The sequence below is a fragment of the Choloepus didactylus genome, chromosome 5 (genome assembly GCF_015220235.1).
Source record: "Choloepus didactylus isolate mChoDid1 chromosome 5, mChoDid1.pri, whole genome shotgun sequence".
Taxonomy (NCBI): Eukaryota; Metazoa; Chordata; class Mammalia; order Pilosa; family Megalonychidae; genus Choloepus; species Choloepus didactylus.
Genome location: NC_051311.1, coordinates 129,461,666 through 129,533,754, shown reverse-complemented (window position 1 = coordinate 129,533,754; position 72,089 = coordinate 129,461,666). Strand labels below are relative to the sequence as shown.

At 37.1% G+C, this 72,089-nt stretch overlaps 1 protein-coding gene and 1 pseudogene across 3 annotated transcripts; one reads left to right on the top strand and one right to left on the bottom strand.

The window, feature by feature from the left end:
- The first annotated feature begins 17,429 nt into the window (after positions 1-17,429).
- Positions 17,430-40,343, top strand: MACC1 (MET transcriptional regulator MACC1). 3 transcript variants are annotated; one of them, XM_037837512.1, is made up of 4 exons: positions 17,430-17,517; positions 18,948-20,986; positions 26,651-26,839; positions 40,131-40,343. In XM_037837512.1, exons 1-4 carry the CDS (start codon positions 17,478-17,480, stop codon positions 40,341-40,343), a joined length of 2,481 nt encoding a protein of 826 aa, XP_037693440.1. In that variant the 5' UTR covers positions 17,430-17,477. The 3 variants fall into 3 exon arrangements, with proteins under 3 accessions (XP_037693440.1, XP_037693442.1, XP_037693441.1); XM_037837514.1 differs by lacking the exon at positions 40,131-40,343 and adding an exon at positions 27,731-27,808; XM_037837513.1 differs by lacking the exon at positions 40,131-40,343 and adding an exon at positions 27,728-27,761.
- A 19,980-nt stretch (positions 40,344-60,323) lies between these two features.
- On the bottom strand, positions 60,324-62,552 carry LOC119535438 (annotated as a pseudogene).
- Positions 62,553-72,089: the final 9,537 nt, after the last annotated feature.

Below are 72,089 nucleotides of genomic sequence, written 5' to 3'. Positions count from 1 at the left end.
GCGAGCCAACACCTCCATGGAAATTATCCAATCAGAGTCATCACCCACAGCTGGGTGGGGTGCATCTCCACAGAAACACTCAAAGAATTACAATCTAATTAACACTGATACTTCTGCCCACACAAGATTACATCAAAGATAATGGCATTTGGGGGACATAATACATTCAAACTGGCACACTACTTTTTGATAGAATTTAAAAGAACAATTTGTCGCTTGTTTGTTCTTATAATAGCACATTGAAAGCCTCTAAGTAAATAGCTTAATGTCTTGGCAATTCAAATTCAGTTTTTCAACATCTTAGGGAAGGATAATACTGTGTATCTTCCACAGTCTCATGGGGAGATTGAAGAGTTGGTGTTGGGACTCCATTCAAGGTTATAGAGGGAAAGGACTCTCATTAGCCCTAACTGGACAGCTTTTCAGGTGGTAGGTTTCTAAGTTCAAGTTGAGGATGTTTTGGTCTCTAAGGTTTCGTGTAGCAAATCTTAAAAAAAAAATTTTATCGTAAAATTGATTATAATGTACTTTCAAAGCACAAGAAAATAGAAACCCAGAAGATCTGAAAGCAGTGACATGAACAGATAATGAACAAGAGGAACTTCCCAAATAAGGGTCCGTTGCTCAGCACGGCTAGTAGAAGTTACACTGAACCCAGCTGAAGAGGAAAAGATGGTTTAATTTATGCCAGCAGAAAGCAGGGGAAGTTTTCTCAAATCTGCTTCCCCAAAATGTTTCTCCAGAAGTGTTTCTCCAGTTTGGTTTTATCTCCAGATTCAGAGACAAACAGAGGTAATCATTTGAATAATATGCAACAAGAGTGGTAGACAAAAAGCCCATCTTTCTGGGAGGTTTGGGACAGTCTCTCCGTGATTCTTTAATTGGCTAAACCAATTAGAGACCGAGTGAATCAATTTAGTTATTTCCCATTTTCCTGTTTTCTTCAGGAGCCAGGTAGCATTTGCGAAAGGTGCAAACTTTAATTTACATATCATGTAACAGGTTTGGAGAACTTCAGTAATTTATTTATATCCTGTTTTCCTGTTTTCTTCAGGAGCTAGGAGACAAGGTGCAAACTTTACATTTACATATATTTGCAGACTTACATTTACAAATTGCTCCTTTGTGAGAACAAGAGCCTCCACTATAGCCTACCTCCATCTTTGAAGTTTACATTTTACAATTTCCTGCCTGTTACAGTTTTCGGTTATATTTTAAAAGTTACTGTTACTATATTTGCACACCATTGTTCATAGCAGCATTATTCACAATTGCCAAGAGATGGAAACAATCCAAATGTCCTTCAACAAATGAGTGGATAAACAAAATGTGGTATACACACATGATGGAATACTGTGCAGCAGTAAGAAGGAACGAGGTCGTGAAACATATGACAACATGGATGAACCTTGAAGACATAATGCTGAGCGAAATAAGCCAGGCACAAAAGGAGAGATATTGTGTGTTACCACTAATGTGAGCTCAGTGAAAAATGTAAATTAAGTATTTATATTGTAGAATGTAGGGGACCTAGAGATAGACAACAACTAGTAAAGGGGGAACAGTAATCTAATAAGGACAGATAAGCTATTGAGGATAATCTTAACGTTATGGGAATGCTCAGGAGTGATTATGGCTTGTAAATTTTCTTGGTTATGGTAGGAACATGTTCCCCTGAACTGTTGTCTTTCATAAACATAATCATTAAAAAAAAAAAAGTCATTGATTTCCTTTAGGGGAAAAATTATCTCATTTCATTCCATCTATTTTAACCAAAATAGATGGAAAAATACACATCTTGTGGAGAACACAACCTTTCTTATTTAAGAGTAGACTGTTATTTAACCAATGAAAATGTTTTACCATAAATCACAGACAAAGGGTTAACATTTCTCACATATAAGGAGCTAAGTGATATTTTTTCCTCTCTATTGGCCATTTCTATGATCAGATACTGAAGAAAAGCATTAGCATAATTATATAGCTATAGATGCAAAATGATTGGTAGATTGGGTAGAGAACGTGTGAATGTCCTTATTCTGTTTGCTTGTATTTTTCAGTGAAATATGTAACAGGGAATTTATCCAAGAGAAAGAAAGAGGGAATGTTGTAAAATTGAAATGAGTGGAGATCTGAGAACAATTTTTAAGACAGTGGGAGGATGAGTTAATTGGAGGGATGAAGGATTTGGCACATACTTCGGGCATAGTTGACATCTGTGGTCATGTTTTCTTGACAATTTTAGCAATAGTCAGAGAATTGGGTGTGATCAAGCTTGGGGCTTTTTCAGATGAGTATGACAGAGCAAACGTAGGCTTGGGAATTGAGGGTTAATGATTACAATGCTGGATCATAAAATCTAAACAGATAAGGAGGAAAATGAGGACATGAAGGGATGAGAAATTATTCCAAAGGGTAGAGTCAATGTATCACAGGTTCTTGAATGGAATAATTGTTGGAACTGACATTATTACAGACAGAGAGTTAACAGGTAAGGTGTGGATAATTTCTCTTCCAGGTGAATTTTAGAATCAAGTAGTTGTATTAGTTTTCTATTGCTATGTAACAAATTGAACAACTTTAGTAATTTAAAACAACAGTCATTTATTATTTCATAGTTCTGCCAGTCAGGTGTCTAGCACAATGTGCCTGGATCATCTGCTCAGGGTATCACCAGGTTGAAATTAAGGTGTCAGCCAGCTGATTTCTCATCTAAAGGCTCAGGGGAAAAAGCTGCTTCTGCGCTTGTTCTTATTTTCTCACAGTTGTTGGACTGAGGTCCCTGTTTCTTTGCTGGCTGTCAGCCAGGTGCCACACTAAGTTCCTAGAGGTTGCCTACATTCTTTACTAGATGCCCCACTCAATCTTGAAGACAGCAATGGTGCATTAAATCTTTCTCAAGCTCTTGTCTTCCTGTTCTGTGACTAGCTAGAGAAAATGCTCTACTTTTAAAGAGATCACTTGATTAGGTCAGACCCACCCAAGATAATTCTCCCTTTGCCATATAGTATTATATAATCATAAGTGTGGCATCTTATCATATTAACAATTTCAACACACATTCAGGAGAGAATTATACATGGTTGAGGGAGATTGGGGATCATCTTAAGTCGGCCTACCATATGAATCAAGTTCAATTAAGTATTTTTCTTTTACATTTATTTTGGAAGAGTTTATACCTTTCCCAATTAAAAACACTTATATTTATCAGTTTAGATTGTTTTTATTTGCGCATTAGTTTTTATAGATATTGCATTTTATATGTATTGTTGCTATGGTTAGTGACTTTTTTTTGTATTATATTATCTAATTGATTTATCACTCTTCTTTATGCATTTATTTTATATGTGGCCATTCTCATTAATTCTAATAGTCAGTTACTCCTTTGCATTTATTAGGAGAACCATCATATGATCTAAAAAAAATAATTTTCTTTCTTTTTAATTTTTAAATGTCTTTTTATTTCTTTTCTCTTTATTTACTTTTTATTTCTTTTTCTTGGTTTATTGCTTTCATGGGAACTCTGAGTACTGTGTGTAGAGTTACAGTAACATGGGTTCTCCTATCATCTTGCCTTTTAAACTATGAATATTTTAAATATTTTACCACTAATTATGGTGAAGGAGGAAGGTTTCTAGCAGTTAATTTTTATTAACTAAACCATTTTCATTTATTTCCAGTTTGAAGGCATATTTCTCTTCATATTTTGATACGGAATTTTAGCAAAAGAGCTTTTAGCATGCACTGAGATGATCATTTTCCCATTTATTAAATTAATAAAGTGATTGGATTAATATATTACCTAGTGTTTGAGCAGTCATTCATTCCTGAGAAGCCCAGCTTAGTCAATGTGTATTATTCCTTTCCTACATTTATGGATTTTTTTGGCTGATATTTTATGTAGGCTTTTGTGATGGTTATGTTCATGTGTCAACTTGGTGGGTTATGGTATCCAGTCATTTGTCAAGTAAGCCCTGGCCTGATTGTTACTGTGAGGGTATTTCATGGATTTAAATTATTAGCCAATTGATTGCATCTATGGTGATTACATCTACAATCAGTAAAGGAGACTGACTACCTTCAGCAATGAGAGAAGGCTCACCCAGTCAGCTGGAGGCCTTAAAGAAAGAACTGAATCCATCCTGTAAGTTCTGTTTCTCTGGAGAACACTGACCAATACAGCTTTGTGATCTTATATTTATTGGTATTATACTACAATAATTTGTTTAAACTGTCATTGTTCTTTCTTTCAACATTATGCTTGTTAAGAAGATTTCATTGTTCTTTATGATCTGGAATAATTATACATTATGAGGTTTTATAACAAGAAGTTTTGATAGAAACTGGAATAAAACTAGATTGGCCAGGAAATTTTTAGGGCGTATCTTTGACTACCATTTTTATTTCTTTCATGTTTACTTAAGTCCATTAAGCTTTTTTTTTTTAACTTCTATTATCAGTGTTGATTGTGTGCATATATATATATATTCTTATAAAAATATTTTGTAGTCTAGGCTTTAGCTTAAATAAATATTTTTAGTATTATTTTTAATAACTTCTTATTCTTTTTTTGGATCTGCAATTATAATCTTTCTCTTTATTTTTTTATTTAAGGGTGTTGGTATAATGGGTAAGTCATCTGGAAAATATTATTCCCAATCTTATGTCATATAACAAAATAAATGCTCACTGGGTTAAAGAGTTAAATATAAAAGAAAGAAATAAAGCCATAAAGAAATACACATTATTAAAAGTGAATGCTTGTTTGATCTAAGGGTGAATGAGGCCTTTCTAAACAAGCACTTAATTCGAGGCTAGATCAGAAAAGATTTATAAATTTGGCAACATAACAATAAAATATCCTAAACAAAATACTGGGCAAATTTGTATTTGTAAAATGTAAATACATAATACATCAATGGTTGACATATTTAGTATTAGAATTTTTCTCAAGTGTATCAATGGAAAATGGGGCAAATGGTAGTAAAGGAATTCACAAACGAATAAATTAGAAATAATAAATATAGTTTTAAAATTTGTTCTGGATACACAATGAGCAAAAAGCATTTAAATTAGTTTCACATTCATAGATAAATGTACACAATACTTTTATATACACTTTACATTTCCTTTTTGTTACAGTTTTTCATGCGAATGGGGAAATGCCATTTGGAATGATATATACAAAATGTCAAAAGTGGATTTTTGGGGTGATAATTTTGTTCTTATACTTTCTATACTTTTAAGAGGTTTCTTCAGGCTGTATTTATTTGTAGACACATGCATACCCACAAGGAATCACACTATTTAAAGGATTTTACATTTTGCTTTTTAACTTAACATTATTATATTTTCAGTTATTTCCCACATCATTATGTGCTGTTATAATATTGATTTTATTGGTCCTATGGCATTTCTTTAACCATTCTGAAATTTCTTTCTCACATCTGAATTTAAGCAATAATTTTATTGTATTTTAACCTCACAGTTTTTAAATGATTTTCCTCACATTCCTTCCACTGAAATACATTAAATCCTGCCAGGTGCTGACAGGGGAAATCTTCTCAGCATGATTATTATGTTGAACTGCCATCTTGCTCACTGGCAAGTTCTGTCTGGCTCTCTTGTCTTTAGACATGTTTACCATATGTGAATTCATTTCATTTTAGTAATTCCACCAACATTTATTCAACACCTATTCTATGAGCTATACCAGCCCCTGTACCTCAGGAAATAGCCCGTTAATGTTGAACATTGTCTTGTCCTTCCATCCACCTGACCATCTGTCATCTTACCTATGTCTTTGAAACTGCACATCTGAGTCAATTCTTTTAAATCAACACATCAGAATCTATATACAAAGGCTGGTAATCATCCATGATGTACACATACACATGTGATGCAGCCACTCCTCAAAAGAGAGTGGGGTTTCTTTAGCCCACTTTTAGAGCCAGTTTCCCTATCACATACAAGAGCATTCATCTCAGTTTGCCCCATATGACTGCTGGCTCACTTGATCATTTTCAGCAATTTATTCACTAGTCTTGGCTCTACATAATTTTGACTCATTTCTAAAATAATTTATATCCCCAAAGGACAAATATTTATTTTGAGGAAATTCATATGAATGTGCCACAGGTCTGAAGGCAGTTTTAAAATAGTTTAATAGAAGGATAGTTGGAGTAAGTATACATTATACTTTGAATTTTATCTCCCACAAAGACATGTTTGAGTCCTGACATTGGGTCCTGTGAATGTAAACTTGTCAATAGGATCTTTGAAGATGTTATTAGTTAAAATAAGGCCAGACTGCTTTAAGATGGGACTTTTATCCAATATGACCAGTGTTCTTATAAGCAGACAAAATTTGGACATAGTAAGAGAGACAGAGACCGAGATAGAGATGCCCATGTGATGGAAGCAGAGATTGAGTTATGCTGCCACAGGCCAAGCAATGTCTCGGTTTGCCGGCCACCTACCAGGAGCCAGGGGAGAGGCACGGAATGGATTTTCCCCTTTAAGAGGAAGCATGGCCTTGTTGACACACCAGTTTTGCACTATTAGCCTCTAGAACCATAAGACAATAAATTTCTGTCACTTAAGCCAACTGGTGGGTGGTATTTTGTTACAGCAGCTGTGGCAAACTAAGTGTTCTACCTTTTAGACACTGCTCGTTGGTTGGGCCAAGATCATATGTGGCTAGAGCCCAAGGTTTGTTAATCATCAGTGTGATATCTATTTGCATCACACGTTTGTGAAGAAGTTTTGAAGTGGATAATGAGAAGCAAACACACATTTTTCTGACTAGTTGGGCTCAGACCCTATCCCCATTGTATTTCCATTATGAGCTAGAAAATGCCACCTGAGTGCAAGAAGACTAGTCTTGCTTAAGCTACAGGCAGAGCCAAGTCTTATTCTAAAAGCAGGTTTTATGTTAGCTTAATGTCCAGAAGTGTCTATCTAGATTTTAAAATGCTTAAAGAAAGACACAAACCCCAATAAAGCGTACTGCAGAAAATAGAACAGAATTTGGTTTTGCCCTGATCTCCAGGCTATACTGGAAGTGCTGTGCCAACCACAAGAAAGAGAGATTCCTAAATTTTCCCTTCATCATACTGAAATTCCATCTCTAGCTCAATGTCCCAATAGATGATTTTGCTAGTGGAAAGTTGCCTGGTGGGATGAGCTGCCATATATTTTTTTATGCCTGTTAAACTGTTTGTCTGAAACAAAGCAAAACAAAAATAGTTTGAGTCCTTTGTAATCATGGTTTGGTGGCTCTCCACCTTCATTGTGCATCAGAATCACCTGGGGAGTTTTCTGAGAAAATAATGATGCCTGGGCTCTGTGCCAGTCTCTTGGGATAGATTCTGGGCATCTGCATTTTTTTTAAACAATCCCAAGCCAGTTCCATTGCAGAGGCGAAATTGAGAACCACCATTTTATACTAAACTGGTTAAAGCGTGCTGTCAGGGAAACAAGAACAGGCAGCCGTCCACAAAGCCCCTGACCTGGCACCAGGTGGTGCTGCGGGCATAACTGAGTCTCCTTCCAGTTTCCCAGCTGAGAAGAAGGAACCCGTCTCTCCCACAGAAAAGCAGAGGATCTCAGGAGAGGGGAACAGAGCCTCAGACTTGTTTTAAATGAAGAGGGAATGGAGAGGAAAAAAGAATTCCTTCTTGAAAAGGTTTCCATTCGGTTTGGGCTGCAATGTGTGGGATTCAGTTTTTGAAGCTGATTTTTTGAAATAGACAATGATGGACAAGTCCGTTTATTCCCTTCTGGATCGTTTCCTTTGTATTTAATATGCTCTTTCTATTAAAATGTAACAGATGAAAGTAGAATATTAAAACATAACTTAAACATCAAAATTAAAGTCACTCTTGTACAGCTCATTGATATACGTTTTTTTTCTTCTCTTCTGTGTGATGCTTTAAAATATATTTTTAATTTGAACAGATAGAAGGAATTTACATTTAATATTTCACATTCTCCATGTGGGTCTAGGTGCTTATAGCCTAATTTGTGCTTGTGGCTAGAGTGACAACCAGCCTAGCTGGCCCAAGAATGAAAGATTTCCCCCAACACTGAACTTTCAGTTTCAAAATGAGATATTCCAGGGCAAATCTAGATAGACGGTTGGTCATCTTACCTGTAACTCGTAAGTCCACTTAGGCTGCTGTATTTTCCTGATGTTACTACCTTTAAGTAACATCTTAAAGGTATTAACACCTTTAACAATAACAATTACAATTATTGTTGTTAACAATAACAATTAACACCTCATCATTCACTGTAAAATTTTTCTGTCATTGGTAAGACTTAATTGTCTCTTGGAATAAAACGATCTTCCAACTTCCAGTACTCCAACTTAGAGGGCAATGGAGTCTTACTAATAATACACAAGAAAATTTTGTTCAGATAAATAATATATATATACATATATATAAAACATTTCTGAATGTGTATGTGTACACGCATAAACATGTCAGTAGTTTTCACGTTAGCGCTTTTGACAAACAGTTCATAATTAGCACATGGTTTTCTGTTTACAAAAAGAACACATAAAAACATTGCACTACTTGATAAATTAAAAATATGATGTGATGAAATGCTGAGAATTTAAGGGAAACTCCTGCTTCACAAATTGTTTGATGTGTCATAATGAGTCTTCCTCTCTTTAATCTTACTATTTCTACCAAATTTCATCCATGTGTTCCTTCTCACAGCAAATGTTAGTGAAGGATACTATGTACTCATTTAAAAATGACTGAACATACATATTTATTCTGTCTAGCAAGCAGATATGTTAGATGATATATAAATGATTGACACCAGGGTTCAAAGTTCAAACCAAAGAAGACTGTGGGTGTAGATGAAATGTTTGTTAGGGGGTATTTTTCTCTTGCCAAAGAATATTGGGAATCTTGCAATTAATTACATGCAATAACAGTGGGGCAAGAGCCGGCTAAAAAAATGTTAGATGTTAGACTTTGTTCAGTTGGTTGCAAAAGGAATGATAAAAACTGATACAGATATTTTTCATCTGTCCTCTTTAGAAAGGTGAAAGGAGCTTTATCAGGTTGAATAATCAATTAAGCTAAAATGGCAATTAAACCTCCATAGTGTTTTGTCAACTTCCTCATTTCCAATATTCTTTAAGTATCTTTGTTAGAAGTTACATATTACCTTGCTAAACTCAACAGACTAGGCAAAGATGAGAAAAACAAAACAGACAAGAACTGTCATTTTTAGCAGCTATTGGTATTAACTGGGGATTTATGGTATTTAGGTTTATCTTGACTTGAGTTATAAGTCAAACACCAATACAACAAGTTTTTGAAGAAGATATTTTTATCCTCCTTTTACAGATGACGAAAATGATGCTCAGAGCAGTGAAGTCATTTCTGGGCCTTGCTTTGAACCCAAAATGTCTAGTTTCAAAGTCTACATTCTGTCTCCTGCTCCCCAAAGCCTTTGTTGTCATGTGCCCAGACACTCTTTTTGCCAGGAGAAATAGCAATAGGTGGTAAAATTTTCTAAGAGTGATGTCTGAGAAATGGGGTTTCAGGACACAGCTGGTAGGCAGTGATTTTTTCTCTCTCCTTAGGGAGCGAGATCAGTCTCAAGGCAGCTCAGCGAGAGGAGAAGCTTCTGGAGCGGGTCCAGATGAAGTTATTTCTGTTTGCACAGGAGCAATCTGGATGGAGGGACCAGAGGAAGAGAGAGGGAATCAACTTGCTTTGCCACTTTACAGACAGTATTTCATTTGATCCTTACAGCAACACTATGAATAATGTGGTTTTATTATATAAACAATATTGCTGTTGTTAATACAGATGAGAAATAGAGCCCCAGAAATGTTTGGTAGCTTTCCCAAGTTTATACTCAGGGGTCTGGAACAAAAGAATTCTAACTCCAAGCCCTGTATTCTTTGTATTTTGCCAAGATTCATTTACATAAGAAGAAAAAAACTGCAGCTGATGCAGGACAACCAGTGAGAGCTCATGATTTGCTGTCACACACTCTGCAAGGTGGTGGAGTTCTGCAAGGTCCTTGGAGAAGACCACGCCGGTGAGGGTACCACAGGTCCAGCTTCACTAGCCATGCTATAAATCTGCCTCTGGTTCCACCCTTTCTGAATCTTTTGAGAGATAGAACTGGAAAAATTTCACTTGCATTGAAGTGTCCAGAAAAAATGGCTTTAAGGCCAACTATTAAACAAATTCATTTCCAGCAACTCATGGAACAGCCAAACTTGTTCGGTTACCAGGGACAGGTTTTGCACCTAGTATGTCTTCAACAGTTTGCTCGGAACATATATTGCTTAAAGTTAAATTTGAGGGACACATTTATTAAATATTTTCTGTGGTCTAGAAGGATGGTACCCACTTGCTTTTGTGTGGGAGTGATCACAAAATCGTGCTCTGAGGTCTATTGCAGCCTATATCACAATCAAAATACATAGAGGTAAAATGATCTTCTGTTGGGACCTACAGTTTAGTAACTTTTAGCAATGTTCTTGAGAGGATGTTACTCCCATCCTCAGCTTTGCTGATTGTGAGAGTTTGGGTCTTTAAGAGAAAGAGCTACAGAAACCACACGCCGTCATTTCCACTTTATTCTATTCATTTGAAGTGAGTCACTATGTTCAGCTTACATTCCTAGGGAGTTGGATTAGGCACAATGTCTTGAAGGGAGAAGTAGCAAAGAATTTGCACATATTTTTAAACCACCTAAGAATGGGTGGGGTTTCCGTACATGGCTTGGCAATAAATTTTAGAATTTTTACATTCTAAAAGAGAGAGGTGTGTGTGGAGAGAGAGAGGGAGAGAGGGAGAGAGAGAGAGAGAGAATATGAATGTAGCACACTCTCTGTACTCTGGATCCTCACCAAGAGCTAGAAGATGAATGTCTGAAAAGTGGTTCAGGCCAGCAGAAGGATGCTGACCTGGACCCACTGCTCACCCTCTGGTTTGTTCTGATTTGGGTGAGGTGTCATGAACACCTTAAGAAAGAGTTCCATGAAAGACACTCCTGCAGAACATACTGCAAAGGGTGGGGCTGATGTTCCTTTATTCCTGGTAATGCTGGTGCTTTGTCTAAGTTGTTGATTTGGATCATCCGGATACTGTGAAGCTTGTAACTAGTTATGTTTTCCTTATCATGGTCACTTTTGGAAAGTGGATGAGCCTAATTTGTGGTTCATCACTAGTAAGTGGCTCATGCTGGAGCTCACAGCATGATGTTTGTGAAATTACTTTTATTTTGATTTTTTGTATTAAATCCTTGAAAATATAACCCTAATTTATTCAGTTACTTTCTTTGTTTTTGAATGTTTTTTACTGAAGAATGTTATATACTTAATTGTTGTTTAAACTTGTGTCACTTGAACATTTGAAAGGATTTTCAAATTCTTTTTAAACCAAGGAAGGGTGTGTGTGGGTGTGTGTGTGTCCATAAAGACTCCATCTTTCAAAGGAGTGCACTGAAGGGAATTCAAGACACCAACTCAGTAGTCATAAATAAAGGTACTAGAGTAAATTTAAAATAAATAAAAATAAATATTGATCACCAATCATGCTTAGTTTGATATTAAAATTTTGGTAATTTGAAATAGGCATTTATCAGAAGTCTCTAACACTCTCTTTAACAGTTCTAAATCAAGAGGTATCCTCTGAGCTTTCAAAAAATCCCTTATGTTCATTTTAAATGTTGATATAATTCTGCTCTGTGGGGTGAACAGCAAGGTGCTGTTATGAGGGAAAGTCAGAACAGGCAGGACTGACCTTGCAAAGCACTTGATTCTTTCTTGCCATAGCCATGTTGCCGTATCCAAAGAATCCTTGTTTGATAGATGTGATGACAGGAGAAGGTATAGCTGGAGACAACGTTATTTCACTCTTATTGAATGCTGGGGTTAAACTGTTATCATTTGTGCTTTGGGGTCTTAAAATCAGAGCTTTTATTACTTTTGACATCATACAACATCAGAGTTTAAAAAGATATTTTATAACCCTTATAGATGCATGGAAATGGGTAGAACTCTTCTCGTACCCTCTTTCTTTCTTGTGGCATTTACAATCAGGAGGCGACAGTTTGACTCCTGGCCCTGCTGGTGAAGAATGTGCAACCTCGGGCAACACATTTAACCCTGTCTGTAAAACGAGCATTCTTCATCTAAAATAAGACTTTTCTTCTTTCTTCATGGCCACTTGTGATTTGAGTCATTTGGCTGGGTTTGAAGGCTAAGGGTTCCAATTATGTGAACCAGGACAAGCTACATAATTTGCGGTGCCTGGTACGAAAGGAAAATGTGGAGACCCTTGTTCAAAACTTAAGTATTTCAAGATGAAGACAGCACAGCGTTAAACCAAGCATGGTGCTGTCTTGAGAGGTGGCCCTGTGAGGCTGCACAGGTCATACATCTATGATGAGAGCTTGGCTATGAACTTGGCGAACATCTCCAGGAATCCCAATTTTCCTCAGCTTGAGGCTTGGTGCTACTCTCCATCAACAAGCCCAGAATATAGTCTCAAATCTCACCTCCTAGAAAGGAAGGCCTGACCCATGGGTAAGAAGCACTGTATAGAAGAATTTTAAAAGCTGCTTCTCTAGAGTTCCATATCCCTGTGTTCAATCATTGGTACAGCTACTCAGTAGCTTATAATCTTGGGTGAATAAACTCCCTAAGCCTCTATTTTACTATTTTCCCTTTAAAATAGGAATAATGATATAACCAACTTTATAGAATTATTGCCAGTTATAAATGAAAAATTCATGGTACTTGGAATGCAGCAAGGTCTCCCATGAATGATATTATTACTTATTGTATTTCAGCCTGTGATTTTCCTTCTACCTATCTGTTCAGAATCATTTACACTTTTCCTTCTAGATTGAGGTCCTTGGGAAGTAATGAGTCCTTGGCTACAACACTAAATAGGACATAAAACAGTTTTCAATGTACTGTTTTCTCTGCTCATGATTTGCACAGTAATGCGACACTATCCTGTGCAATTACTATAATTTCCTGTCTTCAGTTCTGTCAGTGCTAGAAGGGTAATAAGATATAATAAAAGTGATGAACATCTTGGCATAGTGATATCAACAAGATGATGTTCTGAGTTACCAGTATTGGAGGGACTGTAGAAATTATTATACACTATTAATTCTGTTTAAGCCACCAGAGTCCCTACTGCCCTCCCTGGAGAAGGTCATAAGGCCACTTGCCTCTAGGAAGAGTGACTGCTGGCATTTCCCTGCTGGTTCTCTAAAATGTTGGACATAATGATTAGGGGTAACACGAAGTATTTAATGACTGGTGGCAGGGCATGTACACTACCAGAGAGTGCCAGTGGGCCATCAGAAAGGGTCCTGGGAGTAACGTCCAGTCAGGCCACACCAGTGACGACCATGTCGTGTGAACATCAGCGGCTGATTGTGTTCCTTTGTGAACACTAAGTTCTCGGTCACCAGTTCCATTTACGATGTAATGCAATGTCCTTTGGGTAGGTTTCACCTTTGGTAGGGAAAGTCTGCCATTCCAACAATTGCTCTCTGGCATTTTAGCATTTGCTGTCACCTGTAAGACTTCTGGCATACATGGAAGTATTTTTAATATTAGCTTGTAAGTTAAATACAGGACAGATCATGGTAACTTGTAAAGATCAGAGGTGTTCAAGGACAAATTGGAAAAGAACTTTGAACTGCTGAGTTTTTACTCTGTGGTGACTACCACTAACACTTCAAAGAAACCCATTTTAAAGGGATATTTCTTTTGAATGGTAACTGTTTCCTTGGTTACACTTTTCCAACCCCATGTACCCCAAATCTAATGAGATCTCCTGCTAAACTGTGCAGTTGGTAAATATTCCCAGTTGCTTGGGGCCTAGTTTAAACAGTAGGATAAATGGAGAGCAAATCTCTGTTCATCAGTTCTTTGAGGAACAAACAATGGATCATGTGGAATCAGAATAAGCATTTTGTAAAAAGCATAATGAGAAGGCCATTCCCAAATTAAGTGGGTGGTGGATTGCTCTTTTCCCATTTATTCCTTCCAATAAACACTGACTCATGATTCTTCTCTAGACAAAGTTTAAAAAATTCCAGTTATTAGCAGCAATTGCCACTGACTATGTAGTTTACTTGGAACAAAGCACAGGGAGGTGATAAATGTGGCCAGGGCCATTTGCACCTGTGTAAACAAGCACTGCCTTCCACAAGGACTCACCCTTGTCCTTCCAGTAAAAGTTTTTTTCCCCTATACTGACTCTCCCTGTGTTCACAGAAAAAGATTCTGCTGTATACAATAAACTTGTGATGTGTGTGTGTGTGTGTGTGTGTGTGTGCAGAAAGATTAGGTACAGGGAATAGGGGAACCAGGCAAAAGGGAGAAAACTATTTGACCAGAAAAAGAAGAACTTAATGTGCTGGATTTCAGAAAGTGGTTCTCAGGATGTGCTTAGAGAACCTCAGCTTTAGCATCACCTGTAAACTCGTTAGAAATGCAAATTCTTAGGCCTAACCCCGGACTTCCTGGAGCAGAAGCTTTAGGGGTGGATCCAACAACTGTTTTCTCAAGGCTTGCAGGTGATTCCCTAAAGGTTAGAATCACTCATTGCCTTAAGAGACAGTGTAGATTTGCTTGATGCCTGGAGGAAAGGGCTAATCCACAAACCGTTCTAGCCAAACAACAAAGTTGTGCCTCTGTTTCTGAGACGCTGTGATTTTTCAGGATCATACCTACCTAAAGTGCCTTGTTTTCAGTTTCCTACTTCCTGATTTTATGTGGTTTTTAAGACTTTTAACTGTATTTCACTTGGTCATTATTATTTTTACATCAAAGGTTATTTGTCTCGAAGGAAGGGTATACGTTGTTCCTTTCTGCTCTTTTCCCCATAAGAAATTAAAGAGTTTAGGCAGGGTGTGATGCTGGTTATTTTGGCATTTAAATATATTTTATCTTTTTGAAAAATACTTTTCCATTTAAAAGTTTATCTTATTTTAATTTAATTTGCTTCATTTTGCTGAAGGACTTGAGCTCAATTTTCCTACTTCAAAATTTTGGCTACTTACATGGTGTGCATGCTAAGAACTTTTAATATCGGACATTGTATTTGGTACATCAACCACAGAATTTTGAAAATCTGCCAGGGAACTTGAGGTCAGTTCAATTTGCATATTGCATAACTCAGATTTTCCCTGAATCCTTCCATTTACTTTCACCTGTCAGAGGAAAAAATTGAACTTGCAGCTTTTGATCTTTTACATATGCTTTTATCCCAATCCACCTTATGAAATAAATTTTGCATTTGTTTATCATACATGGAAAGCACGCTTTTTTTTAAATCTCATCTTTTCTTTTGTGTTGTTTTCTTTTCTGTCCTCTTCTTTTCTCTTCTTTTCTTTTTTTCCTTATTTGTACCAAAAAAGGCTTTAAATTTCTTTAGAAAATGTAAACTCTGAAAAAAATATTAAGAACTCGAAAGAAGAGGATGACAAAAGGAAAGAGTCAAAGGTGAAGGAAAACTAAGACTAAAGTTTAGCATAACTGAAAATGTGACCTGGAAGGTGGGACATTCCCAGAATAGGGGTCTGAGGAGAGCTATGAAGTATCCTGAGTAAAGAACTGTATGGAGTAGTTGGCATGTGTATGTGTAATTATTTCTAGGCCAGTCACTCCTCAGCCATTTGACCTGGTTTAGTAAGTTCTGTCCCATTGTGGAGACTCAGTTTTGTACTCTGTAAAATATGATTTAAAATACCTACTTTTCAGTTTTGTCTTGGGACTAAGGGAAATCATGTATGTATAGAAGACTGAGTCTTGGCAATGGAACACCTACTACAAGCACATGTTGATGCTTTTGGTTATGATTCACGTGCTTTTGTAGTTGCGTGGTACTCTATTATTTGAAAATAACACTATTTATTTATCCACTCATGGCAAGGGATATTTCGAGTTTATTGCTAATATAATGTAATGAACATTCATGTTTATGTCTTCTGATGCACATTTGCAAGGTTTTACTACAGCAATTAATTATTGCGATTGGAATTGGTGGGTAGTAGGTTGTAAGCATTTTTCTTAGATAATGGCAAATTGATTTCCAAGTAGTTGTACTAATTGACACTTCCATTAGCAGTATATAGGATTTCCCTTTGCTCTGTATCTTTGCCAACAACTAGTATTGCCAGCCTTTAAATTTGTTGCAAATTTAGTAGGTGGTAATTGTGCCGCATGTGGTTTCATTTTGCTTCTCCCTGATTATCAAGGATATTGAGCATATTTTCAAATATATTGAGCAGTAATTTGTGTTTATTTTGCTGAGAAATACTTGCTCAGATCTTTTTGAAAAAGTTTTTTTAGAGTTGTTTGTATTTTGCTCACTAATTTTTAGGAGGCTTTGATGTATTTTTGGAATGTAATTTTTTTTTCAGTCATATGTTATACAAATATCTCCTAATTTTTGGCTTGTGTTTTTAGGCTTTGTAAATGATGTCTTTTAAGGTATAGGATTTTTTAATTTAATTTTTTATGGTTTGCATTTTTAGTGTTTGTCTTGTTTAAGAAATTCTTCACTTCCCAGAAGGCAAAAAGATAATCTCTTAGGTTCTATTTTTCAAGTTTTGCTTTTTGGCCTTAAGACAACTTTAAAACTCTTGGAATTGATTTTGGAGTATGAATAAGGTAGTGATCAGTGTAATTTTTTTTCAGCATGGACAAACAATTGTACCATCATCCTATGTTGAATAATCCATCCTTCTACATTGCTCTGCATGGCCACCTCTGACATATATCCATATGAGGCTGGGTCTGTTTCTGGAGTGTATTCTGTTCTGTTGGTTTACTTCTGCTCCAACTCTCCATTGTCTTCCTAAATATTTACAATAAATGTTAATGTGTGGTAGCCATGTCACTTCCATCATATTCTTCCTCTTCTGGAATTTTCGTTAACATTGGCGTTTTTTCTACTGCATTGAATGCATAAGAATGATTTCGGGAAGAATTTACAGTTTTGTGATAGTGAGTCTTCCAAAAACCGAACATGCAATATCTATTTATTGAGGTATTGAGGTTTCAGGTATTGAGATTTCAACTTACCTTTTTTTTTTTTTTTTTTTTTTTGTATTTGGTATTTTAATGAATTCTGTATGGGCTCTGCAAAGCATTTAAAAGTTCGATTGTTGGTATTAATCCAGGATCTTAATGTTTTTCAGTGGAAAGCTAATATGTTTTTCAGGATTTCTAGTCCAGCATCCTACCAGAAGTAGAGGGCTTAAGTAGAATATTTCCACATGCAGTTTTCTATTTAGACATGTATGGACACTCTGAGTTTGTTTTCTCTGTTAACCTGTATAAATATGCTGTATATTTATATCTAATCTATTTGTAGGTAGAAAAATGTTAACCAGTGAATGAGCTCATTTTTTTTTCAAGAGGAATTTCACCGAGTAGGTCTGAAGGAAATTTGATTGACATGGAAGACCGAAAACCGTCAAAAAATTACAACATTACAGGTATAAGGATTTATAACTTTTGTAATTTTTTCATGTAAGAAACAAATCCCAACCATATCAAAGAGATACTTACAACATCATTACAAAGATGTGCAAAATTGAATAGCACAGCCAACAGAATACAGTAATTGTTATGAGGAGGCAAATATTCATAAATAAACAAGTGGTATATGCAGCAAATATAATGAATTCTGTGGTGAGAGAGATCGCCTGGATTTGGAGATCTCTGGGATTTGCTAAGAAATTTTCATGAAGCATAAAAGGATCAAACTAATCCGCAAAGTAAGAGTAAGTTTTAAGAGAGTTGGTGGTACCAGATTGAAGAAAAGAATGGAAATAAGAGAAATAACCCCTTTTTTTTTCAAAATTCAACTTCTAATTTTAATATATGAAATTTTAAACTCAATTCATTCAAAATTATTGCTCTGCATATATTAAACAAAAAGAGTCTGACAACTTAGTGGAATTCTTTTTTCTATAGGACATCTGATAATCTGGTTGAACATTTAGACTTTCATTTCCTCTGAAACAGCACCAGCTTCAGAAAGTCTGAAGAATCATTAGCAATATTTACTAAGCTAAGGACACCAAGTGTGAGTTGCTCTAAGCATTAAAAAAAAAGGCTTTGATGAATTGTTGGACGTATAGAAATGCTTATAATAGAAACATGAGTATTAAATGTGTTGCTAATTCTTAAAACACTCACATTCCCAAGTAGTAATATGTTTCTGTTTCATAATGATAACATCATTCTCTGCTTTTCCCAACTCTCCAAAACTCAATGAATACCCCAAACAGTAAACCCATTGGTGTTCTATTTTTCAAGTACATACTATTAAAATTTAACCAATTCAAAGTTATCAGAACATAACCTAAGAAACTCATGACTAGCTCATTTAGATTATTGTTTTTTAAAAATTGTTTTAGTTGTTAACAGATGTATTTGACATTTTTCACATGTTGAATATTATCTAAAAATATTAATCAATAATCTAAATGTAATGAGACAAGCTATTCAATTTTTAGAAAAATCTGAATAATTGACTGAATCATCTGCTCAGAAGTTTGATTTTATGAAAATAAAACATAAAACAATAAACCCTAAGTGCATGGTAGTTTGGGTCATTCTCAAGGAAACATGTTAAACTTATTATTTAAAATATTAAATACATATCTGTTTAGTTTATAAGTCATGTCTTAAAAGAAAATAACATTGCACATATTCAAAATAACCTGGTGGAGCAATTTTCTCACAATATACAAATTTGACCAAATTTAATATTAATTTTGTAGTAATTATTAGAATGGAAATCAAAAAGCAAATCAAAAGTAAGCCCTGAGTTTTTAAGCTAAGATAAAAAATTAGTCTTGGATGTATGTCAGAATGTTACCTTATCTTTGTTTTGCTTTGTTTTTGTTTAAATTACAAGGACATCAAGACCCAGATTTGCTTCTCAATTGTCCAGCTGCTTACACCCTTCATGGCAATAATGAAATCAAAACTACAAATCCATTCTGGAATGACCTGTCTGCTTCTAACCCATTTTTGGATGATATAGCTCAACTAAGAAATAACAAGAAAAGAGACAATATTTCCATCTTGAAAGAAGACCCTTCTCTTTTTTTTAGAGAAATGGAAACTGGAAATTCTTTTGATTCCTCTGGTGATGAACTTGATGTCCATCAATTGCTTAGGCAGTCTTCCTTAAGGAAATCTGGGAGATCTAAAAGTGTTTCAGAACTTTTGGACACTTTAGAAGACACAGCACATACCCGTCAGATTACACAAAGCTCTGACCAGATCCTAGTGCAAGATTTAGAATGGCTTCAAAATGATCGAGAGGCTTATAAAATGGCTTGGTTAAGTCAACGCCAGCTGGCCCGCTCCTGTGTGGATTTGAACACAATCAATCAGAGTCCTGGATGGGCCCAAACACAAATTGCAGAGACCACCATAGTTTGTAAGGTAAACCACGAAGGAGGGTCAATACAATTACCCGAATCAGATATCACTGTTCATGTGCCCCAAGGCCACATAGCTATTGGGGAATTCCAAGAGATATCTCTGAGGGCTTTTCTCGAACCTCCACAAACTCTTAACCATGATCGTTCATGCACTGTAAGCCCACTGTTGGAAATCAAGTTAGGCAACCTCAACACAATGAAAGCTATTTTGCTGGAGATGAAAACCGGGGCTGAAGTGAGAAAGGATCCTTTCAGCCAAGTCATGACAGAAATGGTGTGTTTACACAGCCTGGATAAAGGTGGCCCTTTCAAAGTGTTAAACAACTGCTACATTTATAAAGACACCATTCAAGTCAAGCTAGTTAACTTGAGTCAGGTGATGTATCTGGTGGTTGCCACACAAGCTAAAGCTATGCTGTCACCAGCTGCAACCATTTGGGATTATATCCACAAACCCACCTCACTTGGAATTTATGGACCCAAATATATCCATCCCAGTTTCACTGCGATTTTCATAGTCTGTGGACACAGTTATTTGCCAGGAAAGCTCACAATTACTGACATCAAGAAGGGTGGAAAACACATGTCTCCGGTTGTGTTTCAGCTCTGGGGGAAGCATTCATTTCTACTTGACAAACCACAAGATTTAACTATTTCTGTTTTCTCATGTGATCCTGATTTTGAAGTAAAGGCAGAAGAAAGGAAAGGAATCAAACGAAAACAGTTGTGCATAGGTGAAGTAGTTCATCAGCAATTTTTCTTTTCTTTAGTTGATCACAGGGATATGCACTTATTTGTTTTCCATGTCCAGGTGGTGCTTCCCAATGGTACATCCATTACACAGTTCTCTATCACTACACCTGATCCAGCTCCAAACCTAAAACGTTTCTCCAGTCTGCCATGTCATTTGCAAAATGAGAAAGAAATCAAGTCTTCTCCTTTACTACCAACAGTGCCTGTTAAATACCCCACATTTCAAGATAAAAAATTGAACTTTACCAATTATGGGGTAACCCTGAAGACAGTGTTAAGACAAAGCAAGATTGACTACTTACTTGAATATTTCAAAGGGGACATAATAGCTCTTCTTGGGGTAGGCAAAGTAAAAGCCATTGGACAGTCCAAAGTGAAAGAATGGTATGTGGGAGTCCTCCGAGGTAAGATTGGACTTGTGCATTGCAAAAATGTGAAAGTGATTTCAAAGGAACAAATAATGCCTATTTCAGATGGTGTCTTCACAACTGGGAATCTTCTTGAACAAATTGCCCTGCCTTTTAAAAAACTGACTTATATCTACTCAGTTGTACTGACGTTGGTGTCAGAAAATGTTTATGACTGGAGGGTTTTAGCTAATGTCCTAGGTTACTCACATGTGACACTGGAAGATTTTGACGGACTACAAGTAGACAAAGAATCAGAAAAAGTTTCTTACGTTGTAAAGAAGTTAAAGGAAGATTGTCATACAGATAGAAATAGGAGGAAGTTTCTTTATGAACTTATTGTGGTGAGTATTGCTTGATCACAGTAACTTATCTATCATAGAGAACAAAAACCGTTATTAACTTGGCAATATTTATAACCAAAGAAAAGAGAAAACAAGTTAGATTCTCAGCAGTCCTAAATAAATTGAAGCCACTTTACAGTAAATATAGAGGATTTTCCCTAAAAGCTCATATAGTTGGTTTCTTGGATTTGAAATTCAGTTGTGTTTTTCACAGAAAATATGTCTGTGAGTATACTCTTTTAAAGGAAGGTTAAAGATTCAGTTGTGCTAGGGCATAAGAGTTAAGAGATTTCCTTTCTTCTTCTCTTGAACATTAAAACAGTCCTTAAAATTATCAGAGAAGCTCTAATAATATGAAAATAAATAACAACAAACTGAAACATAACCAATTAACTTATCATTGCTATAGATCCACTTTTCAGTGTTTTTTAATCATCAATATCCTTTACTTTGCAATTTAATATTCTTCTTCTGTACACACTGCATCACAATCCCAAATAATGACATCCCTAATTTTCTTCTTAATCCTTGTGTTTTAATGGGTCTCTCAGGATCAACTTTTTAAAGCATAGTGTTCAGTACAGTGTAAGGCTCATTGAAAAGTTATAAATAAGGTGAAAAACTGTTTTCCCTTTAAAGTGGAGACTCAATGTCTTATAAAAGTAAAAATAAATCAAGAGCAAGTCTCTAAAACTGGTTAAAATGGGATTGTATAAATAATAATGATAGTTAACATTGCTCTAGTTCTCCCTACATTTGGTGCTGCACTGAACACTCTATAGACATTAGATTATTTAGCCATTATAACAATTCTGTGAGGTAAGTATAACTGTATCTTCATCTTACAAATGGAGGAAACTGAGTCTTAGGAGGGTTGGGTAACTTGCCCAAGGTCCAAAGTTAGTTAGTATCAGAGATGGGATTTTAAATCTTTTTTTGCTTCAAAACCATGCTTGAAGCCACAGTGCCTCCTTGGAACAAATTTATGTACGCAAGCATGTGTGTGTATGCTGTGTTGAGTAAAGCATCTGTGTATATATGTTGGGATGTGTATGTAGTAAAAATACCATTGTAACAATACAAGGTTGATATGCTATATGACACAGGTGAGATTATACAGGAAGAGTCATATAGGGAAGAAAAGTTTTAATCAAGGTGAAAAAGAGGGGAGAAAATTTTGGAGAGGAATTTAATTTGTGACATGTACAATAATTTATATAATAAAGAAATAAGTATAACTAAAACATTTCTTCTCCTTTAATTATTTTGATAATTCTAAAACCATACTGAGCAGGATTAAGTGTCAAAAGTTCCAGCATCCTATGTGGATAGTTTTATTATGGTGTTTCAGGGAAATAAACATTCATGAAAAAATGTGTGTGGCTTCAGAGTTGATGCTTGAGACTACAAAATATGCTGTGTTCTCATTTCATCCTGGCCATTCAGAGTCATTGGAGACTGAATGTTAGAGGCTGCTCTACTTGGTAGAAGCTGCACATATATTTTACAACAGCTCATTACCTCCCATACTTCATGTTCAGCAAATATTTGAATTTTGAAAATGTCTTGTTTCTCTTAGTGGCCTAAAAAAAAGATTATATTGGCCAAACGGTCCTAAAGCTTATGCCTGATTACACCTACTGCATTAATAGAGCACCTCATGTGGCTAACTAGAGAGTGCTGTTGAGGGGATCCATTCAAGAGAGTAGTTCCCAACGGGTCACAAAACTCAAACTGTGGCTTGGTGGAGGCTTGAGGTTTCTGTATGGGAGAGGCATAGGCCAGGCAATCTAATCAGGAGCTGATGGAACATTGAAATATATTTGCATGGTAAGTATATGTTTTTGTTCGATTGTATATTTATTTGGCATGGTTGGAAGGGAGCTAATAAAGACTGAGGGGTTTAATTCCCCTAGTCTTCTCTTATACACTTGACACTCTCTAAAGCACTTAAGCCTGATTCCACTTTCATAATGATCATAGAAAAATTATACAGGGTGGTGTTACCAGTATATCCATTTTATAAATCAACAAATAGAGATATTTCATGATTCATCCAAGGCCGATACTTTGTAGAACTAGATTTTAAACTCAGGTTTTGTGACTCCAAATGAAGATTCTTTTCCCCCTAGAAACAAGAAACTGGAATAAGAATAGGTAAACCCATTCCACAGTTTATGAAAAGCACTCTGATGGTTTGAAGCCATAGGTACCCCAGAAAAGCATATATTAAAGCTAATCCATTCCTGTTTAAGTAGGCTGTTTTAATGAGTAGGATCTTAACTTAACTTGAGACATGACCCACCTCGTTCAGGTGGGTCTTAATCCTTGTTCTGGAGTCCTTTATAAGAGGATGAAATTCAGAGAAAGAAAGAAAACCACAGAAGACAGAGAAAAAGACACGGAAGCTGAGAAAGAAAGCCACAGACTGAGCAGCCAGAAGCTGAAAGCAAAGAAACCCGGGAGCGAAGGGACAGACTGGTGGATGCTGCCATTGGCCTTACGATGTGACAGAGGTGTTCAAGATTTGCCTGTTGATGCCTTGATTTGGACATTTTCATGACCTCAGAACTGTAAGCTTGTAAGTTAATGAACACTGCTATTTGCAAATACCAAAAGTGCTGGAATGGCTTTATAAATGGGAAAGGGGAAGATTCTGGAAGAATTGTGAGGTGCTTGATAGAAAAGGCCTATATTGCTTTGAAGAGACTGTTGATAGATGGATGATAAAGTTCCTTTGGCGGAGGCCTTAGACAGAAATGATGAAATGTGTCATTGCCAACTGGAAGAAAGGCAATCCTTATTTTAAAGTGACAGAGTTTGGCAAAATTGAGTACTGATGTTAGATGGGAGCTTGGATATTTAGCTGAGATTTCCAAACTAAATGTGGAAAGTGCAGCCTTGCTTCTCCTTGCAGCTTATAGTAAAATGCAAGAGGAAAGATATAAGCTGAGAACTGAACTACTGGGTACAAAAAAAAAAAAAAAAAAAAAAAAAAAAAAATAAAAAACAGAGATAGATAGTTTGGAAAATTCTGTTTCCAGAAAACGAGTCCCCAGAATATAGTGCTCCAAGTGAGGATTTAACTGAATATAGAGCCAGTCAGCCATTTCAGTGCAAGTCAGAATTAGAAGTGCAAATATCCAGGAAGGATCTTCAGAAGAGCCTACTGTCTGATGGTTGGGACCCCCGTATATCGCATGCGAAACTGACAGAATTTTTGTGAGATCTGTCTGAATGGAGCCAGAGACAGAAAAGGGACAGAGTAAAGAAAAAGTGACTTCAAAGGCAGAACCATGGAAGATGAGGTCTGGAGTGGAGACATCTGGGGCCAGGAGAGTAGACCCACCCACGTATGTGGAAAGGGTTGAGTGTGTACTGGAACTTGCAGAGGGTAAGTCTTTCTGCCCCATTGTTCAGGAAGTGTGCTGCCAACCCAGCCTTTAGAGAGGGCGGAGCACATTCCCCAGGGATTGGGGAGAGCCTGGCTACCACATCAGTGTTCTGAGGGGGTTGAGCCTATGCCCCAGAGATTGCAGAGAGTCCAGCTGCCACCCTGATGCTTGAGGAGGGTGGGGTCTAGAGTCTGGCTGCTGCCTGGATGCTTCATGAGGGTGAAACCTAGAGTTCAACTACCACCCAGGTGCTGCTTGATGACAGTGGAGCCGAGAGCATGGCTGTCACCCCAGGATTTGGAGAGAGCAGGGCTGCTGTGTAAGCCCTAGGAAAAGGTGGGGCTGCTGCTCCATTAAGCCTGGAGGACAAAACTATAAATGACTCTCAGACCTTGAAATCTACTGGAGTATTCTCTACAGGGTTTTGGAACTGTTTGGGAACCATGACCTTTGTTTTCCTTCTAATTTCTCCCTATGGCAATGGGAATATTTACTCTATAGCTGTCCCTCCTTTGTATATTGGAAACAGACAACTTGTTCTAAGTTTCACAGGTCCATGGCTAGAGGGGAATTGTGCTCAGGACAGACCACACCTGTAACAGATTTTGATGAGACATTATACTTAATATTGTTACTGAAATGATTTAAGGCTTTTGGGATATTGGCATGGAATGAATGTATTTTGCATATGGAAAGAATATATCTTTCCTCAGTCTAGAGGGTGGAGTGTGATGGTTTGAAGCTGTATGTACCCCAGAAAAGCATGTTCTTAAAGCTAATCCATTCCCATGGGTGTGGACCCATTATGAGTAGTATCTTTTGGTGACTAGGATCTTAACTTGAGATGTGACCCACCTCTTTCTGGAGTCCTTTATAAGAGGATGAAATACAGAGAGAAAGACACAGAAGACAGAGAGGAAAAAAGCCACAGAAACTCAGAGAGAAAGCAACAGAAGCTGAGCAAGAAAGCCACAGATGGAGCAGCCTGAAGCTGAAAGCAAAGAAACCCGGGAGAGAAGGGAAAGGCCAGCAGACACTGCCATGTGACCTGCGATGTGACAGAGGAGTCCAAGATTTGCCTGTTGATGCCTTGATTTGGAAATTTCCACGGCCTCAGAAAGTTAATAAACCCCCACTGTAAAAGCCAACGCCTTTTATGATTTCTGCTTTTCAGCATCTTTAGCAAACTAAAAGAAGCACATTTGGGGATAGCTATCTTAGTACTGTTTCTCCCTGCTGAGGCCATAAATCCTCAGAGTAAGTTCGTGGGTGAAAATAATCTGTGTATGAAAACCATAGGTCAAGTATAGTCCTTCAAATTGTACTCTTTCATGGGAATGACCACTCTTTTAGACTGATTTACTTAGAAATGGTTTTCTTACTTGCTCATTCATTTCTAGTTTCTGTTTCATATTGGCAGACAAAGATTTTAAGTGCCATTAAGGAAGGGGGGACTACCAAACTTATTCATTTGCTTATTTAAGCAGAGAAGAAATATAGATAGGTATAATCTCAGGCTTTAAAAACTGAGTCAATGCAAAACAGAAATTTGTAAACTTGTTTGAAACATGCATGGTAAGTGACAAAGCTCAGATGCCAGTTTTATGTTTCGCATTATCTTCTACAATAACAATGAATGTTTTATACTCAATACCTTGTAGCTTATATTTAGTGAAATTGTACTAGTAGTAAAGGGAGATAGTTAAGTATTTTAAATCATAAATATCAATAGCCTTGTTTAAAGCCACAGAAGTGTCTCAATTTTATATAATAGGCATGATCCTAGGAAGTTTTAAATTACATTTTGGTAAAAAGTAGAGCAAACATCACCAGTGTGCTCACTATTTGAAGAAATCCTCTGTTAAAGAAAGGATTTATTTTTTGTAGAGTGAATAATCATGCCTGGATTCATAAATCATAGACTGCTTAGACCCTCAGTGTACTTTTGAAAGTGCCTAGTTCAACTTCCTCCTTTTATAAGAAATTAAGAAATGTTGGTTCAGTGGGTTGCCCAAGGGCCCATTAGTAGTTAGTAACAGAGTTAGTTCTAGGTCTCCCCTAATTCTAGTCTAGCAGGGTCCACTGTGCTTTGCTTGTTAGGCTTGTTTAAAAATGAATCCAATTTTTTGAGTTTTAGAAAACTCAACTCTATGTGTGGTGAAAAAAATGACTGCAGTTTCTAGAATATGTATATGAAATTGCAATTTATTGGAATAAGCCCCAATTAATTGCATTAAATGATAACAATTGTTGTCACTTGTTCTTGCAGGCTCTGCTGAAGATGGATTGCCAAGGGTTAGTAGCACAACTCATCCAAGAGGCTGCTATTCTGACTTCAGCTGTCAAACTCGGGAAAGGCTGGAGGGAACTAGCTGAAAAGTTAGCAAGACTCACAAAGCAACAAATAGAGGCATATGAAATTCCTCACCGAGGAAAAGCTGGAGAGGTTGCTGTTGAAGTAAGAGTTTTGTTTGTCTAAATGGATAGTGAATACTTGCAGAGCAAGTAAAGTCAATGTAACTAAGCCTGCACAGCTTGCATGGAATAACCAGGTGTGTGTCCTAGAGGATCCACAAACTGAAGTCCCTGTCCTTTTTAACCTGTTTATATTTTCTGAAATGCACAAAGTGCTCTTTTGAACTAAGGCATTGAAAGCCTTTAGTATATACTGATGTGTCTCATATTGGACTGCATGTTAACATGATCTTCAATCAAATGAATTGATCAAAATGGCTAGCTAACCAGCTAGCCTATTCCAAACCTGGAGTCAACAGGGCTATAAGGACTTGGGGGAATAGAAGAGGTCAATTTTGAAGGGAGGGGATGGCACAAAGTCAAGACAAGGGGGTAGTATATAATAAATAAACTCAGAAACAGGAAGCATTAAGAGGATGCTATGGGAGTCACTGGTAATGGGAGAGAGTGATATACCTAAGAACTTAATTATCTCCTTCATAATAAGAACACAGTAAGAACGATTAGACATCAACTCCAGAATGATAGCACTTAAGACAAAGTAAGTATTTGTCATGTAATATAAATATAATTTTTATCAATATTAAAACAAATGTTTACTTTTAGGTAAAAGTTTGATATTTTCTTTCAGATCACCATAAAGAATTGTGAGTCATTTTTTAACCTTAAAAATATTCACTTAATGAGTGCAATATACAATGTTGTATAACCTCTCAACACGAGTAAAAGCATTTAAAGATAGTTCAGTTAAGGAAAACCTAATCTCTTGAGTATATGATGATTTCATAAGAGGCAGAAGTCATGCATTCCATTTCCTTTCTGGCCCCAGAGTTAGGTATTGATTTCTCAAGAATTTTTTTTTCTTACCAAGAAGTAACTGCACCAGCTGGGTGAGAGGACATGGCGAGCTCTCCTTGCAGAGAAGAATCAAGCCAAGTTGGCTGGATCCTAGCAGCTTCAGTGGCCGTCTCAGCAGGCAAGCATCTAGGTTCCTGTACAGCTCTTCTACAAACAGACAGACAAACAGACAAACAGACAGATGCTTTAGTCAAGAGGAGCCAGAGATTGAAAACATATTTTCCCCTCATAGATTACATTTATCTACATAAATATAGAAAGCGTTAGAACCTACCCATAAGCATAATATAAAATAGAGCCCAGGGCACACAATGGATTCAACTCTTTACTAAATGATCTAAAAATGAGAAACCTTTAAGAAGGAAAGAAGAAAAGAATAATGTGATTTGGATAGGCTGTTCTGATTCTGATTAGACCAATTCAAAATTGAATCAGGAGTTTTTTATTTTTTTATTTTTTTGATTTTTCCCCTTAAACAGCTCTGTTTTTATAAGGGTTTTACTGAGAGAGTGATCAGAGAGTTATTTATTCTGTCAGCCTCTTTAAGCATCTGGTTTCTCTCTAATTGTTTTGTTTGTAGTTTGGTTTCCCCAAATCTTGATGAAGGCCAACAAACAGCCTACTTTTCCATTATTTACTTTGCACAGTCCAAATCACAAATGACTACCTCTATGCCTGAGGCTGATTAATACTCAGAAGCAGAAAGGAAAGTCCCTACGTGTCTTTCTAGGGGCTATGGTTCAATTCATTGCGATAAATTCTGATCTATGATATTAAATACTGAGGAAAGCTCTATGGTATATTGGGCAGAAGGCCATTCCCAATAATCTACAGGGAAAAGACCTAATCTAGAGGGCAAACGCATGCTTATTTCCATTCCCCCAAAAATCAAAACATTTTCCTTACACCAGAAAGAATCAGAATAAAAAATAAAAATAAAAAAAAGAACACCCAAACCATCCTCCCCCAACCCACCCTATTTTTCATTTAGTTTTTGTCACCATTTGTCTACTCATCCATCCATACACTGGATAAAGGGAGTGTGATCCACAAGGTTTTCACAAACACATTGTCACCCCTTGTTAGCTACATTGTTACACAATCGTCTTCAAGAGTCAAGGCTACTGGGTTGCAGTTTGATAGTTTCAGGTATTTACTTCTAGCTGTTCCAATGGATTAAAACCTAAAAAGAGTTATTTGTGTAGCACGTAAGAATGTCCACCAGAGTGACCTCTCCACTCCATTTGAAATCTCTCAGCCACTGACGCTTTATTTCATTTCATTTAGCATCCCCCTTTTGGTCAAGATGTTCTCAGTCCCACGACACCAGGTCCATATTCATCCCCAGGAGTCATATCCTGCATTGCCAGGGAGATTTACACCCCTGGGAGCCAGGTCCCACGTAGTGGGGAGGGCAGTGAGTTCACCTGCTGAGGTGGCTTAGTTAGAGATTGAGAGGGCCACATCTGAGCAACAAAGAGGCACTCAGGGGGAGACTCTTAAGGCACAATTACAAGCAGGTTTAGCCTTTCCTTCACAGTAATGAGCTTCATAAGGGCAAGCCCCGAGATAGAGGGCTCAGCATACCAAACTGCCAGTCCTCAATGTTTGTGAAAATGTCAGCATCAGTCCAGGTGAGGAAGTCCAACACTTCTGCATTTTCCCCCAGCTCCTCAAGGGGGCCCCACATATGTATGAAAAATAGCCCCTTTTTAAAAACTCAAACTTTACAAGGGGAAATACTGAAAATTTTAGGACCAAGATATTCATGGACCTAAACTGGATGCCTTCACCTAGCCTTCTGGGGATTATTATCATACATAGCAATTAATTTCCCTAACAAATTCCTTCCATTGAAAGTTATGCTCTTTCCTCTTATTTACCAGGGACACTAATGATTCACTTCCCTTTCCAAATCACCTTCTACTTATGCCCACTGGGCTCTGCCTCAACCACAGGAACCCATACACCTGATAAGGTTGATTTCTTACCTGACCCGCAAGAATGGGCCATCCTCCATACGGGGTCCCAGTAAAGTCAACATTCCTAATCATACTGTTTTCCCATGTCTGAAACCACTCACTTATAGAGGGTTTTAACTGGCAAGGTATGTTTATAAGTCTTTTTGTAGTCAACACTTAATCAGTGAAGATCTAATTTACTGTTTTATGCTCTAGCCACAATCTTTGTTCCTCCTCATTTTCTGACTGGCAGCTGTAGTGTTCTCGGAACTTTATTCTAAATATAGATTAAAGAGCCGTAAGTAGGTAAGCCTTAAACAGCTAATTTTATTTTTGTAAGTGAGTTAAAGATTATATATGGAATTCTTCCCACTTGTTTAATATCTTTTCTCTGTATCTTTGTTCTCAGTATTTAACATTCAACCATATACATAACAAGCTTTCTGGATCTATCAGTTCCCAGCATTCATTTTGGGGCTACAAAAACAAATAAACAAACAAACAAATCACAACAACACAAAGAGGATGAAAGATATGATTTTTTTCTCTCTAATGTTAAGTTTCATTTTGGCCTGGCGATTGGGATGAACTTTTAATGTTTGGAATTGTTATACTATTTTAAAGAAGAAATGGTTAGATGCAAAATAATTGAAAATAATGGGTAACAAAAATGATAATTGTTGTGATTTATTGAACATTTAGTGAGTATCAGCTAATTGTCATAAATATCTTCTTTACAATATCTCATTTATTTTTACAAACTTTGAAAGGAAGACATTATGACTATCTGCTTTTTACAGATACACAAACTGAGGGTGAATGCACTTGTGTGAGTTATCCAGCATTACATGGTTCTTGAGTGAGAGAACTAGCATTCAAATCTAGGTTTGTTTTATACAAAACAACAACAAACCCACTGTGCATATTTGTTTGTCCTTACACACCATCATAATGACTGTAGTATACTGATGAGTCTCTTAGAAATTAAATAATTAAAAAAAATCATAGTGAGCGGGAGCAGTCAGGGAACACTCCCTATTCCTGAAGAGTGGGTAGTATTTGAATAATTGGAGAAGACCAGAAGGGGATTTCAGTGCTTCTGGATAACCATGAGTTCAAGAGACCATTGAGAAAAGGTGTGGGCTGGAGGGGGGGTTCATCTTAGCAGTTACTGGGGGAGGTGGTTGGTTGTGTACATTGGGGCTGTGGAAGAGGATCCTCAGTGACTGCCATAACACAGAGAACTGGATTCTGGTTCCACTTCTAGTGTCCCTTAGCTATATGACCTTGGGACATTTATTCAACTTTCCCAGAAATCAATTTTCTTTTAATTTTGAACTGAGCTAAAAATACTGTCTTCTTCATTGGATATTTAGAGCATTAAATGAGATAATCTATGTGAAATATTCAGGACAAGGCTTTCAACATTGTAATCAGTAAATACATGTTAGCTATTATTTTGATGATAAGGACGAGAAAGAGGCATATTTGGAAAAGGGAATAAAATATAGCAAATTTTTTAGTAATATGTTTGAGAGAAACTATAGAAAGAATGTAGGTAGATCAGCAATGATTTCAAGGCTTCTTTTCTGAGAAACTGGCATAATGGAAATGCCTGGGGAAAAAAGAGAAAAAACCTTTCCTGATCAGGTTTTTCTTACCAGCTGAACAGCATTTAATTTTTGTTGGAAAAGGTCTCTTGTGAAAAGGTAAAAGGAAAGTCCACAGACTAGTTCAGCTTTCTGCCTCACGTGGCAACTCCTAGATTCTGCTTAAAGGGGCTTTTCATTGTTGGTTCTGTGTCTGTGCCTGGTTCAAGTTAAGCATTGGTACTTGAAGCTGTAGCTTACTGTTATTTTGCAGTAAGAAATATATTCCCAAAGAAGAGAAAACTGTTATATGGAAATTCATCTACCAGTGGTAAAGTGCATAGAAATCTGCATTGTTTGTACTAGAGATTTGACACAGTGACATAACATTTAGATTACCTTAGCCTACTTTGTACAATATTATAATACTAGTTTCTAAAAAATTTAGTTCCATAAAGATACTTTACTTTTTTAAGTGATGGAAGAAAACAAAGGCATAGCATTGCAATTCCTGGAGTAACACATTGTATCTTTGCTTAAAGTCTTTATTATATGCCTGAAACATAAATAAAATTAGTAATGTGAAATTCAAATAGAATTAGTAATCAGAGTAGTTTGAATATTATAAAGATATTTGAAAATGGATTTAGAGATGTTTCAGTTTGCTAAAGCTGCCAGAATACAATATACCAGAAATGGGTTGGCTTCTATAATGGGTATTTATTTGCTTACAAGCTTACAGTTCTAAGGCTGTGAAAATGTCTGTGCCAGTTTGAATGTATTATGTCCCCCAGAAAAAGCCATATTCTTTGATGCAATCTTGTGGGGCAGACATAATAGTGGGGATTAAGTTGGAATGTTTGGATTAGGTTGTTTGCATGGAGATGCGCCCCACCCAACTGTAGATGATAACTGATGGGATATTTCCATGGAGGTGTGGCCCCACCCATTCAGGGTGGGCCTTGATCAGTGGAGCCATATAAACGTGCTGACTCAAAGAGAAGGAATTCAGTGCAGCTGTGAGTGACATTTTGAAGAGGAGCAAGCTTGCTAGAGAGGAACATCCTGGGAGAAAGCCATTTTGAAACCAGAACTTTGGAGCAGATGGCAGCCACGTGCCTTCCCAGCTAACAGAGGTTTTCTGGACACCATTGGCCATCCTCCAGTGAAGGTACCCGATTGCTGATGTGTTACCTTGGACACTTTATGGCCTTAAGACTGTAACTGTGTAGCCAAATAAACCCCCTTTTTATAAAAGCCAGTCCATCTCTGGTGTTTTGCATTCTGCAGCATTAGCAAACTAGAACAATGTCCAACTCAAGGCATCAACAGGACGATATTGGGACTCTGAAGACAGGCTGCTGGCATCCAGGATGCCTCTGTCACATGGGAAGACACATGGCCAGCAGCTGCTGGTCCTTCTCTCTGCGTTTCTTGCTTTCAGCTTCCGGCTTTAGCGGCTTCCTCTCTGAGCTTCTGTGGGTGCTCCCCTAGCTTTTCTGGGGCTTTTCTCTATGAGCTTCTCTTAATTTTATCTCTCTCCCTCTGTATGTGTTTTATTCTCTCATAAAGGACTCCAGTAAAAGGATTAAGACCCCTCTTGAATGGAGTGGTCACATCCCAATTGAAAGAACTAACCAAAAGATTCCACCTACATCAAGTCTGTACTTAACAGGAATGGATTACAAGAACATGGCCTTTTCTGGGGTACATAACAACTTCAAACCGCTACAGGAGACAATAATATTTGATTTAAATTTTAGGTTTTCTTGATAAAGATTTATTTCAGGGAACATGAACAAGCAGAAATTTCAGGAAAACTTAAGGTCAGCCAAGTATAAAAACTAAATTAGCATTATTAAAATTTCTTAATAATAAAATAAATGTGTGGCAATACTATAGCAAATAGCCATGGATTTAGAGCTAGGTGACCTGGAATCTTTCCCTAGGTGTTTGAGCATGGTTATATTAGCTTCAAACTTATCTATCAAGCCCATTTAGCATTAACTGAGTGCCTATTGTGTACCAGGATCCTTACATGCATTACTGTTGACACTTGGCAATGACTTTTGTCACTGGGAACACTTTTCCTATTTACAGAAGGGAAAATAACGGTCTGAAAAAGTTTTATAGCCACCCATGATCCTGGAGCTAGTAAGTCAAGAATCTGGGTTCAAACCCCGAATATGTGCCTCTAAATCCAGAGTAATTGCCACTATATTGTTTCCCCTCAGTTTCTTCAATAGTTATATTGAAAGGTTGAATTGGAGTTCAAAATTCTTTAAACTTTGGCATTTAGATGTATCTACTAGTATTTGTTTGTGGGTAGGGGTGAGTGGGGGTGGGGGAGATGGAGAGGAGGCAGCAAGTAATCCAGCTAACTGGAATTTGGTAGGAATGACTTGACCAGCATGTTTTCCTATGATGTTACACTGTTTTGAGTAGATGCACTAGCAAAGAATGGGTCTTCTATATTCCTCTGGCTCATTAGTAACTCTTGAAGTTTCAGAGCAAACAGAGCTGGCTGTCTCCAAACAAACTTTTCCCAGAGAACCTTACATCCAGTCTTAACCACACACCATTTCCCTTCCAAGGAAATGGGGACCCCTTTATATGTTAGCATCCCTTCTACCCTGAAGATAATAGCAACATCATCTTCAACATATTTATGTGCTTATCCAGTATAGGAGATGTAGGGGCACCTGAATATTGTAAATGATGTATTGAAGATAGACTGTATATAATAATTGTTACAGCAAACTTGCCTTAGTACTTCTTCAGCTAATGGTGCTTATAATGAAATGTTGCTCCTATAATTTTATGAGGAAAGTAGTTGGATGATTAATCCTTTAATGTGGCAAAATGTAATTATCCAAAGGTAGTTAAAACCAATTTCATTCTTTATGCTATTCATATTTTATGAGTTAAAAAAAGACAGAGTGCTATGCTGAAATCTGAATTGCTTTTATTCGTGTTGTATTTCATTATCTAGTGCATTATCTAATGAGTCTTTTTCGCTTTTGGGAATAAGTGCTCTAAATTTGGAAAATGTTATTCTATTTTTTAAATCTCTATTCCTTTTTCATTTGGCACTACATTTATTACTTTTTCATGGCTCTCTTACCTTTTTCTTTGTCCAAGAAGATAAACCAAAGAAAAGACTCATTTCTTCCACATAAATGCTGAGTCTTTGGAAAACTGCTCTTCGTGATCAATTAAACACTTAGGGATGCTACTGTCCTTTATAGTTAACATATCAAAGCTCATAGACAAGAAATTAAACACCCTGTCCTATCTGCCTCATGCTTCCTATTCAAGGAATGGACCCATAATCCTGTAGGTTAATATTAAGACATCAAAAAGCAGAGACATGAGAAAGAAGCTTATGTATCCAGTAATTGTGATAGAGATAAGTAGGCTGAGAGTACTTGTTTAGTGGTTAAGAATAATTCAGCAAAACAAACCCTCAGGAACAACATGCTTTCCATTTGCTTTGTCAAAGCATAAGTGCAGAGCTTCTGCATATCTTCCCTTAATCATAACATTGAGCAAGAGCGGAAGAACTATTTTTAAAACACTGAACAGATATAAGATAACATAAACCTAGAAGAGATCTTGGCAGTTCTCAGCTCATTTCCAGCTTTTGGAGGACTTTACGTAGGCCATCCCAGAAAAAAATTGTTTATTCTAGCATTTTATTCTTTCAAATCTTCCACAGGAAAGATGATCCATTTTCTCTTTAATTTATTACAATGTTTAGGATTCTTTGTGGCCTTATTGCTTACCCTATTTTTTTTCCATCTTCAATGTTTTTTGTGTTAGAAAAGATGTAGTTTTACAGAAAAACCATGCATAAGATAAAGAGTTCTGATATACCACCTAATGATATACCACCCTATTATTAACACCTTGCATTAGTGTGGTATATTTGTCACAATTCATGAAAGAACATTTTTATAATTGTACTATTAACTATAGTCCCTTGTTTATAGTAGGGTTCACTGTTTGTCTTGTACAGTCCTATGCTTTTTGTTTTTCTTAAACTTTTATTCTAGTAGCATATGTAAACCTAAAATTTTCCCTTTCAACCACATGCAAATATAAATTTTATATATAAATATACGTATTCAAATTCATATTTTTGTGTTTTGTGGTTTTCTGTGTACAGGTCTTTTGTGAAAATCTGTGTACAAGTCACTTGCTGAATTTATTCATTCGTTCAGTACCTTTGTGTAGATTTTAAGGATTTTCTCTATATAGAATCATGTCATCTGCTAATGGGGAAAGTTTCACTTCTTCCTTTCTAATTTGGATGACTTTTATTTCTTTTTCTTGCTTATTTGCTCTAGCTAGAACTTCCAGTACAATGTTGAGCAACAGTGGTGACAATGGAAATACTTGTCTTAGAGGGAAGGCTTTCAACATTGAGTGTGATGTTAGTGGTGTTTTTTTCATATATGTTCTGTATCACGTTTAGGAAGTTTCCTTCTATCCCTAGTTTTCTAAGTGTTTCTTTTCAAGAAGGGTGCTGGATTTTGTCAAATGCATTTTCTGTATCCTCTGTGATGTTCACATGTTTTGTTTTGCCCTTCATTTTGCTAATGTGGTGTATTACGTTAATTGATTTTCTTATGTCAAATCACCCTTGCATACCTGAGATAAATCCCCCTTGACCATGGTGTATATTACTTTTAATGTGCTGTTGTACTGTTGGATTTGTTTGCTAGTATTTTGTTAAGGATTTTTTCATCTATATTCATAAAGGATACTAGTCTGTCAGTTTATTTTCTTTTTGTATCTTTATCTGGCTTTGGTGTGAAGATGATGTTGGCGGCATAGAGTGAGTTCGGAAGTGTGCCCTCCTCTTCAAGTTTTTGAACAGGATAGGTGTTAATTCTTGGAATGTTTAGGAAATTTACTTGTGAAGCCTGGTCCTGTGCTTTTCTTCACTGGGAGGTTTTTGCTTACTTATTGTATCTCTTTATTAGTTATTGGTTTGTTGAGATCCTCTGTTTCTTCTTGAGTCAGTTTTGGTAGTCTGTGTGTTTCTAGGAATTTGATATCACTGACTGTGGAGTTGGGAGACCATGTGGACTGTCAGCTCCGGGTTGCTGGAGTGAAGAGTCTCCAGCACATCCCTGGATGTGCTTTTGAGATGCAGTTAGACCTTGGTTTTCCAAATCTTGCTTCATTTTCTATCCCTGATTCCAGCTTTTTCTCCATCCTTTTTGCTTCTACTTCTTACTTGTGGCCTCTGATTGTAGACTTGAGGATTAAGTTATCACTCTTTTATTCTCTTCCTTGGAGTTTTCCCCTATTCTCATGATTTTTCCCACTGTTGCATTAGTGATGCCAAACACTTTATTCCTACCTGGAAGTCATTGCTTCATTTCAATTTCTTCTCAGATTCCCTTCCTTTACCCCACATTCAGTAGAGCTAATACTAGACCCCTTATCTTGCCCAAAACAAAAAATAATGACCATTTTCCTCCATATCTTATTAAAAATGTTAAATGCAGACTGTATGTCAGATACTTTGTGACATGCTTTGAACACAATCTTCGAAATTATTATTCATAGTTTATAGATTAAATATGAAGCCTGGAGAACTTGATCAATTTATTCAAATTGACCCACCCAGTTGGCAATGGTACTCAGATTTAAACCTAGACTCTGATGTCCAAATTCATTTTGTTTCTATTATACCATTCAGCCTCTCAGCCAATGGAAACATTTTTTTTCTTGCACTTATTTAAAGTATTCAAGTGATGATTTTTTCTTTCTTTTTAAATTTTCATAGAAAATTACAAATACCATTAAGAATAAAATATTTATTAATTAACATAATAGCTTAGCCAAATATAAACTCTGCACTAAAGTTTTGTGGTGGCACAGTACCAACAAAGAATATGGGAGCATTTTGAAACTATACAAAATCTTCAAATGGAAAATAATGTAGTTTAAGTTTTATACAATAACCTATAAGAAGTCTCATTTTATGAGGCATCCAAACCAAAAGCATCAAAACCACCTCTACAACTATTTCTTAATGACTTTTTTTTAACAGTTATTATTAAGTCCTAACTATGCATACACTGGGCCAGTGTTTGTACAATATTTATCTCCCTTTTGTACTCTTAAGCTTCATAATGCAAGAAACATGCTACATTCGTCACCTTATTCCTTAGTACAATGAGATTCTTGCAATGGTAGGTACTCAATAAATCTTGATTTAATAAAAGAAATTATTAATGAACAATGATGTGGCTCAGAACATTTTCATTGTCTTTATGCTACAATAATGTTTATTATCTGTGCTGAGAGCAAACAGTGATGTTATACTTAGCAGATAAAATTTTGCGCTGAAGGAGTATTCAGGTTTAGTTTGCTGCAGAGAGGAACAAAAATGGGATACAATCATGAAATATTCATATTTTAGCACAAGCCATGAGGTTTACCATTGTTCTGGTATTTTCAGCCTGAAGCTATTACATCAATTTATAGCCAGTTTATGATTTGGATTCCAGGGAATCCCAAAGGAGTTTAGGACAACAACCCTGATTGCATTCTGTGATGTGTCTTTACAAACTCAGAAGTCTTAACCAGGATTCAGCAGCACATCCACGTATCTCTGGCCACACTGCTCTGCTATCAGTAGACACCACCAAATGTGAGGGCTTGTGTGACCCCCTGCCTAACAGGGTGGGTACATGTATCATCAGACCTCTCCTGAGTCTGTAGTTTGCAATTTCTGCATCACCTCACCTGGGTGTATTTCCCCTCTCCAGTGGCACCAAGAAGCAGCTGCATGTGGTGCTCCATGGCTTTTGTACACATAGCAATTCACAGTGCTGCAGCTAGATATGGGAGGCCAGAGCTTTTCTACCCAGGAAAGACAGTGGAACCATTTTGGCTGCCACTGATTATGAAGGCATTTTGAATCTGCACAGTTTTGAACAACCTTGAAATTACCCTTATGTGATTGGTAAGAGAGGTCTTTTTTCTCTGATACTTTATGCTGATCTACCATGCCATCACTTTGGTACTGCAATGCTCTCAGTTGTTGTTTGTCATAAAATATCTTCAAACGCACTTCCCACCAGACTCAGTCATTAAGGGACTTGGAACGAAGGCTTAGAAACCTTTATCTTGTAAATTCCATTATTTTAAACAGTACCTGAAAAATTGAAAAATTATGTGCCTTCTACTTAAACATCAGTGACTTTTAAGTGAATGCAACATAGAGCACAGGTTCCAATGCTTTTATGGACAATTATGCTTTATTCACCACAATTATGATTTATTATGATTTATGATTTATTCATTCTGAGAAGCTACATGTAAGATTGAGTCTGGCAAAATGTCTTCATTAATGTGCCTCAACACTCTTCCATTGTTGAGCTATTAGTGGTGACCTGCACTTTGTGAGGTTTGATTTCATTGTGAATCTTCCGAAAAATAGATGAGAGGACACCTCCTTACATTTTGTCAGTAATAGAAGATGCAGTTTTTATGGATCTGGTTGGTACAAAGTTCTGTAGTTACTTGTTGCTGCGTGATGACCACCCTAGTTTGGTATAACTTTGATTGTTATCTTCCATTCTCTACCTTGCAGAATCAAGCTTTGTCAAGAGAGGGGAAGAGGTGGGTGTTCATGGCTACCCGGTTATGCCAATTTGGACAAATAGCATCAAATCATCTTTTGAGCCTGATGCCTAGACTTTTATGTAAATTAAATCTGGAACATAATGAAACCTCTAATTTTGGTTTTTCATTCTTTTGTGTTTAACTTCAACTTTAGTTTATACAGCACTATTGAGGGAGGATGAAAAATTATATCCCAGGGCCCCTACTTCATGCAGTATTATTGTTAATGGAGTCTCTGTTTTCTGAGAGCAGCTCTGCATAATATTTAGCTCAGAGTCTTTGTTCTTGCATTTTCCAAGTGATGGAATCACAATTGAATAGTTTATTGAGCCCAAATAAGTAGCAAGTAATAAAATTTATATTCCAATTATGAGCACATGGTTCATTTTGTTGTTTTCCTAGAGAAAATTCATTTTTAGCCTTGTCTGTGTATGTGTATTTGTATTCTACAATTTGTCTTATTGGGTCTGTCTTTCTCTCTATTCTCTCTGAGCCTGGTTGCCTTGGTTACCATTACATACGTGCTTGTATGTGAAGTTCTCCTATGACGTACATTCATTTCTATGGAAACAATGACGTCATTGGTATGGATAGGTCCTTAGGGAAATCATAATGAAGAAGTGTTGAATATTGAGCTTTCTTCTGTCGTAAAATATATCATTAAAGTATTTTTAATGAGAGAATTGTATTTTTGCTTTCATTTAGACTCGATCATGAAGCTACATTTTTCCTTGTTTACAGAACTGTTTGAATAAAATGGTGTAAAGTGTTAAATATATTGTAGAGCTCCTTATGATATGTGGTGGTCATAAAAATAATCAGATACATATGACATTAAAAGAGTTATTACTTTAATATTAAAATCTTGAGAGAGAGTAAAGTTTATCTCCACAATATTTGTTATCATCAAATTATTGTGCAAGGAATTTTATATTCACATCATGTCAATGAGCAACGCATAGAGGATGGATCAAGAAAAAAAAGGCCCCCACCTGTAATCCTTATTTTTATAAATTCTAGTTTCAGAAACACAGGAATATATCAGGGAGCTAATAATAATTTTTAAAATATCTTTTCTAAGACGTTAAGAAGTCCAGGTATAAGTGCTATTCCATTTTACTTTAAGTCTTAGGCTTTTAAATTAAAAAAAAATTTTTAATCATCTATTTTCTTTGTGTTCTGCTTGCACACTACTCCAATTTTTTTTTCTTCTTTACAGATGATGTGGAAACCTGCCTATGATTTTCTCTACACCTGGGGTGCTCAGTATGGAAATAGCTACAGAGATGTGTTACAAGATTTGCAAGCAGCTTTGGTCAAGATGAAAAACCCTGTGACCAAACAGTGGCGAGATTTAACTGGAGCTTTAATACTAGTAAATTCTTTAGAGGTTTTGAGAGCAACTGCATTCTCCACTTCTGAGGAAGTATAGAAATGAGGAGGGTGTGATTTTTTGGGTGCGGGGGATGATGTGTGTGCATGTGTATGTGTGTGTGTGTTTGTGTGTCCATGTATGTGTGTGAAACAGAGAGAGCACAAATCCCAGAAAAGCATTATACTTATTTTTTTTTCATGTTTTAAAAAAATGTTTTTTCCTGGTACAGCCTAACACGATATCCACGAATGGATTTTATAATCAAAAATGTTTTTTTTTTTGCATGTGTATGTTTCAAATACAAACATTTTGTTGTTGAGGCAGAAAAGAAAAGCCCTCTATCCCTTTTAAAGTTGCTTTTGAATTTCCTTGAATTAAACCAAATGACTGCTAGGATAATTACATCACAGGGTACCCAGATATACTAGAGGCTCTCGGGTTGAACAGCTGGAGTTTTACCAGGAGACAGGTGCAGACGAGAGCTGGCTTTCTATATCTGATCTTTTATCCCTCAGTGGGGTTTGCCAGCATTATTCCCATTTTTCAGGTGAAGAAACCGAGTTCTGGGGAGGAGGCCTAAGGCTATATATAGCAACTATGAAGTAGGTTTTCTGTCTGCAAAGCCTAGTTCAATTTAAAAAAAAAAAATGATACCATATAGCAAAATAGTAAAAAATAAAAAGGCATATTAAAACTTATATGGAAACTGTAGCCATTTGAATTTAACTGAAAAGAACTTTTTTTTTTTTTTTTACCATCTCTGGAAAGACTGCCAGAAAAAATATGACTTATTGTCAGAAATCTGTTGTCTGTGTACATGGTCCTGCTGCTTTCACCAGCTTCCTTCTGCATCTTGGGATATATCTAATCCTGCCTAACTTTTTGTGCGGGATCACAATGCAGAGTACTTTTTTTAGCTCTCAGGGATTTTTAATAACAAGGGTTGTTTAAAAAAAACCAAACTGATCTATCCCTGTTGAATGCAGCAATTTTCAACTACCAAAATCACTGATTTCTCTCTCTGTGTGTCCCCGAGTGTTTTAAATTTTTGGAAGACAAAAATTATATAGTAATTTGGGCCAGTATAAATGTTAATTGCTGGCTGGGTTCACGAAGAGACGGTCTGTGGTTACTCATATGTCAAATCCCCTGACCGCCAGCCAGTGTTTATGTGTTTTGGACAATCGTACATATATTACATCGTTCGTTCGATGGACATAGTGTTCATCTACTCTGTGGCAGGCACGTAGGTGCTTGAGGTTAATAATGTGAAAAAAACAATATGAATCCTGACTTCAGTACTGCTAACTGCTAGAGACACACAATAATAAAAAAAAATTCACAGTGCAATGTAAAATGACAACTGTAATAACTACTGCAAAGGAGAGCTTGTGATGCTAAGATGTATATACACTGGGGCCACCAGCTGAACCAGGGAGGTCAGGTAAGGTTTTCTTGTTAAAGAAATGATGTGCCTGCAGGAGAATCAGTCAGTTGTTCTCTGTTTGGGGAGGGTGGAAAAGGTAGTTCCTCGGTATAATGAAGCCCTGGGGCAAGAGGGGAGTGTAGGAGGCTGGGGAGCCAGGGAGGAGGGCTCTGAGGTGAGGATGGGGAGGAAAAGGGGCAAGTTAGGACCCTAAAGGCCCTTTGAATTTAGGAAGGAAAGACACACCCTCTGAGGTGCTGTGGATGAGCTAAATAAGGAATTTATTTCAGGATCCTGAATAAAACATGTCCATTTGGCTAAAAAAGTAAAAGCAGAATCTTTTTAGAGCTTTTAATACACCTACCCTCGGGTATTTGATATGCTGGCAAAGGTAAATTGAATTAGGTTTTGAGAACAATCTTTAAGGCTCTCAATATTTATATTTGATGATAAAGGAGCACAGTCTGCCCAAGGAGTTATGTACACACATTCAAGGACAGAATTTATTTTAGTTGAAATAAATTCAGAAAGAAAAAATAATTCCTAAGTTCAGAAGACAATCATTATTAATGGCGATTTTGTTTTCTTTATAACACTGCTTGTAATTTTATTAACATGTAAGCAAACCAGGAAATTTCAGGAAGGGTTAGTATGGAACTAATAACTGGGTTTTTCCAGGCTCCTTGATCTGAGGAGATAGAGATCTTGTTGCTGATTAGTGAAATAACATTAAATTAATCACTTCAGGTTTCTACTGTATCATGTGTTGTGGTTGTGGTTGGGAAGTTTAAAAACTAGTTTAAAAAAATGAAAAACACAATCTTAAAGAATGAAGCAACAGTTTGAGTGTTAATACATTACAAAGATATTTTATAATCTTTAACAAATCCTTCCAGAGGAATTTTAATCTCATGTACAAACATTCCGTTCTTATACATCACTTCTACTTTTCTGCATTTTACATTTTTCCTCCGATAATGGATTTTTATGATCAGAAAAGATTAACTTAGTAATCATGAATTGCCTTTAATATTCGGCAGCAGCTTATTTATTCCACAAGCAAGTCAAGGGAATTAATAAGGCACTTAATCTTATCCTTAGCATCATTAAAAGCATTAAAAGCCATTAATCTGAAACTTCTTTACGCATTTCAAAAGTGGAAAAAGGATAGACAGTTCTTTCAGTTCCTCAGGCTTTTCATCTAATGATGCAAGAATTAGGATGGATTTCAGCTCAGTGTTCAGCTTGCAGTGCAGCAATTTTTCTAGGTAAGCTGTGAATCCTCTACTTCTTTGTGTTAAAGCCTTTATATGAAAGCCAATTGGGGGGTGTATTCACTAGTATGTCATTACCTCTTCTAGCGCATTGGATATGATATACTTTTATGTCCTGTAATGCAGAAGACACTATATGAAGTTTTGATTTGGGGGGATGACTAGGTTTCTGGAAAGAACAGAATGGACTACTTCCATGGATGGCTTTGGGCTGAGAAATGTTGCTGCTGGTATATGATATGAACACACAATAGAGAAGATACATGCAAAGTCATCCAGTGCTATAAATGGAAGTTTCAATACTTGAAGTTTCATATTGTTAAACTATAAAAATATTTTCTGTAATTTTCTAATGCCTATGGAATAATTTGAGATAATATAAAGGAAGAGGAGAAGAATGAAAAACTATGTCTCTGGAAGCTTTTCTAACTAAAATAGATCTGTTTTCTTCTTGCACATACATAATTTCCTCCCTAACTGCACGTAGTTTCCCTCCATGTGCTGTGTGTATGTGAGATTGCTGCAGAATGGCTCAGTGAGAAGGAAGTCCCTAAGGTTGTATGCCATTGTCATGCCAGGTGTGGTTATTCCAAAAACGTTTTTCAGAATAAAATAATAACATTGAAGGCTGGTTCCTTCATTCGTTTCCTGCATATTTACTGGTCCACAACACAAAATAAAAAGTGACTATGTATCCACAAGAAACTTGAATTTTCAAAAATTTAGCATCTGATATGAATTTATTGAGCATGAAGATTTTACTGAATGTTGTAGGAATTTGTGATTTTGCATGTATACTTTATATTAATTTTCTATTTATGTATATCCAGAAACTTTTAAACCTAATAAATAGTTTTGCGATTTTGAATAATAGTGTAAATTTATATTTGAGGGAGTGGAAATGGAAACATTAGCACTGGACAAAAAGTACTAATGCTAAACGAGAAAAATACCAGAGCAAGCACAGCTGTTGTAGTAGTAAGTACAACATGAAAGGCTTTGTTTGAAATACTAGTCCAGGTGTTGAGAGCTGTGACTTCTAATGTTCGCCTATTACAATCTAAGAAACTTTGGACCTGTTCACTCAGCTTCTCTGGGCATCTGTTTTCTCATCAGTAAAAGGAGGGGGGTTGAACTAGGTAACCTCTAAAGTTCCCCTTAGGTTGAAAAGTCTATGAATGTGTAACGGATATACATATATATATATATATATATATATATATATATATATATATAATGTTTTTTTGTTTGTTGGGTTTGCTGTGAGGAAGAGAACATGAATTAAGTATAATAAATTGAATGCCAATTATCCACATAAAATTCCTTATGTGTGAGGCATGGTGTTAAGCACTTTACAAATACCATCACATTTAATAGTCACATAACCTTACAAAATTAATACTGGAATAATGCACTATTCTGAATATTTGGAAACAACCACTATTCAGAAATAAAACTACAGTACAGTGTTTGAGTACTGAGTTAAAAGTCCAGCAATAAACTGTACTACAAGCTACTCAAAGCTTGCTGTCCACCATGTTTCCTCACTGCAGGGGCCTGAGACCAGCAACTTCTGTGGCAGGGGTTCTCCAACTTTAGCAGCAACAGGAACTGCTGGAAAGCTTTTTAGAACACAGACTGCTGGGTCCTACCACCAGAGTTTCTGATCCAGCAGGTCTGGGGTGGGACCTGAGAATTTGTATTTCTAAGTTCCCAGGTGATGCTGATGCTGCTAGTCCAGTGACCACTAAACTAGAGTTTTCTTCATCTCCATAGAAACCCCTGTAGTACTATTTATTAATATTTGTGTAATCATGACAATGGACTTTTAGATAAGTAAAATTTTATATCATTCTGTGAGAAAATAATTTTTGAAATTTTACAAAAGAACAAAAAAATCACTTTATATATATATATATAAAGTGAACTTTTTCATAATGAAGAGTTAAAAGCCTGAAAAATAATAATTATGGTTGTAAACTAAAATAATTAAAATCTATCTTATTTGAAATGTAGTTAAAATATTTGAATAAAAATAGGTTAGCAATAACTTGGGGCACGTATTCTGGATGTTAGGATGATTTTGCAAAATATATCTCATAGTATACTTGTTTCTATAAAATATCTTTGGAGAAAGCCTTGTTTTTACTGGCCTGTGGCTTGTTAAAATGCCTGTAGAGTTCATTTTTTTTCCATTGAAAAAATGTTTTTAACCAAGGTGATCAATACAAATATCTATATGCCTCACTTTCGTTGTAGAATTATGAGGTGATTATAGGCACTTGTTTATAAGGTAGCTGGATGCTCTTTTTCCAATGAGATAGTTTCACATTAAAGGAATGGTGATTGAGAAGGGGTGATGACTGAACAATCTCACTTTTTTAAAACTTCTTTATTTTAATTTACAAATACTCTATACCCTCCAAGTAAAAATTCCAAAGTGAACAATCTCATTTTGACATTAGTGACTCATGTCTCATCCTCTGCCATCATTTCCTTGTGAACTGCTCTTCTGTGGGGGACTGGGAGAATCTATCTTCCTTTTTTCTATTTTTAGAGGTATTCTGATTCTGTCCTTTTGTACCTGGAAGCAGATTTTAAATGTTTTAATGTTTCTAATATTTAAGTCTACCCATAAACCCTTGGAATACACTGGAATACTTAACATATTCATATAAATATGATTAGTAGTTGAAAATCAAAACATCGTCAAGATGAAATCACTGGTTCTACTTAAACTGATTCTATTAAACACAGCCTTTTAAGCAGGATTTGGGATTTCCAAATTTGGTGTAATGCTGACCTTATTAGGCTAAATGGAAAAATATAATTAGCCACCACACCCCTTCCTAGCATAGCAGAAATTAACTGGAGGAAAATACCCTCTTTTACTTCCAGGACACATGTACTCAATGCTCTCCCAACCCCCTTCCATAGTGATGGAAGCAAGGAGGGTATGAAGGGGAGATGGAAGAGTTTGATTATGGCCTGATGAAAGGAATCTATTCACAAGAGAATTCAAAATTTGTTTTTCTTTCTTTGTGTGGATCTTTTAAAAATGGAAAACAGCTTTCATTCTTTCTCCTTATCTGAGAAATAATAAGATACACACCAACAGTTGTTTGGTTCTTCTGGATGGATTTTTATGCTTTGGGACATTGGTGTCAGTAAACCTATTTTAAACTGGCCTAAGCACAAAGTATTTGTTGACTCTCACAACTGTCTCCAGGGGTAGTTTTAGCATCCCAGGGTTCAGGCTTTGAAGGGTGTGATAAGAACTTGTTTTTCCCTATCTCCGCCTCTGATTTTATTAGTTTAAGCCTTTGAGCTTTATGAAATGGCCCAGTAGCTCTGGATTCTCTCTTCATGGAGACAGGATAGCTGCAGAAACTCCAGCCTCACGATTTCACATGCTCCTTTTCCAGGGTGTGGGGGCTTGGTAAAGTGAAAACCTGTCAAAGACAACTACTTTTCCCAGAGTTCCCTTCACTGAATGTTTCCGGTTAGGACTGGCCCAAAGAGAAATCTTGTGTGTGTTTGTAGGGGTGGTGGTGGGGGTGGTGGAAGATTTAGAAAGCCGAAGTGGAGCAGTAGCTGTGGTTACTTTTGGAAGGTGGATACAGGTCAGGCCCTAGAGTAGCCCCTGACTGATACTGGTGGTGTGGGGCAGCTGCCTGGCCCATAGCTCCAATTTCCACGGGTCCTCTTCCTTTCACTTCTCCAAATTCTGACAAGGCAGGAGAGCGCGTCCACGGGTCTGCTAGGACAGCGCCAGCTTCTCCTGTAAGTCATTCACAGCAGAGAGGTGGAAAGCCTGGAATCAACACAGGTGCTGGCGACTGACTAATGCACGGTCCAGTGTCCCTGCTCTCCCTCTGTCCATGTCCATCTTTTCTTTCCCAGAGCCTGATCTAAGACGGAGCGGGCCTGACCTAGCCTTTTCTTTTCTTTTTTTTTTTTTTTACCAGCTTTCACAAATGTATCGGGTGAATCACTATAATAAAATCCCTATTCTACATCATTCCTGGTGGTTCCACTTTTCTGAGTGAACTCTGATAGGCAGAGCAGGAGAATATTTTCTGATAGGCTCAGAAGAGTCACTCTGAGCGGAGCAACTTAGAGTTCATGCTCATCCCTCAGCCAATCATTGTTTCATTGCTTTTTGATTGGCGGATTTGGGTCACCTGTTCCACCTCCGCCATTTCAAACTGACCACAGGGCGGGAGAGTTTAGGCTCCGAGAATCACCAGATGAAATTGGTATCTGTTGCTAGAAGAGCGAAGAGACAGGTTGCCAGCAAGGCTGGCAGCAAATTTCCACTAAAGATGTGACATGATATTAACCTATTTCCGGTACTAGGAAATCTTTCTCTCCCTCAAGTGTAATTCAAGAAGCTAGACTTCTGAGTCCTTCTCATGAGCCTGGGCATTGGGCCTGTTTCTCTAAACTTCTGCACTAAATCGAACCGGCCAAGTAAACGGAACTTCACAGGCAGTACCTGCCCTCTCCGTGTCACTTTATAAATTGCTGATGGCATGCCAGAACCATCTAAGACCCGATCATGCCTGCAGATGCTTCCAGCCCACAGTTACCAGGGGGCAGTTCTCCTTTTACTCCTTAACCTAAGAGACTCCATAATCTACGAGAGACACCTCATCTGCTGCCAGAAAGAAGCTGTCTGGGAGAAGAGGGATAGAAGATTTCCCAGAATGCCTGAATGAAGAAATGTAAAGTAAGGATAGAGTGATGGGACCTGTCTGGTGAAAAATACACAAGGTAAATTCCTTTGAGCATTTCCTGAATGAAATTGCACAAGCAGGTTCAAAGTCAGTAGTATTTCTGACCTACTCAGCCATCTGACTTCTCAATGGAGTGTGTTATCCACTCTTTTGAATTGTTAATAACTCGTAAATGTTGCCCAAGGGCAAAGGGGAGCAGCAATAATGAACAAAGTGAATTAGATGATGCTAAGACAGTGAAAAATAGGTCAAATGAAAGGGATAAGACTGGCAAAGGTGGTGTGTTTGTTCCTTTTGACTTTTTAAATATAGCAACTTTGTTGAGATATAATTCACACGTCATGCAATTCACCCTCTCTGCTCAGGTTTGAGAGCCCATAAATATTTTCTTTCTCAGTACATAGTTTCTGTTTAAGGTGCGTTCAATTATATTCACAATTTACTCTGCATGGAGAAATGTTCTTTAGGAAGGAACACCACATTATGATTTTCAGGGTTGAATGGAATGATGTGGTGTGGGTTGTGGAAAATAAGAGATTAGTGATCGAAGTTGGTTGTGAGAGGAAGAGGGGAGAGCTTTTGATATTATGGTCCTAATATCAAGTTATTTTCAAGAGAGTTAGTTCAGTGATTGGAAGAAAAAAATCTAAATTCGTCTTCTCACACTCTTAGAGAACCTTTGTATTTCTTTTAGTGTGATTGCTAAGGAGATTACTCTGTACTTAGGGATAAGAGTTTTAGTTCTGATGTGGGAGATGCAACCCCACTGCAAGTAATTAACCCACCTGCCCTGGGTTTGGAAGTGCATCTGTAATGAGAGCTCCAATTTGACTGCTTAGTATATTCTGTATTTCTCTGCTTGATAATGAATTGGTCCATTTTTGTCTTTTTAGTTACTGAAATGAACTTCTTTGTTCAAATGCATTTTAAACAATCCTGCAATGATCATTTTTACCTTTTGCCTCCTTGTTTCTCTGTCACAGGGAATTCAGGGAGACCCAAGAAATGGGGGCTGTACCAGGCCACAGAAAGGGCAATATTGTAGATGGCAGACCCAAACAGCAAAAACTGTATAATTACATTGTTCTTTCACCTCAGGCAAGGTATGGTGTTCAAACTACACTTATGGGAATGAATACAAAACAGCTTTGATGTAGGTAATACTTACTTGTAGATAATTATCCCTTGGGTTTTCCTTGTCACTATAGGATCTGAGTGCTGCAGATAAGGAAAGCTCTTGCTGGAGGTGGGGAACTATAAAAGCAGTGTAAGAACAGACTGAGTGTCGTGGGTGCATGCTGTGACATGAATCTGAACTCCTTTACCTGACTCTTTGATTTCATTATTACTATTGTTGTTATTATTAGTGAACATTGAGATGCCTGGGAAGGCAATTGTCTCTTTTAAACAAACTAAAACAATGAAATGAAACTAAAACAATGAAAGACTACCAGGATTACCAGGAAAGCACATCCAACAAAAAATCTGGGAAATATGTCTTGAAGGGTGTGGTGGGTGGAAGAAAACAGGATGCTCTGGACTCCTGAGGGAGTGGAGTATGTCATGGTGAACAGGGCTTTGGGAGGCGAGGCTGACAAATCTCCAGTGGGGAAGTGCAATTTAATAGAAGAGGCTAAATGGTCTTCTTAAATTGGCATTTTTAGCAGAGTCCTTTCAGTGCAATTAGGGTGAACAACCTTTCCAGTTTGCCCAGGGCTGAAGTGTCCTCTCTTATACAGGGCTTTTATGCTAAAGCTGGGAAGGTTCTGGGCAAACCAGTTGTTCACCAAAGTACAAACCACTGAAATGAGAAGTGGCAACTAGGAAGAAAAATGCCTTAAATCATTATCAGGCGTTTTGCACCATAGCTCAAGTAATCACATTAGTAAACCTATGTGATAGTAAACCTGAGTGATACAGCAGGAACCTGGGATATTTTTATAGTGAAGGGAGTCAATAAAAAGTTTCAGAATGTGCCTCTGACTTGGAAACAGGCTCTGTTTTCAGTGAAAAGGGAAGAGTTAAAGGTAAATATAAGCTGCAAAGAATGATAGGGAGAGAGCAAATCTTGATTAATTAAAAATGTGACTGAGAACTAGACCTGATAAAGCTACTCCACTCTGTTGGGGATGGCCCTTGCAAGGATAATTGTAGATTTATTACTCAGTTACCAGTTTCTCTGACTTAGAACACTGAATTATTAACTTAATTTAGTCAAAAAATAAATATATTGGTTAAAACAATCTGGTTACTTTATATAAACCTACCAGCCAGTGTATGGAAAGGATATTTGTCAAGTGATTATTTTGTTTTATGAAGACTGGTATTAGGCATAGACATCTAGTGTAGAAAGCTTTTAAGCATCCACCTTTATGATCTTTGCAAAGTGTCTTTGGAAACTCTTTCCAGGATTAGCTAGAAATTGACAGTGACTTAACATCGATACAGATTTTGCAGTTATCAGCTAACCCATCACTTAGCATTTATGGAACAGTAATTTGTGCCAAGGCAGATACCATATGTGTGTGCAGTGATCCAAATAAATTTAATTGGGAATTGATTGCTTTAATTATGATAATCCAGTCCATTGTCAGTCTCCTCTTCCTCAGCTTATTTTTCTTTCTCTTCATCTTCTCCCTCACTTTATTCCTCCTCCTCTTTTTCCTCTTCTCTTTTTCTTTTTCATTGGCAAAAAGAATAGAAGTAGACCTATTAGTTTTAGAGCAATATATGAAATTACTACTTCTGAGAAAGCAATGTTTATTGATTATCTACCATTTCTAAAGTACTATACATGATGTGAGACATGAATGAAGAAAATATTTCATTTTCAGTCTAGTGGAGGAGCTAGGTGTATAATCAAATAATTATGGAGATGGCAGAAAAAAATAGTTGGTCAACAGTGGTTGAATTTACATTTAAAGAGGTTGTGAATGAATGCTGTGTATTTTAAAGGATTTATAAAACATATTGAACGTAAAAGGTAGTGAGGTTTATTGTCATTACTGCATTTCATTCCTGTCACTTCCCCTGTTGTTTTGTGGCCTAACAACAGACATGCTTGTGTTAATCATAAATTATTCTCTTTTATATTTACACTTAGCTAGATTTAAATCTCATTTGGCAGTTAATTTCAACTGTTGCACATAGTAAAAACAGTGGACTTGAAGACTTTTCTTTTCTTTGGACTCCCTCCTTCTTAAATTCCATTTTCCTTTATTCTGGGAGTGCAGAGTAAGCACAATCGATCAGTCTTCCTGCCCTCTCAGTCATATTTGTATATTGATAGCTTCTGTATTATTTAGAAGCAAAAACACCTTCAAATGGAAAGTTTCTAAAATCCCAAACGAGGTTTCTTATTAAATATTACAGTGACAACTGCATTAATGCACTCCTTGATTCCTTTGGGGCAAAGGGCACTTGGAACACAACATTTAAAGCTCTGGGTAAATTCAGGAATTTATCAGTAAGTCCTGACTCAACAGAATTAACTCAAGTTTACGGGCAGGGCTCTTACATTAATAAAGGAGATTATATTTCTAAAACATTCCAATGTTTAAAAAAAAGCCTTAGAAAAACTATAACCCTGACTAAACAGAGCTCAAGTAGAAACTATTCTGTGACTAAGTACTTAATACAGGAAAAGACCTTGAGAGTAGCCCAGTTACAATTAACTGTGAAGATAGGGCTTTGACAGCGTTGCTCCTTTCTTTAGAAAAAATGAAATGAACATTTTAATGATGAGATAGGAAAAAAAATGAATACTTTCTGAATATTATATAAGGTAATTAGAAAGAATCCCTGGAGTAAGGAGGGTCAATTTAATATATCTCCCTAAAACACAACAAATAAAACCGTAGACTATCAAGATATATCAAGGTGTATCTGTGAAAGGATTAGCTAAACTTATATTTTACATAGGTTTACATAGCATGGCCCATTTTAATCAGTTCACATATTGCAGCAATTTTTCAGTGGAAATTTCTAATGCATTATATTTTTGATGCTATTATTTATTTTTATAAACAGTTTTATTTTCCATATAAAAATATACTCTTCATTGTTTGAAGTGCTTTATTGAAAGTGTCTCATAGAATACTTACTTTCAAATCTTGTTATTGTCATTGTATCTAGTGTGTGTAGTCATGATGGATTGAATTCCTCTATTTATTTTTTGGCCCCTGGATCCAAGATGATTGGTGAATATCAGTCACATGTATACTGAATTTACTTAACAGGACCAATTGACCTAGCAAATATATAGTAGCTCATTGGGAGTCCAGTGCATAAATTCAGAAGATCTTACAAGTGGAAGAAACCTACCTGATAGGCACCCAAATTTCATTTCAACAGCTTAAGTCATAAAAAGCTCACTAATCAAAAAGGCAGGTCATTACATTTTTAAACATTTCTTCTGTTATGAAAGTCTTCCTATACTTGAGTTCAGATCTGTCTTTTGTACCTCATTCATTCATTCATTTAGTAAATACTGATTTTAGTGCTTAATCTGTGCCATGAGTCTGGAGGATAAAATGATAAATAAGACATATTCCCTGCTCTGATGGCTCTTGCAGTCTGTGGGACAAGCCTTCCAGAACTCCACCAACTCTCTTCCACATAAGTTTCCTTGAGACATTTGGGGACAACTATCATTCCCTCAACTTTAAACCATTTCCTCTTGAGGCTGCACACACCAGTTTCCTTTATTTCCAATAATGTTTACAGGTTCTTCACTGCATTCATCACTTTCACTGTAGTTTGCCCAACTCCTCACAAATATTTGCCCAGAACTAAATCCAATGTTCTCGGTGAGGTTTGTCCAGAGCATACTCATCCTTTCAGTTGATTATTTAGAAAAGATATTTACCACCTATTATCTATCAGGCAGATGTGAATATGATCATAATTCCAGTCTTCAAAAAGTTCATGGTTTAAAGGACGTTCCAGAATCAGTGAAGACCACTGCTTCTCTGAGTGTGTGCGTCACAGCCGGATTAATTCAGCCTGTGCACCGCAGATGCGGAATTGGGTGTTGAGAGGCTGGTGACTTACCTCCACCTGCTTGTGTTAGATTAAGAAGTTGCAGTGCCCCACACAATCCCCAATACAGCCAAGATTCACTGAACCAAGCAAATAATCTACAACAGAAGACCTGTGAGAAGCAATGAGAGCTGAAAAGTTATCAGTTTCTTTATGTGTAAAATGGAATGATTGCAACATAAACCTCTTCTGGGTTGTGGTTCAAGTTAGAGCAAACTAACAGATTTCTAATCAGTATTAGTTTGAAATAGAAGAGTATATACAAGCATTTATGATAGAACCAAGTAGACTTACATGTTACCACCATTATGAATTAAAAACATTTTGGTTTTGTTCCCTTTTTTCCTCCAAGGTAGTGACAGCTTCTTAACTTGTAATGTGTTCTGTGCAGTGCTATTTTGGGTATAAATAGCCCTTCCTGCCTTCTTAATATCTTTAAACTGGAGGAGATTTTCTGCATGCCCTGTCCTCTGTGTTAAGCCTCTTTATCTTGAAAAGAATTTACTCTTGTCCTACAAAGGGGATTTGTGAACAAAGTAGTTTTAGCATTTCATTCATTTAGTCATTCTTTCATTTATCCACTAAAATTTTAATTGAATTTAGTGCCTGGTCCATATTTGGAACTCAACTTTCAATGGGTGACAACTTCATCAACTAACCCCCTGCCTTCGTTGATTAAGATATTCATCTGTTTAAAGGGCAAGAAGAAGATGAGAGTTTCTTGGAGCCAAATGAAGTTGTCAGTCTATGATGGAGGGATAATGCCAACAGCTTCAGGAACATCTTTTTTTAAGCTTGCTAGTGCTAATAGAGGTAGGTGGCTACATCTGTGCCATGATATTAGGTTTTTCAAGTGGCTAGCAAGTGCCATGGTTTTATACCTCTCACAAAGCCCGGGCCTCTCAGGAAGATATTGATGACCCTTAATGTTCCTTTGGGTCTTTCTCATGATCATTTTGAAGATGCTTCATTATTGCTGCATAACAATATGCTACTGGTATTGGTTGGTCAGTGCCTATGCCTTACTTGTTATTAAATATTTGAAATGTATCTCCTTGGCACCATAAGATCTATTTTTAGTTCAAATACCATTAGGAAGTAACTCTTCCCATGAGGGGCTTACAGTGATCCTGCAGTCCTCCCAGCATGATGGAGGAAAAGATACAGGTACTCAGGTCAGTGGGCAGTGTTGCCAAGTTGAGAAAACAGGCAGATATCATATCATTTCCAGGGCAACACGTAAGTAGGCAGCAAGGTTTTGCAAGATGCACAGTCCTATAGACATCTATTCCTAAATGCTGTTTCTGTGTATGTTTTGCAGGTGCTATGTAAGTAAAGCTTAAGAAGTAAGGATTCGTGTTTAGAGAGGGACTAAAACAGAAACTTAACCTTGGTTATTAGTTATCAGCAGTAACTTAGTAAAGCAGAACTGGAAACTGAAAAGTAATTTCTGAAATCTGCTGTAGGTAGTTGTAAGGGTATACATTTATACTAAATTTAACTCTAGCTTACTGTGAGTGAACCAGGATGGATTTTTTAAGACCTCCCCCACCCAATTCAAGAAATACAACCTCTTCTTGGAATGTGTTGTGTATTGAAGTTTAAATAACAAAAGGGCATTCTTTTATCGGTATAAATCATGGTGAGGAAGCTGATAGACATTTTCTTTACAATGACATATAGAAGATCTGATGGCAGGAAGTTTCTTTTGTGGAAAAGGTCTGATTACCTTTGGAATATTGTGTCCCAAGACCAAATAATGCAGAACTTGTTTCTTCTCCATGCTTAGGATCTAAAGCTACTGGGCCCCTATTAATCAGACTCCATGGTTTAGAGAATGACTGCAAACCATGTGCCAAGTCAACCAACAGAACAGGCAGGATCTTGGTATAGGGTGAGTGAGCACAAAGGGTGAAGCACTGTGGATGAGGGTGTTGAGAGCCCAAGATCCCCAATTAATACTTTCTCTTAATTGCAGAGTTGGCCATCGGATGCACTTAAGGCATCCGGGACTAATGTTCTTTCCCATATATGGCATTTAAGGAAAAACACTATAGAAGACATGTCCAAATCCCAGGTACTCTGTAGACTTCTCGTGAAGTGAGAGAACATTCTGCAGGTGCCACAGTGTGTGTGTGTGTGTATATGTGTGTGTGTGTGTGTGTGCGTGTGTGACTAAGAGACAGAACATTTATAATGGGCCTCACCATACTCTACTCCATCTATCAGGGACATGTAGCTGGGGTAATAGTAGCACATAGAGAATGGCCAGTCCCAAGTGTAGATTCTGACATTTTCAACTAAAGTTTTGTTACCTTCATACAGTTCTGCATTGTAAACCTCTCCAGATAGTGTTAGATATCTAGGTTGGATTTCAATATTTCATCAAAATGTTGATAGTCAAGTGGACCCTATCAGATGGCGAGCAGGCCCCTCTAGAGAGAACTGTCTTCATAAGTCTTATTTCTCCCGGGCTCTGCTACATGTTTTCTTCTGTGATTTGACATTCCAAAGGGCAAGACTTTATCTGGCTTTTTGTTTCACTGCTCTCTAGACAATACATATGAAGGTAGAGATAAATTAAAAGGAATAGCGGTTTACGGTTGTAAATATCACCTTTTTACCCCTCACTGTTGTGAAAATCAAATGAAGTAATATAAATAGACGTGCTTTGGAACACTGTAATGTGACTTACACATTGTATCTGTGGTTATTTAGGCCTCTCGTGCCAGGGCTCCTAGTGTCAGGGTGAGTTAGAGATAAGCACTCTTTTTGTTCCCTTTAACTTTCAGGCTGCCTTGTTAATCCTTTTACTTACTTGTAAAATAGGTACCATACATTTTATGTAGCGTAAGGCAGAGTCTGGAGAATTATCGCTTGAGAAGTTACTGAATTATTAAAATTACTTATAATGGTTTATGTTCAAGTCATACAATAACACGTATGGGAAATGATACATTTGCATCAAAAGGAATAAAATGCCTTGAGGAGTTTCACAGACTAAAAGCGTGAATAATACAACAAGACAGAAGTGCAAAATAATTTTCATCAAAGGGAAGACACTGGGGAGAGAGCTGCTATGGCAGGTGGGGACTTCTTAGGTGGCTTTTTTGGGTGGCAAGGTCTCAAGGGAGAGAAAGAGGAGAGATTCCACTGGAATTTCCTGTCAGAGCCAAGACTCAGAACTGGGCAGAGAGAAGATCAAGAGCCTTTGTAAGCACAGGAGACAAAGGCGGGGGATGCCGGAGTATTGGAGAAGCACAAGCAATGAATGGGCAGTTAGCCTCGGGGCTGAGTGGGACTGGCTCTCTGTTTGAAATTCTGCTGTTTACTGGTGGGCCTTGCTTATCCTAGATTCCCTATGATGTTTTACAGCTTGGTTCTCTGAGTGTAATACTTGGAATTGTTTATGTCTCCACTCTGATTTTATGATGTCTTTTATTCATCTTTATTTAAAAATCCACCACCTGCATTAAAGATTACAAAATATGAATTTAAGAAAAAACAATAGTCTTTGCCTTATTGGGATGTGTGTTTTCTTTTCATAATTATGTCTTATGCTCATACTTGCTATATGCCTTAACACTTAAGAATGTAATTTATATACCTAAAGACGTTTTCTAACTAAAACTAAAACAAAAACTTAATGCTGTGTGAAGAAAGGAACATGGAAAAGGATTCATACAACTTGTAACCATTCAAATACATTTTTTTATCATACAAAATTATATATTGTCTAGGAAACATTCATACACACATGCTAAAAGTATAAAAGACACACATGGGGGAAAATGTGATTTCTGAAGAGTGGGCACATTTAGAGAGGGGAAGAAGCAGATAAGTATGGGGTGCATTAGCTGTTTCCACATTTTGTTTTTTTTTTTCTTAAAAGGAGCTTTGAACCATATGCTGCAAAATGCTAACGTGTTTAATCTAGTTATTTTGCACATGAATGCTTGCACAGTGTTTTCTGTACTTTCCTATATGTTTAAATACTTTATATGTAAAACTGAATTAAAAAATAAAACAAACGAAAAAACCTTATTTTTCTGCTAGGAGCCTTGCCATCAAGCAGAGTCTCAAATCACTCGCCAATCTTCACTAATTCTCTCAATTTAGTAGTTGTAAGTTGAGAAATGTGCTTTTGACTTATTATGTATTATTAGTTTATAAAGGATGATTTATGTGCTGTGAACTGAGTATGCAAGGGATTGAGAAATTTAAAAGATTACTATGATTTTCCTTCAAAACATCAAAATTGCTCAAAAATTATATATATGGGTTGCCTCCCATACAGGGAGGTATGTTGTAGTGAAGGAACTCTGGAAAATTAGGTTCTAGCTCAATTCTGCTAGTTAATCATGGTTTAATCACAGGCAAATGAAGACTGGAAATTTATCCTCATGCTGGGTCCTCCCAGTAAGTGGCAAAGTAGCAAAGCAGTTAAAGAAGCAGGTTTTGAAGTCAGACAGGGGCATGTAAGAGCAGTTTTAGTCCTTACCTTAAAGATGCACATGAGAACCTCATAAAATAATACAAGCAAATCCCTAGAACAATGTCTGTCAGGTATAAAGGGGCTCAGCTCAATTAATATTAGCTAGTTTTATGACTTTTAGAAAATACTATGATTCTCTGTGCTCAGAACTGGGCTAGACTTGTAAAAACTTATGATAATAAATGTTTTGTTTTGGTTTATCAATTGTGAATACTTTCACCCTAATAATTCTATTGCACCCTGCACAGAATAGACATATATACCATGGTCCTGGGCCTTGAGAAGTTAACAGCGTCATTGAGATATATAAAGCAATGTACATGAGATAATTTCTGATCAACATAAGGCTTCTATGAACAGCTAGGTAGTAAGGGTCATACTTAGTCTAGAGGGGATGAGAGAAGAGGCATATCAGCACTGGGGCTTGAGCTGGGTCAAAAATAATTCAGCAGATAATGGGGGACTCAATGTCCTGTCCATTGTTTGCTTAGTCTCATCTCAGCCATTGTCAGTGCTAAGTAACAGAATGGAATAACAACGTTCTGAATGCTTTCCTCACTAACTGGAAGGGCTCTGGGTTTTAGGAAGAATCTAGCTTAATTATTTACAATCTGGGGCAAAGGTTGATAACTTCTTTCTTAAGCAGGAAGTATATGTGCCAAAATTTATATTTCTCCACTTAACACTATGAATTCCATTTCTTTCTAAAGCTCAAATACTCTTTCCAAACATGTTATTTACTTCTTAATCCTCTCTGCATGCTCATCACTGATCTCCTACTCAATGAGCCAATGCACTGGGTCTTGTGCTTCTTATGTTGAACCAGAGCGACAGTTCAGCCCACACAAAAAGAGGGAGCATCATTGAACAGAATCTTTCTGTCCTAATTGTCTGGAATGGGCAGAGGGAAGGCAGTCTCCCTGACAGTTCCAGCTCTTAGGTCACTATAGGAATCAGGTTCTAGAAGAGTTTATTCATAGTATTTCTCTGGCTTGTTGGGTAGGTGGTGAATTGTAATGAGCAAAGATGCATGGGCAGGTGGATCTGGGCTGGCCTCTGCCTCCTGCAAGCTACTGGATTTATTTTGTTAAACAAATTTATCTTCTCTGGGACTATGCCCTTATTTGGAAAATGGGAAGAATTATGGTATTTACCTCTTGGGTTTTTGTGAAGATTAACAATATAATTCATTTAAAGTACTTAGCAAAGTAATCAATACGTGTTGGCTGTGGGTGTGGCACATAGAATTAATATATCTATATTAGTTTCCATCCCCTTGCCCTTTTCTCTTTTTTAATAAAGTAAACAATAACATTTCAAAATAGTGATATTTCATGTTTGACCTTATTCTCTAGAAAATGTAAAGAGGAAATTCAAATCTCAAATAACTGAAATAAAAACCTAAGGCTCTATTTGAACAAGAGAGAGAAGAATTCTATAAGCAGAATAGAATCACACAAACTTCTTTAATACAACCGAGCAGTTTAAATAGGTATGGTGTTTGTTTCCCCAGTTCATAACCTGCCCACATTTATTAATATTTTGTTTCCGTGAGGATCACAACCTCCCTTTGCTAATATCCTTTAACATTTCCTCCCAACATCTAAGTTTTTGTTTTGTTTTGTTTTATTCATTTTTCTCCTGTTTTTTGTTTGTTTTGTTTTGTTTTTGGTGTAAAAGAATTTTGAATGAAGAGAGTTTCCATTGAGCTAAGTCAGGTCATCTAAAACATCTGATTCAGAATCCAAACTGAGTTAGTGTTTCTTTTTGGTCCCATACTAATCATTTTGTTCTTTTAAGCTGCCTCTCTAGTCCACAACAAGTATCATCTTTGAAACTCTTTCATCCCCTCTTTTTGCTGCCTTTATAAGGGAGAAGAAACAAAGAGTACTATTTTTGACTGGGAGAAAACCACACAGAACTGATAACTGACTTTTTTTACCTCTTGGTCCACTCTGTGTTTTCTGGGTGGCATTGGTCTCAGGAGGGTCACGGCTGGGCAGCAGCTCTTCTGAGGTGGCCCTGAGCGTCCACTAGCCTTCACATTAAGGACAGCATTTCTGGGACTCAAGTATTTTCTTCTGTTAGCCTTACTTGGCTTAAAAAGAGCACACAAAATACCCAGACATCTTCCTGAAATGGCTCTGAGAAAACCATGAACAGCTAAGTCAACAATTGTGTGAGTAAGGATATAATTATGTACTCGGTTCTGTATTCTTATCAGATAAGGGTGGTGGAAATGGATTACACAATGGATTACACATTCAATTTTACCAGTGTCTTCTTTCCTGCATACTTGGTTACTTTATTGATAGGTAATGCTGGATAAATTTTAGTTATATCTATCTGCTAGGCATTCTACTAAGTGCCATAGTGTGTATAGTACCTACCTATGAGGTGTGGGTACTATTATCGTATGTACTTCACCAATGCGGGCAATTGAACCACAGAGAGATTAAATAGGTAGGTCATGGTCACATAGCTTTTAAGTTTCAATACTAGGGACTAGAATCAAACTTTGAGTCTTTGAACTCTGTTACTCAGCAGAATCACATTTGGAATGTTTTTCTGGCTAAAGGCTGTAATTGCCCAAGGATGCTGTTGTTCCCAGATGTGATTTGGATTGCGTGAACATGACAGTTTTGAGAAGGGGAACTCTTCATTTTGAACAGCCTTGTCTCATCTCCAAATTACATAATTATTCCTCATTTGTAGTGAGGTTCACAGCTCTTTCAAAACCAGATAGCTATAGGGATTATTAGAAAAGGAACAGATGATATTAGCCTTTTATGAGACCTATTATAAAAGATTATTTTCTGAATTTATTATAAATTTCCCAGGCATGGACTGGATATTTTTGCTATTATAATGCCCAATTAAATTTTTTTTTTTGCATAAAACTGCTTCTTCTTTATTTTGTGTACTTTAATTTCAGAACAAAATAAACAAAAAAATTCACAATACACAACATCCAACCCCGTTGTCAAATGGGATGGGGCTCAAGGCCCTTGCATCCTGCCTTAGACACAAGGAAAGGAGAGGAAAAGAAAATAATACTAGGTATCAGCAGATGGAGCTGGGTGGGACAGGGTCACTCAGGCTGCCGTGGGAGTCATGGTGGTACTCTATACAGTGAGTAAAAGGTTTGTGGAGAGAAACCCCTAATCTACTTTTTTCCATGTGAGATGCATCTTTGTCACCCCCAAGGGGAGAGCTCAACAGAACAACAGCACTGGGCTCCTCTGCTGCCACTTCGTCTTCATCAGTGCCTAAGCCTAGCTCAATCATGTGGTGGATGTGGTTTGAGTGGGTTTGGAGATTCCTTAGGGAGAGCCAGAGGAGAACAGTAGTTTCAAACAGCACCACTACTAGGTTATTGTCAGCCTTGTCATTCTTGTTGGCCTTAGCCTTCTGCTGCAGTGTCTCCACAGTCAGGTGGTCAGGTTTGATCTCCAGGTGCTTTTTGGTCATCGTGTAGCCCATTGTCTCATTGTCCCAAAATGCCTGGGCTTTCATGGTCCACTCCACATTGACCATCCAGCCATAAGTGTTAGTTACAATGCAGCAGGATGAAGACACAAGTCTCTAGGATACTGTCACCTTCTCAGCCATTCTATCTAAGATTTCCTTAATGAGCTTGCAGAGGTTTTGAAACTTGGCCTTGCTCATCTCCATTTTCTTCTTCTCCTCTTCATCTTCAAGTAGTTCCAGGCCCTCCTTAGCAACTGAGACCAGTCCCTTTCTATCAAATTCCTTGAGCTGCTGCACTCAGTACTTGTTGATAGGCTCGGTCATATAGACCACCTCAAAGCTGCAATTCTGCACTTGCTCCACCAAAGCAGAGTTGGCCACCTGCTCTTTGCTGTCATCAAGGTATAATACATGGACTCTGGGTTTCCTTCATATGAGAGACACATTTAGAGAGAGAAGTCATATCATCACTGACTGGAAGGTAGGATAGTACAGCAGCTCAGAAAGTCATTGCCAGTTATTAGAGTCCTCATTGATTTCCAAACTTCAGGTTTTTAGAGAATCCTTAGAATTTCTTATAGTTATCCTTTTCTTCCACTAGCCCAGAGAAAAGCTCAAGGCACTTTTTGACAATGTTTTTGTAAATGACCTTCAAAATTTTGCTCTGCTGCAGCATTTTTCAGGAGATGTTTAGGGACACATCTTCAGAGTTGACTATGCTATGGATGAAGTTGAAATACTCTGGTATCAGTTCATCACAGATGTCCATTATAAACACATGATAGACTAAAGTTTGATGTCATTCTGTTTCTTTGTGTTCACAAAGAAGTCAGTGGAGCCTGATGGAGGATGAAAAACAATGCCCTGGATTCCAACTGACCTAAAGAGAAGTACTTGACTGCAAGGTAGTCTTTCCAATAATTGGTTAGTCTATTGTAGAATTCTCCATATTCCTCTTGGGAGATGTCATTGAGGTTTCTTGTCCAGATGGGTGGTGCTTGTTCAGTTGTTCTTGATCAATGCATTTCTTCTTAATCTTATTAGTTTTCTTTTTCTTCTTCTTTCCACTATTATCTTCCTTTGCTGAGCCCACATCTTCAATCTTAGGCTTCTCTTCAACATCCTTATCTTCTTTCTTACCTTTCTCTTCTTCTGCCTCATCATTACTGGTTTCCTTCTCTTGCTCCTTCTCCAAATAAAGGGTGATGTGTTAGCCTATGAACTGCATGTGCTTCTTCACCACTTCTTTGATTCACCTCTCATCTAAGTACTCTGTCTGGTCTTCTATAAGGTGCAAGAATTCTTTGGTACCATGACCAGTGGGTTCACTGTGGTCAGCACAAATAGTGAAAGAACACCCAGCAAGCATACTGCTTATCATCATTGTGCTTTGTGATCACATCCACTTTCTCTGCTACCAAGTAGGCAGAATAAAAGCCAATGCTAAATTGCCCAATCATATAGATGTCTGCACTAGCCTGCAGAGCTTCCATAAAAGCTTTGGAACCAGACTTGGCAGTGGTTCCCAGATTTTTATGAGATCAGCCTTCAATGCCTGTGTTCATCTGATTCAGTGTACATTCATGGGCCTTGGGTATAGTGTCAGTCTTCAGCTCTTTACCATTGTCCAACCTGAAAGGGTTTGGCAGGCTTTCATAATGAATCTTGGCAAGGCATCGGAAGCATTGGAGGTCAGTTCCCAAAGGAGAATACCTTGTTAGAATAGAAGATATTGAAGATGAGAGGCATGAGTTGGACAATCTCTGCTTGTTAGGCAAAAGTCTCTACCTCCTTCTCTCCAAGGTGCCCTTTCTCAGGCATTTTGAAGGGAATGAGCTGCAAGAACCAGAGAGCACTGTGGGCAGGGATAGTGTCTGGCCCATGTGTGGCAAAAAGACTGTAGGGATGACTGAAGAGCCCAATTAATGTTTAAAAACAGACTCATTCTTTCAGGAAGAGAAATGGCAAGTTGCTACAGAGTCTTTTTTTTTTTTTTTAAACTCTTTCAATGTGTATATTTCATCATGTATTCAAAAGGACAGACAAAATGGTATTTTTTTTTTTTTTTTTTTTTTTTTTTGGTGTGTTAGAAAGAGAACTGCATGAAAACCATAAATCACAGAAATGTGTTTTGTGGAAGCAGGTCACAGTGGAACAATGAAAAAGGAGGGTGTGAATCAGAAATATTTAGAAGAAACTCACTTTTCACCCCTACTTGGTAATAGGCAGTGAAATGAAAGGGCTTTTCTAGTTATAGCTCAGAAGGAAATGAGTAGTGAAATAATTCATCCCATGAAGAAAAATCTAGTTAATGGTAACAGAAAAAGTGACCCTTCGTCATGGAGAGTGTCCTTCTCTTTGCTTGTGACATAATGCTAGATACCCTGTGGATGTTTTGTACAGAGATGTGCATTAATGAAGACAAATGACTCCCAAATCTTGCATGGGAACTGTGCTGGGGTATGAAATGGTCTACTGGGCTACCATTTTCTTCAGTCACGTTGATTATCATCCTGACAACAGTATAGATTCCCAATACCCACCAGGGTACATGGAAACTCCCTGTTTTTGGATTTTCTTGCCTCAATTGCGTTTTAGTCATTTGCATCATAAAACATCTCTAAGACCTTAGAATATACCTTACATAAACTGTAACTACTGTTACATATGGAAACCTGTAACTATCACTCTTTTTAAATACAGATGTCATAAATTGTAAAAGCTGAGTGACATGGATAATGTATAAATATTTTTTTTTGAGAAGGTATTGCCAAAATTCAATATAATTAAGAAATATATGGTCATTCATATCATTGGTGATTTGATATTTCCACTAATATGCAATAACTTTATCTTTGCATATCAAAACTTCCAAATAGTGTGTGTGTGTGTATGTGTGTGTGTGTGTATATATATATATATGTATGTATATATATACATACATATATATATATATATGTAGAGAGAGAGAGAGAGAGACAGAGAGACAGAGAGAGAGAGAGGGAGAGACAGAGACGGGGGAGGGGAGAATTAAGCAATTATTCCACATTCATTTAAGTTTTCCATAGCAAAGTCCTATTCTTTATATAACATCTCTTTCATGGTTTTCAAACATTTTAGCATACTCTTCTTAAAATGTCTTATAAAATTTCATATCAATGTATGCTAAGTATACTCTAAACATCACTTACTATCTGAATGGCATAGGTTGCCCTATATTGCAACCTTTTATAAAAGTTTTTGAAATTTTTCTTTCTCTTCATTTGTGGTTGGCCAGTTTCTCATGTTTCAGCTGTTGCTGGTAACCAGTTTTTCTACAATTGCAACTTCTAGTCTGTTTTGCACATAGAAACCAGATAATTCTTGTCTGAAGTTAGAGTTAATAGGCTCTAAATTAGCCTCTCTCATTGGTCTTCAAGATACTGATTTTAGCTTGTTTAGGGATCTATTTATATTTTTATCCCAGATTCCAGTCAATATTCTGTATGATTGAAGTTGTTAAATACGTGACCTCTGATTCTTAAAGGACAAAGAGTACTTCGGCGAGTGAAGAGCTGGAGGTGGCGTTTTCAGACAGTCAGGCAAGAATGGACATTGGGAGTGTGGTGTGTTCTGAAAAAATGCAAGTAGTTTATCAAGGCTGAAACTTGAACTACAAGAGAAAGAGAAGAGAAGTTGGATGTGGCAATAAGGAAAGCAGAATAACAAAGATTATTATTCTGGGGCCAAATAAAATCAGGGGCCAAATAACAAAGATTCTGACATTTCATGCTCAGGAGTTTTAACTTCGCTAATGAGGTATGGCATGCCTCTCAAGTGTTTTAGGGAAGGCAGCATCATGATCAGTCTTGCATTTTAGAAAGATCACTTCCATGTCTCTGTGAAAAATGTTCTTATCAATGACTAAGGTAATCATATTTAAATTATGTATTACATTAGTTGGCAACATTTGATTTGATAGCTGATAGAAAGGGGTTGTGTTTAACTCTTCTTTACAATATGATTTTTTATATTTATATCTAAAAGAAAAAAATAAACTTTAACAAACTCAAATGCTACAATAACAGGCTCCCTGATAAAGAGCTTAGAGAAAGGAATTACTTATAGTCTGTATGATCTCTTCAGAGAGATCCAGAGTACTCTGGTGTAAGTAATTTTGGCATTGTCACATAGCAATGAAGCCTGGAGACAGATCCAGAGAATGCCATCCTTTATATATAGCATAACAATTGAGAAAGAATGCATAAGATAATGTATTTAGAAAATTGAGTTGAGAGAAAAATATCATGAAAGGCTAATGATCAAGTTTAACAATTTATCATCATTATCATTATTGTAATGCATATGTAGTAGCCACTTGTTTTAGTTTGCTAATGCTGCCAGGATGCAAAACATCAGAAATGGATTGGCTTTTATAAAGGGAGTTTATTTGGTTAAAAAGGTACAGTCTTAAGCCCATAAAATGTCCAAGGTAATGCATCAACAATCGGATACCTTCACTGGATGATGGCTGGTGATGTCCGGAAAACCTCTGTTAGCTGGGAAGGCACGTGGCTGGTGTCTGCTCCAGAGTTCTGGTTTCAAAATGGCTTCCTCCCATGACGTTCCTCTCTAGGCTGCAGTCCCTCACAGATGTCACTCTTAGGTGCTCTTGGGGCGTTTTTCCTTCCCTTAGCTTCTCCGGAGCAAAAGTCTGCTTTCAACGGCCATCTTCAAACTGTCTCTAATCTGCAGCTCCTCTCTTTTCAGCTCTTTTGCATTCTTCAAAGTGTCCCTCTTGGCTGTAGCTCCTCTTCAAAATGTCACTCTGAGCTGCACTGAGTTCCTTCTGTTTGTCAGCTCATTTATATGGTTCCAGTGATTTAATTATGCCCACTCTGAATGGGTGGGGTAACACCTCCATGGAAATTATCCAGTTAGAGCCATCACCCACAGTTGGGTGGGGCACATCTCCATGGAAACACTCAAAGAATTACAATCTAATTAATACTGATAGGTCTGCCCACACAAGATTACATCAAAGATAATGGCGTTTGGGAGGACATGATACATTCAAACTGGCACACCACTATATCAGCTTTTAAGTGACAAAATAGGTGTCAAAAAGGATAGGTGGCTTGCTTTGAATGTATACAGCAAAGACAGATATGACCAACAGGTGTTCACTTGAAGTTATTTAAGGATTTGGACATTTGGTTTGAATAGTTCCTTTAGTAATGGTTGAAGACTGAAACTCCATGTTTACTAAATTGTCTGCTCTAAGAAACTGAGAATAGAACTCCGAGAAATATTCTGCAATGTTGTGATGAAAATAAAATAATAATAATAATAATAATAGAATTCAATGATGGTAATGAGGATGAAGATGATTTAGTTCCCCTTACTGGTAGTTGTGCCCCTCTGTTTCCTGGTATAGAAACATCCTAAGAAATAAAGTGTAGGAGGAGCTAAACATAGGATGTTGAGTCCAACAATTTATTATTAAGAAGCTACATGAAGTCATTCAATCCAGTCCTTTAATTTTGCTGACAAGGAAACTGAAGCTAAGAATAGCTAAAAGGGCACTTAACTGGGCACAGAGTTTCAATGCATCCTGCTTCATAAACTTGAATGAAATGTACGTTTCTTATGAATGTCCCTCAAAATAACTGCCCCTTTGGGACTCAGTCCCTAAATCAATAGGGAAAATGAGGCAGAAAAGGACAGAAGCAGTTCAACACCACTGAAATCTATTTCCAGGTGGACTTCTTCTTGGCTCTACTAGCAGCTGTACAGGCATCCTGGGGTGGGCAGACATCTCTCCTCTTCAGTAGGGCAGGGTCATGGGCTTCTGCCAGTTAACTCTGTCTCTCCTCTGCCCCCAGAGTGATGAAAGGACAAGTTAAAACACCTGGGACCTATAGTTCTTTGCCACATATCTTCTTGCTTATGCGTTTCTTTAGATGATGTCAGAATTTGGCTTGGTATCAGTAACTTCAGTTGATTGCCTTAGGAGTTTGATCACTCAGTGGTACCAGTGTCCTTTGACAATGTCCTACACTTAGCTTCTGGGAGATTGGTGTCAGTAATCTGACACAGAAATATCTATTTTTGTCCTTTGGATGTATTTTTTATTAGTCTGTTCATTTTCAGCCCAGAATGGGATCTTTACTTTTGATTACTAATTAAACTATTCTAGTAGAGTTGAATTAGTTTGCTTTATTTCAATAAGCTTATAGTGGTCTCTTTACCTGACTATGAAAAATCCCCCCAAAATATCAATAAATTTAAAACTATGACTTATGATGTAAAGTTGTTTGAAGGGTTAAGCATGTCTAGGATTCTCCTGAAAACGTATAGCAGAAAAAGGTGGCTATCTTTGGTGTGGATCTGAGAGCAGTTCTGATGGAAAACCTCCCCTTATCCATGATATAGTGCATTAAATTTTTTAAGAGGTGAAATACAAATATTATGTATATTATGATTATGGAAGTTTAATACATTTTTTTAGAAACACAGTTCCATGAAATCTGTGAATGATGTGTATAGATTCAGCCTGTCTAGATGAGACCAAGAAAGCTGAATCAGCTTCATTCTAAATCAACAACATCTGTGACCTTGGAACAAATCAATAGAATCTTTAGCTTGTCTTTGGGAAATGGAGTTAATTCAACTTCTAATTCAAGTCAGTCAGTATCTATTGATCTCTGTGTGCCTGACTTGAGGGATACAATAAATGGTTAACTTTCTTGTCCTTCAGTAGGCTACCATCTAGCTGAGAGACAGATTTGTGCACCTTGAACCATCACACAAATTTGGGTTCTGACCATCACAATAGCGGTGATGGGAAATAGCTGATGACTGAAGGTTGAAGGAAGCTGTGGGCCAGGTGGGGGTTTTACAGAGGAGATGAAACTTAAGCTGGGTGTTTAAAAAAGATTGTCCTTTCCCCTCCTTCTGACAAAACACTAGAGAATTCTGTAGAATCACATTTTCCCTTCTGAACTGGTCAAACTCTTCCAATTTCCTAATATGTGGTCTACTTCTGCTGGTAGAGGATTGAGGGACTAAATTGACTTTTTCAAATGTAATCATCCTGTCTTGTAACCATTTTGAAGACTAGAGTTGTGAGGAAGCAGATATTATTCTCATTTTTCAAATGAGAGATTTGAATAAAAAAGATAGTTCAGTGGAAAACCTGAAGATAATTGGCATTTCTGTCTCTACAAAGAAAACACTATTTTGCCTGGACATTTTTTGATCAAAGCAAAACAAATATACAAAAAAGAAAAAACAACAACAAAAACAAGCAAGTATCTCATTTAGATTCCTTAGTGATTTGTGTATTTGTAGGTGGAATGGATGTTAGACTAATTATCTTCAGCTTCAGATGTGAGACTAGAACCCATGATTTATTGCCTGGATTTCCCTTTGAAAAAGGCAAACTTCTAACAATAATAGTGGCTCACAATTTGAATATAGTGTCTTGGGAAATACTGAGCTATGGGTTTTCACATGGAAGGAAGGTCACTGCCTTTTCAAATCAAGTTAGGCTTCAGGGGTCAATGTAGGTAAGCATAAACATTTCTTCACAAAGTTGTTTTAGATGGACTCAAATAATCAAGGCAAGAGGCAGGAGAGTTCTGCTCCATTGAGCAAGACTGAGATGACTTTGACTCAAATAATAAAAATAATATGAGCAGCTGGGAGGGGAAAAAAAAGAGAGCAAAGAAAATCATTTCTTCATCTCTGAATCACTTGGGAATATTATATATATCCTTAAGATATATGAAAAGACAGGTTGAAAGAAAACTGACAAGTCTTTTTTTTTCCTTTCCATTATGAATTAAAGAACCATCAGTATAGCCAAAATGCCTGAACAAATACATTCTGTTCTATCATGCAGTAGATAAAATGAGATGTATAAGGAGATAGGTGTTTATGCAGGTTTCTTTGACAAATACTTAAAGTACATTAAAAATGTGCCCTTAAAGCATCAGGAGTAGGTGTGGATTAACCTCTTCAATGCTTTAATTAGAATTTTGCTTAACCTCACAAGATTAACAGTTGTTCAATTTGGAAGCAAGTGAAGAAGTTGAACTCTAATTCCAACAATATGGTACTTAGAATCATTTCTCAGGCCAATGAAAATGCAATGCTGAGTTTGATTTTTCTGTTAATAAGGATTTATTTGGTATTAACTGAGATTAGATGACTTCTAAGTTTCTTCCTGTTGACCAGGAAAAAAAGTATCATTTCTATCATTCTTTCCCAGTCAAGGGAAAAGAAGGACTTGTAACATTTGGAATATTATTTCCAGGTACATCTGGTGACCCTAGAGATCAGAATCCTTGTTTTTCAACCCAGGGCTCTGGCAGAATTTGTTTGGCTATTAACCTCGCTTCCGTTTTTTATATTCTGAGCTGTAGCAACAATAGAACTGGTGGCAGAAGTGGAAGATGCTTTGTGAGTTTGGACTCCATTTGATTCTGGATATTTGGTTCTGAGAAATACCAAAATGACTTTCTTTGCCTCTTACCCTCCGAATTTATTACCTTACATCTCACTTTACTTGGTGAGGGTCTCTAGCACAAGTTCAGAAACTTCCATCCTATCCACTGACAGTCTATCTTGATAAAGAAATATATTTTCACCTTGTCCTGACTCCTGATGATGCTCATTTTCATATTTTTCTCATCTTCCCTACCGAGGATTATAATATACTTTAGAATGGGTTGTTTTCTTGTTACTTAGTACCCTACATATAGCTGTGACTCAATAAATATGTTGACTCTCCAGAGGAAATGAGATAAATTTGGTAGGAATTTGGTAAAAGTATTGGTTTTTACAAACTGGCCTCATTTGTGTCTTTCTTTCTTTTTTCCCCTGGAGTACTAGATGGGTCAGTCAGAGGATGCCATAGACATAATGTGTCTGGTTTCAACAAAACATTTAGTGAGCTGTCGTGTGATATCCTTAGATAAAAGTCAGAGAAACATGTGCTCAGTAATAGCATGATTAGATAGATTTATAGCTACTTGAACAATCAGACTCCCAGTCTGATGATAAGTGGCTCAATGGAAGGCTATTTTGTGGGGGAGCATGCTGGAATGCCATTCCAGAACTTCTTTATCAGATTATACAAGTTAGAACATCATTCTAGACATTTGTATCATCATTAAAAAGCACATAATAATATACTCTTAAAATAGACAATTCAAATACTCTCCGTAGTAGATTGAATAGTGCCCCAAATTTGTGTCCACCTGCAGCTTCAGAATGTGATGTTATTTGTAAATAGGTTCTTTGTAGATGTAATTAAGTAAAGATGAGGTCACATTGGAGTAGGGTAGGCCCTAAATCCCATGAGTGATGTCTTTATAAGAAGAGGAGAGGTCACAAAGAGAGAAACACAGAGACAGAGGAGACAGAAGCACAGAGGAAAAGGCCCTGTGAGGATGAGGCAGAGCCTGGAGTTAGGCTGCCTCTAGCCAGGGAACACCAGGCACCACCAAGGGCTGCAAGAGGTAAGAATTCTCCCCCAGAGCCTCCGAGGGAGTTCAGCCTGGCCAACCTCCTTGCTTTGAGACTTCAGGACTCCAGAATTGTGGGAGAATAAATTTCTGTTGTTAAAAGTCACCCAGTTTGTGGTTCTTTGTTTGGCAGCCCTAGGAAACTAATATGATCTCTTTAAACACACTTGCATATCTTCATATGTTTTGAAAGGTATCACTTTATAAGATGCTTTTGTTTTAAGTCAATGTGTAATTTCTTGTCTCTTCTGGGTTACATGTTAGCCAGCCTATTTCACAGATACCACTGGGAAAATAATTGAAGAGACAAGGACTACAGTGAAACTGTGGGTTCGCCATTTACTAATTTGGGACACGACAATATCTCACTAATAACCTAGGCTCACCTCTTTCTCCATAGGTAGTGGGGTGGTGAAAGAGAGGAACATTCAGGAAGAACTAACATGCTTTCCTTCCTGTGTGGCGCTTCCTTTTTCATTGTCTCATTTTTGCTAGGTAATTAAGTCCAACTATACTGTAGAAAAAGTAATCAATCATGATACACATCAGAAAAAGAATTACCTCCCAGGAAGGTGATGAGTGGAAAGGCAGATGAGATAGTCTTAGGGGGTGTTGAATACATTCTATACCTTGATCTGAGTGGTAGATACATGAGTCTACATATATTATATAAAAATTAATTGAGTAATTAATTTGATTTGTGCACTGTACTGTGTTTTGTTCCTCAATAAAAGTATTTTTTAAATGGAAGAAGGATAGCATGATTAAAGGCATTAGACAGAAATAAATAAATAGAAATTAGGCCAGTTTTACTAGAATGGATGAATTGATTTAGGGGGCAATGGAAAGAAGAGTTGAAAATACTGTTTTATGCTATGTTCTTAGAGTCTTAAATGCCACGATGAGGAAGCCAATCTTCATTCTTTATTTCTGAGGTAACTTTGGAGATTCTATTCTTGAGCTCTTAATTTGAACTTCATTGGATGAACTGATGATTACAAGAGTCAATTGGGGATCCTCTGGAGAGCAGACTGTGATACCTCAGCGAGGAACACCCTCTAATAGGCCATGATTCACGGGGAGATGTTCAGAATTACTGACCTCTCCCCGACCCTAGGCAAGAGTGGGTCAAGGGTATCCTCCAAGAGATTCTGTGCTCTTTGGTAGCTGGATTGGAAATGAGCTGTGTCTGGAGACTCTGAGCTCTGGAGGAGAAAAGGAAAGGCAATGTGAAGAGGCACCTCTTAAGCAAGTTCCTTGGAGCATAGCGGGAGCACTCCAAGGCTATCTGGGAGTAATGGCCTTTCCAAAAAAGGTGGCTTCCTCACTTCCTCCACTAAGGGTCTGTGGAAGTTTCTCTATGACAGGCCTGGCACATAGCAGGCAAGTAATAAAAGTGTGTTGATTGAATGAAAGAAGAAATGAGTAGTCCCCTCCAAAATGAGCGTTTTTTTCACAAAAGTATTATTTTTTTAAAACTGGCAACATCATTAAGATTGTGATCACTGTAAGTAAATGTCATATTTCCTCACCAATATATGCTTTCAGTGCCAGATGTACCAACAACAATTTAACAACAGGGCTATATTTTTTTGGGGGGGGAGCAAGATGTACTATATTAAATGTACATATAATCAAAAGCTGCATCATCACAATTTCAGAAATATTAAAATATGAAAATTAATGCATATTAGAAATGCAGAAATGTGCAGGCATAAAGCCCCCTCCCCTGCACTTTCTTGAAGACCTATGAGGTACATTCATGCTATACTTTCTTTTCTTTCTCTCACATCTCTGACCACTCCCAGGATCAGTTGTTGAGATCTTTATTACTGCAGACTCCATT

Bases quoted from the DNA above. Each gene is read 5' to 3' on its own strand.
- MACC1 (XM_037837512.1), top strand. From the start codon at position 17,478: ATGGAAGACCGAAAACCGTCAAAAAATTACAACATTACAG. The intron at 20,987-26,650 runs GTGAGTATTGCT...TTGTTCTTGCAG, and splicing joins TTCTTTATGAACTTATTGTG to GCTCTGCTGAAGATGGATTG. The intron at 26,840-40,130 runs GTAAGAGTTTTG...TCTTCTTTACAG, and splicing joins CTGGAGAGGTTGCTGTTGAA to ATGATGTGGAAACCTGCCTA.